General features: G+C 41.8%; 2 protein-coding genes and 1 long non-coding RNA gene across 5 annotated transcripts; 2 read left to right on the top strand and 1 right to left on the bottom strand.

The window, feature by feature from the left end:
• The first annotated feature begins 2,672 nt into the window (after positions 1 to 2,672).
• On the top strand, positions 2,673 to 9,828 carry rpl7l1 (ribosomal protein L7-like 1). 3 transcript variants are annotated; one of them, XM_034161698.1, is made up of 7 exons: positions 2,673 to 2,727; positions 3,035 to 3,143; positions 6,483 to 6,646; positions 7,370 to 7,507; positions 9,062 to 9,171; positions 9,281 to 9,529; positions 9,583 to 9,828. In XM_034161698.1, exons 1-6 carry the CDS (start codon positions 2,714 to 2,716, stop codon positions 9,487 to 9,489), a joined length of 744 nt encoding a protein of 247 aa, XP_034017589.1. In that variant the 5' UTR covers positions 2,673 to 2,713; the 3' UTR covers positions 9,490 to 9,529; positions 9,583 to 9,828. The 3 variants fall into 3 exon arrangements, with proteins under 3 accessions (XP_034017589.1, XP_034017590.1, XP_034017588.1); XM_034161699.1 differs by lacking the exon at positions 9,583 to 9,828 and adding an exon at positions 9,547 to 9,549 and having other exon boundaries at positions 9,281 to 9,495; XM_034161697.1 differs by having other exon boundaries at positions 9,281 to 9,828.
• Positions 9,829 to 29,426: 19,598 nt separating this feature from the next.
• Positions 29,427 to 46,884, bottom strand: LOC117502646. The gene is made up of 3 exons (XR_004558369.1): positions 46,725 to 46,884; positions 43,111 to 43,116; positions 29,427 to 29,437 (listed from the first exon to the last, which is right to left on the bottom strand). It is a non-coding gene; the product is annotated as an uncharacterized LOC117502646 (long non-coding RNA).
• On the top strand, positions 31,394 to 60,239 carry slc5a6a (solute carrier family 5 member 6a). The gene is made up of 16 exons (XM_034161677.1): positions 31,394 to 31,594; positions 42,985 to 43,206; positions 43,797 to 43,862; positions 48,560 to 48,611; positions 48,707 to 48,774; positions 49,452 to 49,606; positions 50,675 to 50,815; positions 50,893 to 51,022; positions 52,006 to 52,094; positions 53,466 to 53,578; positions 54,771 to 54,838; positions 55,447 to 55,533; positions 56,566 to 56,747; positions 58,673 to 58,776; positions 59,058 to 59,179; positions 59,257 to 60,239. The coding sequence occupies exons 1-16, from the start codon at positions 31,469 to 31,471 to the stop codon at positions 59,443 to 59,445; spliced, it is 1,914 nt and encodes a 637-aa protein (XP_034017568.1). The 5' UTR covers positions 31,394 to 31,468; the 3' UTR covers positions 59,446 to 60,239.
• Positions 60,240 to 71,767: the final 11,528 nt, after the last annotated feature.

Genomic DNA, 71,767 nt, shown 5'->3' with positions numbered 1-71,767 from the left:
AGTAAATGTAAATGTTATTAAGAAATGATCAGACAGAAGGGAGTTTTCAGGGAATACTGTTAAGTCTTCTATTTCCATACCATAAGTCAGAACAAGATCTAAGATATGATTAAAGTGGTGGGTGGACTCATTTACATATTGAGCAAAGCCAATAGAGTCTAATAATAGATTAAATGCAGTGTTGAGGCTGTCATTCTCAGCATCTGTGTGGATGTTAAAATCGCCCACTATAATTATCTTATCTGAGCTAAGCACTAAGTCAGACAAAAGGTCTGAAAATTCACAGAGAAACTCACAGTAACAACCAGGTGGACGATAGATAATAACAAAACTGTTTTTGGGACTTCCAATTTGGATGGACAAGACTAAGAGTCAAGCTTTCAAATGAATTAAAGCTCTGTCTGGGTTTTTGATTAATTAATAAGCTGGAATGGAAGATTGCTGCTAATCCTCCCCCTCGGCCCGTGCTACGAGCATTCTGACAGTTAGTGTGACTCGGGGGTGTTGACTCATTTAAACTAACATATTCATCCTGCTGTAACCAGGTTTCTGTAAGGCAGAATAAATCAATATGTTGATGAATTATTATATCATTTACTAACAGGGACTTAGAAGAGAGAGACCTAATGTTTAATAGACCACATTTAACTGTTTTAGTCTGTGGTGCAGTTGAAGGTGCTATATTATTTTTTCTTTTTGAATTTTTATGCTTAAATAGATTTTTGCTGGTTATTGGTGGTCTGGGAGCAGGCACCATCTCTACGGGGATGGGGTAATGAGGGGATGGCAGGGGGAGAGAAGCTGCAGAGAGGTGTGTAAGACTACAACTCTACTTCCTGGTCCCAACCCTGGATAGTCACGGTTTGGAGGATTTAAGAAAATTGGCCAGATTTCTAGAAATGAGAGCTGCTCCATCCAAAGTGGGATGGATGCCGTCTCTCCTAACAAGACTAGGTTTTCCCCAGAAGCTTTGCCAATTATCTATGAAGCCACCTCATCACCTCATGCCCTAAGAGTTCTGGGATAGGCTCCAGCCCACTGTGACCCTCAAACGGAGTGAGCGTGTATAGAAAATGGGTGGATGTCAGTCAGTCCCTGTGTTTGTAGGCATGGTCCTGTCACCTGGTGTTCCTCACAAAGGTTTGTCATCACAATCACCTCACCTGCTGCTTGTCATCTCGTTACATTAAGTTTGTCACTGTTCTGTCTTTGTTTTGCTGGATTATTCTGGTCCATCTGATCCTGTTTATGGTATTAGCTCTGGTTCTGATCATTTCCTCTTGCTACTGTGCTGCTGACAACTCTCTTCCCTTGTTCCTGATCATTTGAACTGTTCCCCAGTATTTGACCCACTATGTTAGCTTCTGCCAGGGTAAAAATAAACTCTACTTTTCACTTTTGTTTTGTCACTGTCTACATTTTTAGGTTCAACACCTCACAAATCATAAAACCTCTTGCCATATAGGTGGATCAAAATACGTTCTTTTGAATTGGTATTTCTGCATACGCACGAAAAACCATTGAATTTGGAAATCGGAGGTATCAACTCATCCAAGCCTCCAATGTTAATTTTCAAGAAACATTGTGAATGTGGACACATTACATATATTAAGTTTCTGGTCATATCTGGCCCTGGCTGGTGGCAGGAGTTCACCATAAATGCTGGTATGAAGTCATGATGCCACTGTTGCCCACTTGTTGTTTGTAGCTTACAATGGCAGCCCTCTCCTGGCGACCAAAGCAGTAACAACCAAAATTCAGGCGCATGGGGTGTGTAGGTCCCAAGTCTGGAAAAATGAAGAAGAAATGTGAACGTGAGAGTTGGGACTTTGAACACTGGCACCATGAGTGGTAACGAGAGCACTTTGGCTGAAATGATGGAGAGAAGAAAGTTAGATCTGCTGTGTGTTGAAGAGAACAAGTAGAAGTAAGGCCAGGAACATCAGGTAAGTTCAAGTCAAGTCTCAGAACGTGTGCTGGTGCCACACTGCTGCAACACAACAGAACCACCTGACAAATATCCTGAACTCAAAAACGGACAGACAGATTTCCTTCAGACCTGGTGGGAGTGTTATTCTGATAGATATCTAGAGGTGATTAGATTTCAGAGTAGTTTGGACATAGGTCAAGGAGAACATTGTCTGAAAACACTTCTTTTTTTTCCCCAGTATAATATTTTTGATTAATTGTAATGAATAACTTCATAATGGAGTCATATACAGAGTCAAATATCCACTACAGGGCAGTGCAGTCAGTTCATGGTTATTTCTGGTTATATATTTTGAATGGCATTTTTTCCAATATTGATCACTGACGTCATAGAGGGCCATAGATGTTTTTAAATCGTCATAATATGTGAACATGAAAGGTGTCAAAGGTACAAAATATTTTATTACATTATACTGTCCTCTCAATATTCATGGTATTTACCTAAAATGAAAAACTAAACCCAAAGCTTTATTTGCTTATTATTATCATTATTATTCTCATCATTTCAGTTACGACAAAACCATCCAAGCAAAAAGCAAACACTTACATAGAAATCCCACAGTCAAATAAAGAAAAGAAAAAATGTCCTTTTTTTATTATTTCTGGCGCTGTTGTTGGAGCTGATGAAGAATAAAACTTGAGTTTTTTCTAAAACTAAACCCAAACCCTGAGCTATGGGGGTGACGTCATCACCGTGCGACGGCTGAGCGCAGCGTTTCACGCCATGGCTGAAGCTGAGTATGTTTTTATTTTTCAGTGATTATCTGCGTCCATCTGTTTTTTTGTTAACTGATACTTTGCTTTTTCGAGTCGTTTCACGAGACATCATGTTTACGGATTATGTCGGGAAGTATATTTTGAAAAGCTGCGATAGAAAATACAGTTTATATTGATCAGTTTGGAGGTTGTTATTTAGTTTTTTTGAACAGCTGCTGAGGAATAAAGTTTGTATTTTCATCATTAATAACGGCACGGCGCCCAGTCTATATGAAACTTTATTATTTGGGTGTTAATGAACGTGCAGTGACTTTGTTTTTGCCCTCAGGTCTAAAAAAGTGATCAAGTTAGTCCCTGAGTATCTGTTGAAAAAGAGGAAATCTTACCAGGCCATCAAAGCCACGCAGGCAAAACTCGCTCTGCTGGAAAAAAGGAAGGTAAGTGTCCATTCTGGGGGTGTGCAGTGCAAACCAGAAATGGTCTTTTACCATTCATCAAAAAAAAAAAAAAAAAGGACAGGAATCCTAGTTTTCTCCTGTAGCACTGCCAGAGTTTGTTTATATATATATATGGAGTTCTTCTACATTCCAGTGACAGTCAGGAAATTCATCAAGGCATATTATGGTGCTTTCCACATGAGGTTCTCTACAGTTGAGTACACCACCAAGTGGCAGGCGTTAGAGGTAGGCATACCTATGGGATGCACCATTTCCCCACTTCTGTTTGTGCTGGCGATGGAGATGTTGATCAGAGGGGCGGAGCGGGTGGCACCTGGAGTCAGGCTGGCAGATGGCATCATAATGCCCCCAATGAGGGCATTTATGGATGATATCACTGGCTTGATTGAAGTGGAAGAGAGAGCAAGAGCATTACTGCAGCTTTTGGATGAGCTGATGGACTGGGCACGGATGAAGTTTAAGCCTAAGAAAAGCAGAAGTCTCTCCTTGGTAAAAGGCAAGCCTAAGAGTATCCACTTTGAGATTGCTGGTGGGAAAATTCCCACAGTCAATGACGAACCAGTCAAGAGTCTCGGAAGGTGGTACTCCCTCCCACTGACAGACAAGTACAGAGGTGGTGAGGTGCAGGAACAGCTAGAGGCAGGACTGAAGGTAATAGATGGTTGTGGCTTACCTGGTAAGTTTAAGGTATGGTGCTTCCAGTTTGGCTTTCTGCCCAGGATTCTCTGGCCGCTCCAGATGTATGCTGTCACAATGACCAAGGTGGAAGCTATGGAGAGATCAGTGAGTAGCCACATTAGGAGGTGGCTTGGAGCACCAAGATCATTGACCAATGTGGCCCTGTATAGCTCATCAGCAAAACTCCAGCTACCTACAACCTCTCTGGTTGAAGAATTTAAGGCAGCAAAGGCCCGGGTGTACCTCATGCTGAGGGACTCCAAGGATCCCTTCATCAGGGATGCTCAACCAGACATGGAGTGTGGTAGGAAATGGGTTGTGGCAGAGACAGTGGACCAGGCAGAGAATAACCTCAGACTGAAGGAGATTGTTGGTGCTGTACAAAGGGACAAGGTGGGTATTGGTTGGAGAGAGAACAACTGGTGGTCAAAGCAGAATGGGAGGGATAGAAGAGGTATGGTGATAGAAGAGATGAGGAGGATGGAGGAGGAGAGTCGGGCGGTGAGGGCAGTTGGCCAGGCGCAGCAGGGGTCCTGGACCACATGGGAGGATGCTTCAGACCGTAGAATCAGTTGGTCCAACCTGTGGTCCATGGATCCACTCGGCATTAGCTTTCTGCTGCGCTCAGTGTACGACCTTCTGCCAACCCCTGTCAACCTGCAGAAGTGGAAGTTGTTTGAGTCCAATGCATGCGTCATGTGGAAAGAGGGGTACATTGGAACATGTCCTTGCCGGTTGTGGTTCATCATTACAGATGTATACATGGCGACACAATCAAGTCCTCAAGATTCTTGTGGATGCCCTGAATACACAGTGTGAAGCAACCAGCTTTCAAAAGCCCTGTCGGGAGATTCCATTCGTGAAGGCTGGTGCTACGGTCAGGAAAAGGCTTAAACAGGACACTGCGACCTCTGTTGGTGCACTGAGACAGTGGAGCATCCAGGCGGACATTGGGAAGGCTTTAGTCTTTCCACACCACATAGCAGTCACCACTCTGCGGCCGGATATAGTACTGTGGTCGGATGATGCAAAGGCTGTCATGTTGGTTGAACTAACAGTATCATGGGAGACCAACATGGAATGGGCATATGAGAGAAAACTGGCCAGGTACAGTGAGCTTAAGGGACAGTGTGAAGATTGAGGTTGGAAGTGTTCTGTCTACCCAGTAGAAGTTGGTTGCAGAGGCTTTGTGAGGCCCTCTACCATCAGGTTTTTGACTGACATTGGTTTGCCCCCGAGGCTGAGGAGGGCCACTGTGACCAAGCTCCAGGAGGCAGCTGAGTCTTCATCTGCATGGATCTGGAATAAGGGCCGGGAGCCCTAGTACCTAGTTCTTGAGCTGAGTTGTTGCCGTCACCCACCAGGTGGCACCCTTTGGGTACTGCTGGGGCCGCCCATACATGTCGTCTCCTACTGGAATAAGCCCCGAAATGAGGTATGGGTTCCAGCTGAGGATGGTGGGTGATAAGCAGGGAATTTAATTCCCTGTATGAGCTGTATATATAGATATAGATATCTTAGATAGAGAGATATATCCTGTGACGACATGAATCTGGTCACGTGGTTTTGTTGATGGCTCTGGAAGCGTACAAAGACCTTTGTTGTAGGTTAGCATGGAGAAATACCTTGCTTTTGCGGTACTATCTAGGTTTTGAACGTATTCAGAGACTGCTGAATCGTTTCCTGAACTCAAAGATGCCATACTTTCTCTCTTCGTGGTATCAATTTACGCGCTTTCTTGCCAACCACATCAATACAAGTGCTTGTGACTTTAATGCTTTGTAAACAGGAAGTACCACTATATACCATGTACCATATAAGTACCTATATATACCACTATACATATATATATATATGTGTGTGTGTGTGTATATGAGTTGCTTTCTGTAGCCGTATATTGGTTGCCTGCTACAGAATGTAACGCTTTCCGTCTTGCCCTTGACAAAAACTGACTGACTGTTTAAAATATGGTGCTGCTTTTATTCTGTGCATTTTGTCTGCGTGAAGATGCACATTGTGGCTGTGCTGATGTGTATGAGCTACCAAATTTTCTGGGGTATAAGTCACACTTGTTAAAAGTTGTCTCTTGAAGAGGAAATGCCCAAATATATGTAACACATTTTCTGTATTAATCAGATCATTAATTTTGGATTTTTGTACATTGCTGTAGTGTACTTATTGTTACTGGCATTTATTCTTTTATTAGTTTGTTTAGTACTTTTATTCCTGAGAGAGTCCAATATAAATATTTATCATTGTTATTATAAGGGGTTAGTGTTTTGTTTTTGTTTTGTTTTTTTCCTCAGTCACATTATACATGGCGTATAAGTGGCAGCATCTCCCACACTTGTACAAAAAACAGCAACTTATACTCTGAAAAATCAGTACTTACATTTAGAAATCAGGTAGTTAAAGTATTTTTAAATTTTCACCTAAAAGTGAGCCACATGTTTAACCGGAACACAGACTTCTGACCAATAATATACAAGAAAGAATCAGCACTTAATTATGTGTCTTATAAGTAAAAAAAAATAAAATAAAAAGGCCAGACTGAGATTTTCTTCAACACTGGAACTGCAGTAAAGCAGACGTCATGTGACCACTTTCTTTGTACTTTTGTGTATTTGTATTCCACTCCAGGTATCAAAAGGAAAACCGTTGAAGTTTAAGCGTTTAGAAGATTTCTTGAAAGACAGCCACAGGAAACATCGTGATGACACGCGCATCCGAAGAGCTGAGCACAGACCGCCGCCCCCCCTCCCACCCGCTAAGAACAAGCTGGCGTTTGCCGTCCGGATCAGAGAGTGAGTCGTTTCACTCAAACTGAGGTTCTGTTGTTGTTGTGTGTCGTCGTGCTGACGTCTTTCTGCATGAAACGGTCGACACGTGTGAACAGATCAGGTTTGCGAGCGCCTGGTTCCACGTGCACCATGACAGAACTGCTTTGGGTTCTAACAGGAGCCAACAAAGTTTTCTGACGTAGTGCAAAACAAAAATACAGTCACATGACTTTAAAGTATATGACAAAGATTTTGTATTATGTTTTTTTCCGGTAGTGCAAAGAGAGACAATATTTTCATCAAGCCCACAGTGCTGCTTAATCGCTTGTGGAAGTCAATAAACTCCACACACAAGATACTTAAAAAAAAAAAAAAAAAAAAGCACAAAGTGTGAATCTGATGAATAATGAAAAAAGACTGCAAGTAAATACAAGAGCTGATGCACGTGTGTGATGATGTGTGTGTGGCTGGAGGGTGGTTGGATTGATCTGTGCACTTGCTGCAAAATGACACCGTTCTCTGGGGTGAAAAAAAAGTGAAATTTGGATTTTATCTTCCCAGGCGGGACGTCCAGGTCGAGCCTTTGTATGAGAAACACGGTGCTGTCACTATTCATAAATACCCCTAGACCCAATATCACGTTTCTTCTTTTGTAAATCAAATGGAACACTGGTCACGTACAGTCGGTATTCCAGTGTGATATCATCAGTTTTCCAGTGTGATGTCATTGGTATCTGTGTCCTTCAGGATTAAAGGTGTCAGTTCCAAAGTGATGAAGGTGATCCAGATGTTGAGGTTGAGGAAGATTTTCAGCGGATCGTTCTTCAAGATCAGCAAGACGTCTGTAGGCATGATGAAGATCGTGGAGCCCTACGTGGCCTGGGGGTGAGTACCTGTTTGTAGTACTACTTCAGAGTACTGCAGTACATCCACTGTGACATCACCAGTTAAACAGTCCCTCCAGGATTTTGCAGACCTTTTTTGTGATAGTTACTGGCTAAATTGCCTGATTTTGCAGCAGGTTTTCCCAAAAACTTGCAATAAAAGTTTTTTTTTTTTTTTTTCCGTGTTGTTAAGGTGTTTGCTGCATTGAAATTGAGGGAACAAGTGTAGAGATTTTCCCTCTTTGTATTTAGAATTGAGTAATTCATTGAAAAATAAGAATTGGGTATTTGATATCGTGAGAACAAAACCACTGAGGCGTGATTCTTTAAGTGACCTTACTAACACAGCAAACAAAAGTTCACCAGGATTACGAAAATGTAGCAAAGCAGGCTTTTAGTTATCCACAATAAAATGCACCTCTTGGCATTCCAAAGGGACCGTCAGTAAAACTTAAAAACAGCAAAAAGTTATGAATGTCTCAGCCGTGACAAAAAAAAAAAATCAATCAATTCACAGTTCAAAACTTAAAGCCATTTCATGCAACTTTAGTTTGATCTAAAATTACAAACAGGCCTTGTCCACACAGAAACTGATGCAATCTTCTTATTTGTTGTTTTCAGTGTTCTGTAAATGCTGTAGTGTGGGTGTATATATGCCAGACCAGTATGTGGCGCTGTAACACTCCACCAAAAACCATGGAAGAAGACGTGGAGACTGCCTAGCTGGTATAAGGAGCTAATCAGTGTAACATTCAAAGCTACAACTTTACAAAAACAGCACACTGAGTAAAATAAAGGCTTTTAAGAGGAGGAGGTCCGGGTGGCCACGCCTCCTGCACTGAAGGGGAGAATGGCCCCGCCTTCCTGCACAGATCATGAAAGTGGAGGGACACAGTCTGTGGACATGAGATGAAATGTCAGTGACTTACAGAAACATATACACGCCTGTCTGTAATCCGACTGTGCACTGTCATAGCGTGTACCCTGTGTCACACGTCTGCTGTATCTCCTGAACAAACGCAGGAGTAAGTTTATGACATCAGGCTCAGTGTCTGCAGGAGACGACGGTGATCGGCCAGATTTGTGGAAAAGTTGCGATGAATTCATGGGGTTTGGTTGAATTTTCATTAATAGTTATGACTAAACATCCAGGTCACATGTCACAGTTAAAATGAGTGCAATATTTATTAATGTGTAATATCCACAGTTTTGTACAAACTTTTCTCTTTTTATAAACAGTCTCTTTTTTGCTACTACATTCTTATAGTTTTTTTTGTTCTTTTTTAAATTTGTGCTCTGAACACCTTTTTCACTGTTAAATTTTATGTTTCTTTTCTTCTCCAGACCTTTTAAGTCTGTGTGTGGTTTACTCAGGTTTATATTTGCACTGAAAGGCTACACTGTATCCTTCGTTGTACATGTTAAAATGACCATAAAGAATCCCGGAGGGTCTGGTTAAAAAACAAAAACAGGTGGTGTTGGAAACATTTAAGTTCATCATTTGAGCTGAAGTTTGTCTGGTTGAAGTTGCGAACACGTTGGAATCCTCCATCAGGTTTCCTAATCTAAAGTCCGTTCGTGAGCTGATCCTGAAGCGAGGACAGACCCGGGTGGGCCGGCGGCGCGTTCCTCTCACAGACAACACCTTGATCGAGCAACGCATGGGTAAGTCCCTCCCACAGCCTGCGGGACTTTAAATCCTCTCTCAGGTCTACCTGCTGACCCTAACCTGGACCCGTCCTCCTTCTGTCTGTCCCTCTGTCTCGGCCTTCAGGTGAATTGGGTATTATTTGTTTGGAGGACTTGATCCACGAGATCTACTCTGTGGGGAAAGGCTTCCGCACCGCCAACAACTTCCTGTTGCCGTTCAAGCTGTCGGTGGCTCGTCACGCCGCCCGAGACAAAGCTGGGCTCATGAAGGACCTCGGGAATCCTGGATTCCGTGGTACCGACATCAACGTCATCATCAGAAAACTGAACTGAGAGGACGTGCCTGCAAGATGGACACAAGCTTTACTGAGGCTCCGCCCACACAAGGAGGAAGTGTCCTTTTCCCCCCACTTCCTTCCTGAGTTATCCAGACACTTTGTTTTGACTCTTCTCCTTATTGACGGAGACGTAACGGCGCCTCTTCACGGATTCGTGACTGTTGACTTGTGTGCTGTCGCTCGGCTGCTGTTTGGACCAGAAGATTGCGTGGCCGTGTAATGGGTCGTACAAGGTCATCAATGGACACGTTGAGTGGTTTTCCCGTGTTTGTCCTTGTCCTCACACAGACACAGTCATGCCAATAAAGTTGAGTGGTTCTGTTCCCTTTTTTAATCCGTCTGATCCAAGTCTTTAGTTCTGCTCACAGCTGATAACTTTATATTTTTATCTATTTATTTTCCCATGTGTAGGTTTATTGCACATAATCATCCAAAACAATCTGAAGAATGACGCCATTCCTGTGGTGCTTCTCCAACTACTAAACGCTAAAAGTGCTTTACAGCGATGCCTCACATTTAATGCTTTCTGATTGGTTGGGAAATAATGATCATAGAACCTTACAGCAGCCTCTGCTTTTTTTTTTTTTTTTAATTGGTTTCCTGAAGAAGAGGCGGGGCTTGCCACCTGTAGCAGCTTGATAAGCCGTAGTTACGATTTGCACCATTTTTTAAATGTATTATCAGCTGAGCTGATAGGAATAATAAATGGAGTAGATTTTATGGAGTTAAATGTTTGGTCTCCAAAGTAAAGGTCAACCAAGGTCAATGTTCATTGGATTCTATGACGTGACATATATGAACTCTGTAACATGATAACTGAACAGATGGTGCAAACTGTTCCTTTTCAAAACACTTAATTCAACCAATAATTTGCATCACTTGTATCAGAATTGGAGCATCTTTAACTTTTGACCCCTGTATAAACTGAACTTGACCTTTGTCACCATTAATGCTGTATTTACCCCATAACTTCAGAACATTCAGTTACAGTCCAAACTAGACTTTTTTGGAATCGGTAATCAGACAATTAATGTGTATTTATCAAGAGGATTGCAGCATTTTTCATTTTTGACCCCTCCGTGATCCTTCATTGACCCCAACCTGGCTACAGCTGACACCCTGGATGGCCACCATACATCATAGTACACTGGGGCTGGACTGTTAAGAGTCACTGAGTGGAACCATAAGTGGTTCCAAAAGGCTGCTTGGCCCATGGACTGTTCTGTCCTCTTGATGACTGATGACATTTTGCTGTAGCAGCATAATTAGAATAAAATAGTATAAATATATAATAAACTAGTCGTACGCAGTCTACATCTAGGGTTTTGATAAGGTCATTTGGTGCCAAAATCTCATTTAGGTCTACTGTGGCTGACAGGAGACTCACAAAGAAATGAGTTGTTATTCATTTTCAGTAAAATACTTTTCCAGCTCTATAACATTTAATATGATTTTAAAATCATATAACATAATCATATATATCAATCCCATCGTCACGTCTTCCTAAGAGGAGGCAGAGACTGGGGACTCGGAGGCGGACTCATCCATTACCCACGCAGAAGTCACCGAGGTGGTTGGAAAGCTCCTTGGTGGCAAGGCTCCTGGGGTGGATGAAATCCGTCCTGAGTACCTTAAGTCTCCGGATGTTGTGGGACTGTCTTGGCTGACACGCCTCTGCAGCATCGCATGGCGATCGGGGACAGTGCCTCTGGATTGGCAGACCGGGGTGGTGGTCCCTCTGTTTAAGAAGGGGGACCGGTGGGTGTGTTTCAACTATAGGGGGATCACACTCCTCGGCCTCCCCGGTAAGGTCTATTCCAGAGTACTGGAGAGGAGAATTCGACCAATGGTCGAACCTTGGATTCAGAAGGAGCAGTGTGGTTTTCGTTCTGGTCGCAGCACACTGGACCAGCTCTACATGCTTCATCGGGTGCTCAAGGGTTCATGGGAGTTCGCCCAACCAGTCCACGTGTTTTGTGGATCTGGAGAAGGCGTTCGACCGTGTCCCTCGGGGCACCCTGTGGGGAGTGCTCCGGGAGTACGAGGTCCGGGGTCCTTTGCTAAGGGCTATCCGGTCCCTGTACGACCGCAGCAGGAGCTTGGTTCGCGTTGCCGGTAGTAAGTTAAACCTGTTTCCAGTAGTAAGTCAAACCTGTTTCCAGTGCACGTTGGCCTCCGCCAGGGCTACCCTTTGTCACCGGTTCTGTTCATTATTTTTATGGACAGAATTTCTAGGCGCAGCCAGGGTGTAGAGGGGGTCTGGTTTGGGAACCACAGAATCTCATCTCTGTTGTTTGCAGATGATGTGGTTCTGTTGGCTTCGTCAAATCAGGACCTTCAGCGTGCACTGGGGCGGTTTGCAGCCGAGTGTAAGGCGTCCGGGATGAAAATCAGCACCTCCAAATCTGAGGGCATGGTTTTCGACCGGAAAAGGTGCTTTGCCCTCTTCAGATCAGTGGAGTGTCCTTGCCTCAAGTGGAGGAGTTTGGTGGAGTGTCCTTGCCTCAAGTGGAGGAGTTTAAGTATCTCGGGGTCTTGTTCACGAGTGAGGGACGGATGGAGCGTGAGATCAATAGACGGTCCGATACAACGTCTGCAGTGATGCGGTTGCTGTATCAGACCGTCGTGGTGAAGAGAGAGCTGAGTAGGGGGGCAAAGCTCTCGATTTACCCATCGATCTACATTCCGATCCTCACCTATGGTCATGAGATTTGGCTCATGACCGAAAGAACGAGATCGCGGGTACAAGCGGCCGAGATGAGTTTCCTCCGCAGGGTGGCTGGGTGCTCCCTTAGAGATAGGGTGAGGAGCTCGGAGTCGAGCCGCTGCTCCTCCACCTCGAAAGGAGTCAGTTGAGGTGGCTCGGGCATCTTTTCCAGTTGCCCCCTGGACACCTCGCTGGAGAGGTGTTCCGGGCACGTCCCATTGGGAGGAGGCCCCGGGGAAGACCCAGGACACGCTGGAGGGACTACATCTCTCTGCTGGCTTGGGAACGCCTTGGGGTCCCCGGAGGAGCTGGGGGAGGTGTGTGTGGATCGGGAGGTCTGGGCGACTTTGCTTGAGCTGCTGCCCCCGCGACCCGACTCTGGATAAAGCGGAAGAAAATGGATGGATGATTTTAAAATTTTGCTCAATAATGAATGCATCAATGATTATTATAACTGACTTCAGAGTTACTTTGAGTTAAAAAAAAAAAAAAAAGTCTTGATTTCTCTGTTTTCAGGTTCTTAAATGTGAACATTTTCTGGTTTCAAAACTAATTTCTTTTTTTAGACTATTAATAAACTGAATGTCTTTGACTTTTTGGGTAAAATGTTTAATATCCTTGTCTGAAAAAAAGACCAAACTTGAATGAATTATTAAAATTTAAGTCTTGAGTTACACAACACAAAATAACATTACTGATGAATCATTTAAAGACTCTGTCATATTGTTTATGGCCGCAGACAGAAAATATAAAGTGACAAAGCATGAATAAATCAAAATTGCTGTAGAAATTTGATTGGACACAGCAACAAAGAATGCTGATAGTTTGATTATTCCTCTTAACACTTTTGGTCAATTATTTTTAGTGATTTAAAATATAAATTCATTTAAAAAATAAAATTTGGAGGGGTTTTGTTAGATCTGCTTTTGTGAATACTATGAAATTTGCCATATATGGTTAATAAATTAGTTATGTTTGTCACTTTCTTATTTTCATGTTGAAAATAAACTTGCATTCAATTTGCATATTAATGTTTAACTTTGTGATATTTTACTTGACAAAATATTTGAGTAACTGCAATTTAAAAACGTTTTTGATATCATAAAACTGATTGCAAATTGAATTATATGAGAATTTGTAGACTCCAATATTTGTGGGTTTTATATTGTCAGAAATTTAAATGAGTTTCTGTTATTGTACATGTGTTTTGATGGTCTGTTTCTGTAAAATAGTTGTTCGAGTGCTTTCAGAGAGATTATTTTCTGTTTTCACATGTTTGTTTTTGTGAACAATCAAACCCACGATTTTTCATATATTGTGAAATTTGTATAGATGATTCATATCCTGATAGGCAAGAACTGATTCAATTTTCAAGGTTAAATTCAGGACAAATCTTGGAAAAATTGGAAAAATCCCTATGTTAAACATTGAATGAATTTTCAGAAATTTAGAACTGTCAAAAAAGACTGAATTTCTTCCATATTTGCGAGTGTTGTGTAGGATGGTATCCTTTATCACCTGACATTGATCCGGATTGTGGTTGTTGTGTACGTTGGAGTTTAATATTGAAAAGCCAATTTGATGTACGTGTTAAATTATATCTCAGAAGTGCCTCAGTCGCTCTGATTTGTGACACTGAGGTGCAAACTGACTCTGTCAACAGACTAAGTTTGATCTGCATCTGATCCAGATTGTGGATTTAGCAAATATTTGATTTTAACATTGAAAAGCCCCTTTGATCTGTATTTTTTTAATTATATTTTATCTTATTAAAAGTCACTTCTAACTTGACTTTGACCTTGAAAAATTTTCCAAGGTAAACATTTGTGTTGGGGGAGGTTTGTGCTCTAGTTTTTGCTTTAGATGTTTATGCGTGAGTGTAGGTCTCTGTGACGTCACTCGGTGACGTGGAAACGTGCACGGCCGCGCTGTGAGCGATGCGCACAGACACTGAAGGAGAGTGTCGTCACGAACTGCACGTTTGACGCAGCGTGACGTCGATCGGATCGATGCAGTGATCGATGGTCACGTCATCACGTGGCGCAGGTAAGAAACGTTTTGGGGATGAACGTTACCGAATCTGTCGGTGGTTCTGACCGTTCTGTGCTGTGACGTCACCGGCCTCTGGACAGATCGATGATCTGCCGTGATGCCTTCAGGGTGTCGGAAATGTAGCTTTTACAACGTGATGTTGACGTTTAAGTACTAAAAATCAAATCAGTGGCAGCTCTAAGCTGGAGCTTGTTGGGGCTGTAGCCTCCTTCCACCCTGAAACCATGATGTTTTACATTTAGACTTTTATTTTGCAGGCTCAGTTTATGAGCTGACCACCTTGTGTAGATCTTTCTGTTTCCAGACATTTAATTTGCTGCTCTCAGATCACATGACCATTTCAAATTCATTTATATAACACACAGTATTGATATTTTTATTGTCATTTTCAGAAAACATGATTAATGCCAAACAACCAGAATGTGAAAAACATGAGTATGAAAATGCCACATTCAGCAAGACTAAAAGAGAATAGCGCCACCTACAGGAGGGAAGTCTCGGTCCTGTTCTTTGCTCTTAGCTGTGTGGTTATTGTTGTTTATAGAGTTTTCATGTTTTCCCTTATGTCCTGTGAGAAAGTAATTGTGTTTTTATTATTTTGCTGTTTTTAGTTTTATCAATTGTATGTTGTACGTGTGAATTAAACTTTGCGCTGTGCGAGATTTGAAAGAAAATAATTTGTAGTGTACAAATGTGGAAAACTGATAGACCAAACAAATTAAAAGCTATATGTTTGCAAATTAAATTATTAATGTACTAAAAAATAAATACCACAGAGGGGGTGAATTTTTATGCCACTGATTATTTTCAGTTTATATTTTATTTCAAATGTCAGTTCTCCCCAGTTTGTCCATGATTGAAGTTATACGCAGGCATGCATGTACACGCACATGCACACACAGCTTTTTGTCTTTTCTGCATTCTGCAGCAAGCAGGTGTTTTTATTTTTCCACATCCACAAACAGAGACGTGGCTGAAGACATCAAACGCGCTATAGTAACGGCAACATGACACTTATCTAAACTGACTAAACCAGTTGAACTACAAAACAAATCAATAAGACTAACAACACTGTTTAACATGAACCACAATATCATTTAAAACAAACAATAAAAACCAAAAGAAAGCAAAAATAAATAAAACCAATACAATGTGCATACATTACACTGCATGTGCCTGTGCACGTGTCACAAGTGGGTATGTATCACCAGAAATTTATGCTGTAATTGGTAGCTGTACATTTGTCAGGGTTGAAAAACGTGGTTTTAATTAACTATGTATCTTTTCAGCAGTTTGTTGAAAACAGTGTTTCTCTTGTTTGACATCATTATCAAAAGAGACGTGAGCACAACAAGTGATTTGATGATTTAAACAGCCACAGACATCAGCTTCTTCATGTAAGGAAGCTGTAAAAATGCGAACTGATCCTTTAATGAAATGACGGCTCATGTTCCGAGCTGCACGTGAACGCAGCACTATTAGCTGTTCAAGGAGACTGGGCGGGGCTTGACAGTGAGTGACGGCTCGGCTCGCGTGGACCTCGCTGCTGTTCCCCTCAGAGGTGAGTGGATTTTGGACACATTTGGACTAAATTGTAGGTTTTATTTTATTTTATTGTTCCTTCCGTGGACAGGACTGACGTGATGTGTTTAGAAGACGTACCACAGCTTTAGTTTTAGACTCGTGCACGAGACGGCGCCTGCGTGAGACCACGTGGGTGTTATTTGGACCGAGGCTGGTTATGTTTGTGGTTTTTGTTGAAGTTCTGATGAGGTTTTCTGAGCCCACTGGGATTGGTTCGGCTAACTCACGCGCTCCTGTCCGCGGCTAATGAGTGACGTGACGGTGCGCGTGGAGGAAGAACACGCGTGACGTCATAACGCATCATGTAAATTATTTTTTTTTGTAAAACTTTGTCCATATTTTTCAGGGCCGTAGCCAGAACATTTGGATACCCGTACAGTTATTTTGTATGACATCACAATGAGGAATGATTTTGTTGATTGCTGCAATATGTCAGTATTCGGTCATGACGTCATAAACGTACAATGATTTGTTCTCTTGCGTCATCCTGAAGGCTTTACGTGGCTTGATCTGACTTCATGCCTAATTAATCTAGGTGATATTATGAACAGATGAATGAGTCCATCCACTCCATTTTAACATAACTTAAAAACAATAAATAGTATTTTGATTAACTTGTTAACATTTGTGGACACTGGTGCAGGAGATCAGTAAAAAAGTAAAGGTTTTCTTTTTCCCTTTTTGCTTTTGTATTATACTGTAGAGTTTGACTGCCACCTGCTGGGCATATCTGGACACGCTGGAGGGAAAAGTCTCATGCATTGTGGACATTAGGAGCAGGTGTGATTGAAGATGTATGTAACTTGACATAATCAGAAGAAGTTTATTGCCATTGCCAGTGAACAGGATTCACAGACTAGGAATTTGCTTCGGTACAATGGTGCAACATTAAGAAGAGATAAAATGTTAAGATAAAATATAACATATGTGTCAAAGTAAGATAAAATCTAAGATAAAAAAAGAAATATGAAAGGCTGTGTGCAACAGAAAAACAGAAACAGAAAAAACAGTGCAGTGGGAGTAGTGCAATTAAAAACCAAAGTACACTGTCTAAAGTGACCCATGATAAAATGATAAAGTGACAGAGTTAAGCTTAAGGTGACTGAGTTATGAGGAGTTCATGAGTCTAACGGCAGAGGGGAAGAAACTGTTCTTATGGTGGGAGGTTCTGGTCCGGATGGACCGTAGCCTCCTGCCCGAGGGGAGTGGTTTGAACAGACCGTGTGCAGGGTGAGAAGGGTCAGCTGTGATCCGACCTGCTCGGCCCAGAGTCCTGGAGACGTGCAGGTCGTGGAGAGATGGAAGGAAATAAGATATATATGATTACTCTGTGACACGGCAGTTAAAAAGTTACACTTGATGTGTTTTTTTTTTTTTTTTCCTGTCTGTGGCAAAACTTTACAGTAAAGTCCACATTTCTACAGACAAAAGTAGTGAATTAAGAGTTCAAAGTTGGAAAAAAGGCTTTTTGTTTCAAAGTGTGTGTGTGTGTGTGTGTGTGTGTGTGTGTGTAGGATGGGGGGGGTCACATTTAGATTTTTTTTTTCCCCCCAAGCGTTTGATCTGCATTAATTATTGTCTGGTGTTCTGGCGCGTTTTTGGGTTTCGTGTGCACACGTGACCTCTGTTGGGGTTTTATGTGGTCACATGTTCAGCAGCTGCACACAGAATGCAAGTTGCATCAAAGTAACTTTGATGTTGACATTATTACTGGATGAACAGACAGTAAAAGTCTCCAGTAACTCGTTGTGTCAGCGGAGCGGCGCGCCGTCTCTTAGCTTGCTAACAGAGATTCGTTGGGATCTGAGGATCAGCACCAGTGGACCTCAGAGCCTACAGGTCTGAGTTTTCTCTCATCTGGAACTGTGGGTAGTTCACTAGAACTCCTGCATGCAGCGTCACCACGTAGTGAGCAGCGAGCACAGTTCATGCGCTGATGTCACTGTGGTTGCCTAAATTACAAACCAGCTGCATGTTGTTCAGTTTAATTGGTTCGTGACTGTATTTCTACAGTGCTTTACAATGATGCTTCACATTCATGCACCGGTGGTAGTGTGTTGCCATCTAAGCCGCGTACTTCCGCTGAGGCCACATCTGAACATTATCCATCTGCTCACTAAATTTCTTCATCGTCCTCTTGTAACTTTTTCAGTTAAATGTTGCTGCGTGTCAAACAGTCTTCTGGCTCTCAGGTCCAGAATATATATTCCAGATCGCCTCAAAAACTGAGTCACATATTTGCTCACAAAATTTTGTTGAAATCCATTTGTTACTTTTGTTAGTTATCCTACTGAAATGCAGGTGAGAACGTGACCTCCGCGGCACAGGGAATAAATAACCTCTCACGGACTACTTGCCGTACCTTCCTGACCCAGCAGGGGGCCGCGGCACATACTTTGAGAACCACTGCTGTAAACATCAATGGATGTGAAATGTTATCATAAAACTGGTTTCATTAATCAGTAGATTAATTGTCTAGAAAGTAATGTTTAGTTGCAGCTCAGAAGTTGTTCTCCATCCTGATGATGTGAGGATTAAACAAACCCACAGGAGAATAATTTCACAGTCATTCTGACACGTCTGTGCACATGTGGATTCATTTATTCAGCAATAGTTCATACGACACATTTAATTTATATCACCGTAAAATCACATTGGTGACAAAGTTTAACAGACACATTATCTTCTTTTCAGTGCACTGAGTTTATTGAAAATTATCTTCATAATTCATGTTTTCATATGTCATTTTGAACACTCTGAAAGTTGCATATCTGACCAAATTGTTGATATGGCAAAAGGCTCCGCTGGCAAAATGAATTCAAATGTCAAAAACTATGAAAGATAAAACCTAATCTTTGGGATTTCTGCATCTGTTTGGTGAATGTGTTCAGGGGAGCGTGAGAGCGCCCCCTGTGGGAAAGAGGCCCACACGCATCAGTAAATTTTAATTTAGTTTTTTTTTTTTTTCAAATTCTTCATTAAAGGTGCAGAAACTTTTTTATTAATCACAGTTTAAAGTCATACGTTCACACGGATGCTCCAGTAGCTGCATAAAATCTGGTCCAAATCACCCAAATAAAAAAAAACTGAGCTGGTGGGTAAAATTTGTACTTCAATAAACGAGGACGTGAATTTGTACGGTGAGAGTCACCCCCCCAAGACCAAATTTTGGAGTTCTGTGCATGCTCACTTTTTTCATCAAATTTCCCTGAGCACGTGCAAAGTGAGGTGGGGGGGGGTTGGCACTGTTCAGAGACTTGGCACTCTGTTGTGCCCATTAGCTGAGGTAACTTTGACCTGTAGCAGTTGCAGCAGACCTGTTCAGTCATTAAATTGACATTTTGGTAGAAAACCGTGTTCAAACTTTGTTTCAGCACGCGGCCCTGTTAGAGAGGCGGGGCTGCCAGCAGGAGCTCCTCAGTTCGATTCCCACTCAGACAGGAACGTCCCCACGGTCCCTAACTGCTGCTGGGGTGCAGCTGGGCACCTTGCGTGGTGTTTGCTCTCGACTGGTGTTGGGCATTGATGTGGAAACCTGCAACTTGGTTGCGTTTGATGGTGAGAAAAGGTTTGCTGATCTTGTGTGTGTCCGTGTGTGTTTTATGTTGCTGTGATCTTTGTGGAGTCAGTGGGTGTGTCTGGTGGAGAGGAGGCGGAGTTCAGGCAACTAATGGGCTGGTTTGTGGGATGGTGGAGGAAGAACCACCTTTTCTTGACTGAGACTCTGAGGAGGGCGCGCTGGTGGATGTTTGGAGGTCCAGAGCATCCGTCCATCCTGGAGGGAGAGACGGTAAAGAACGAGCAGATACCGACCGGGGCCTTCATACTGACAATACTGGAAGTACAATACTGAGGTAGGACGGGCGATATGGACCAGAATTCATATCCTGGTATTTTTAGACTGAATACCTGTAATTTGTGTCGGGAGGGGGGGCGCAGTCAGGACGCTGCACAAACTGTTTTAAATAGACCAGTGTGTCGTCTTCAGTCTGCTGGTCAAACAGAGTGTTTACATTTGGAGGATTCACCAAGTTAACTGCAAAGGAGACAGACACAGGAAGACCCCCCCCCCCCCCCCCCACACACACACACACGTTATAATAACTCTGTGATGCAGTACGCTTTTAATATGACAGTGTGATCATAGTGTTTTTATTTTAATTAATTTATTTATGTGGCAGTGACGGTCTGAAGTCTTCACCCGGATGGCATCTCTGTACGTCCTCTGGTTGTTTGTACATTTTGTTCTTTTATATTGAATTTGCAGCTGGAACACTGTAACGTCTGTTCTTGGGAAAATAAAGTTATCTAATCTAATCTGATCTGGCTTTGGATCCAGACTAAGGTCCAGGCTTTCATTGACCTTCTGGACTCATCCATCAGGACTGTGTCTGTATGTGGTGAAAGTGTTGAACTTGTACAAATGTTCACTGATCTCCGCAGTGACATTCATGTCTCTGGTTCCTCGACCTTTGAGATCCAGAGACACCTGGGAAGAGTTTATGAAGTTATGAGGTGAAAGTACAGAAGTGTTTGTGATGTCTGTGGTCCCAGGTTCACTGATTCCGCTGATACCACGTCCCGCGTCAGGAAACATACAGTAGTGTTCAGAGTAATAGTAGTGCTATGTGACTAAAAAGATTAATCCAGGTTTTGAGTATATTTCTTATTGTTACATGGGAAACAAGGTACCAGTAGATTCAGTACATTCTCACAAATCCAACAAGACCAAGCATTCATGATATGCACACTCTTAAGGCTATGAAATTGGGCTATTAGTAAAAAAAAAAAAGTAGAAAAGGGGGTGTTCACAATAATAGTAGCATCTGCTGTTGACGCTACAAACTCAAAACTATTATGTTCAAACTGCTTTTTCAGCAATCCTGTGAATCACTAAACTAGTATTTAGTTGTATAACCACAGTTTTTCATGATTTCTTCACATCTGCGAGGCATTAATTTTGTTGGTTTGGAACCAAGATTTTGCTGGTTTACTAGTGTGCTTGGGGTCATTGTTTTGTTGAAACACCCATTTCAAGGGCATGTCCTCTTCAGCATAAGGCAACATGACCTCTTCAAGTATTTTGACATATCCAAACTGATCCATGATACCTGGTATGTGATATATAGGCCCAACACCATAGTAGGAGAAACATGCCCATATCATGATGCTTGCACCACCATGCTTCACTGTCTTCACTGTAAACTGTGGCTTGAATTCAGAGTTTGGGGGTCGTCTCACAAACTGTCTGTGGCCCTTGGACCCAAAAAGAACAATTTTACTCTCATCAGTCCACAAAATATTCCTCCATTTCTCTTTATGCCAGTTGATGTGTTCTTTGGCAAATTGTAACCTCTTCTGCACGTCTTTTATTTAACAGAGGGACTTTGCGGGGATTCTTGCAAATAAATTAGCTTCACACAGGCGTCTTCTAACTGTCACAGCACTTACAGGTAACTCCAGACTGTCTTTGATCATCCTGGAGCTGATCAATGGGTGAGCCTTTACCATTCTGGTTATTCTTCTGTCCATTTTGATGGTTGTTTTCTGTTTTCTTCCACGCGTCTCTGGTTTTTTGTCCATTTTAAAGCATTGGAGATCATTGTAGATGAACAGCCTATAATTTTTTGCACCTGCGTATAAGTTTTCCCCTCTCCAATCAACTTTTTAATCAAACTACACTGTTCTTCTGAACAATGTCTTGAACGTCCCATTTTCCTCAGGCTTTCAAAGAGAAAAGTTCAAAATGTTCAACAGGTGCTGGCTTCATCCTTAAATAGGGGACACCTGATTCACACCTGTTTGTTCCACAAAGTTGATGAACTCACTGACTGAATGCCACACTACTATTATTGTGAACACCCCCTTTTCTACTTTTTTTTTTTTTTACTAATAGCCTAATTTCATAGCCTTAAGAGTGTGCATATCATGAATGCTTGGTCTTGTTGGATTTGTGAGAATCTACTGAATCTACTGGTACCTTGTTTCCCATGTAACAATAAGAAATATACTCAAAACCTGGATTAATCTTTTTAGTCACATAGCACTACTATTATTCTGAACACTACTGTACAAAGTGACACACTGTTCTTACCTCTAACGTCTGATAAGAGTCAGTCTTGTAAATGCATTTTTTTGGTGATCCCTGGTGTCCTTTGACTCCAGGGATCAACACACAGCGCCATGTTTGAAGTGCAGGCACACACTGCTTCACTTTAATGCACAATAAGTCTATTTAAAGGACACGTGTTACGTTTTTTAACGTCTCAGTTAGTAAGACAACATTAAAGTACTCCTGCGTGTAAGTGTCTCTGTACACGTGCTAATAATTAGTGATTGCTGATGTATTTTATTCCCCTCACTCTGAGTGTTAGCAGGTGCATTTCTGGAAAACATCTCACTCTGCAGTTCTCTGCATTTTTCAGTGTGTGATGTCCTTATTAGCAAAACAGAAACATCCCAATAATCACAGACAGAGGGACACGAACCTGCTCCGTCCAAAAACGAACCTTCCGAGCTGCCGTTCAAAAGTGACTCTCAGATTTACAGAGAGGAGACGACACACTTCACCCCGAAACTCTTAAGTTTTTCAGAATGTCGGATTTTGGAGCCTAAAGTGTGGAGACGCGCTGTTTGTGTGGATGCTGGTTTACTGAAGCTGTGGACATGGACATGGGGACATCTGACACTGTTTTTAACAGACTGCCTGGACACGGAGGAGGATTTGTTACATTGGAAAAATTCAGAATACATTATTTCCAGGAGTTCATGGACTTTATTTAACCTGTCCCCAAACCCCTTCAAGGTCCACTTTTGTAGCCACTTTGAGGACATTTTTGGCACATAATAATAAACATCACCATCATCAAACAATCAGATTACAATACTGTGAAAAAATGAGGTTTGTCTCGTGAAACATGGCATATGATATTTGTTGCAAATGTGAACATCCATCCATTTTCTATAACCACTTACTACAATTAAGGGTCACCGGGGAGCTGAAGCGCCTCCCAGGAGTCACAGGGTGTGAGGACGGGGACACCCTGGACAGGACGCAAATGTGAACATGCAGAACTGAAGATTCACAACTGAACTGAAGGGGGGGAGGCGAGAAAAAGCGTCTGAACCTCAAGCAGTTGTACTTATTGTCTCCAATTTGTGCTGGAAAAATGTCCAAGAAAAAATAATCTGCAGGTGTGTAGCTCTTATTTAATTCAGATACTAATGCACAGAATTTTATGCATGATTTCACATTTTTTGATACAGATTATTTACTGCAGCAAGTGCAGAAAAAGTATGAGGGTGTGATTTTATTAATTTGATGTGCAGAGGGATTCAGTGCAGTCGCAGTTTAACTTTTAGTGTTGCAGACTGTCGTCAGTCAGTCAGATGTGGAGAAAACTGTTTTGCTGTTGTTTAAAAGTCGCATATGAACTCTTTCTTTCTTCTCTGTCTGGATAATGTGTGTCACAGGTGGTCTGAAGTGTCATGTGGGGCAATCTTATAGTCAGTTTTGTTGAATACACATTCAGCACCTCCACTGGGCTCTTGTCTTATTTCATTATGTTACTGTGGGTAACTTAAAAACAGATGTACCCATGTCTCCTCAAAGTCACAGTGCATAAACCTCAGGTTCTTTTTATTAAGATAGACAATACAGTGGGGTAAAAAAGCATTTAGTCACTCCCTGATTGTGCAAGTTCTACTACTTAGAAAGATGAGAGAGGTCTGTAATTTTCATCATAGGTACACTTCAACTATGAGAGACAAAATGAGGAAAAAAAAAAATCCAGGAAATCACACTGTAGGATTTTTAAAGAATTTGTAAATTATGGAAAATAAGTATTTGGTCAGTAACAAAAGTTCAACTCAATACTTTGTAACATAATCTTTGTTGGCAATGACAGAGGTCAAACATTTCCTGTAAGTCTTCACACACTGTAGCTGGTATTTTGGTCCATTCCTCCATGCAGATCTCCTCTATAGCAGTGATGTTTTGGGGCTGTCGCTGGGCAACATGGACTTTCAACTCCCTCCACAAATTTTCTATGGGGTTGAGGTCTGGAGACTGGCTCGGCCACTCCAGGACCTTGAAATGCTTTTTACAGAGCCACTTCTTCATTGTCTGAGCGGTGTGTTTGGGATCATTGTCATGCTGGAAGACCCAGCCACGTTGCATCTTCAATGCTCTCACTGAAGGAAGGAGGTTTTGGCTTTAAATCTCATGATACATGGCCCCGTTCATTCTTCCCTTAACATGGATCAGTCGTCCTGTCCCCTTTGCAGAAAAACAGCCCCAAAGCATGATGTTTCCACCCCCATGCTTCACAGTAGATATGTTGTTCTTGGAATGCAACTCGGCATTCTTCTTCCTCCAAACACGATGAGTTGAGTTTTTACCGAAAGTTCTATTTTGGTTTCATCTGACCACATGCTATTCTCCCAGTCCTCTTCTGGATCATCCATATGCTCTCAGGCAAACTTCAGATGGGCCTGGACACGTACTGTCTTAAGCAGGGGGACATGCCTGCCACTGCAGGATTTGAGTCCTTCTCTGCGTAGTGTGTAGTCTCTGTTATTTTGGTCCCAGCTCTTTGCAGGTCATTCATCAGGTCCCTCCGTGTAGTTCTGGGATTTTTGTTCACCGTTCTCATGATCATTTTGACCCCACGGGATGAGATCTTGAGTGGAGCCCCAGAACGAGGGAGATTATCAGTGGACTTGTATGTCTTCCATTTTCTTACAGTTGCTCCCACAGTTGATTTATTCACACCAACATGCTTGACTATTGTAGATTCACTCTTCCCAGCCTGGTGCAGGTCTAAAATGTTCTTCCTGGTGTCCTTCGACGGCTCTTTGGTGTTGGCTGTGGTTGAGTTTGGAGTCTGACTGTTTGAGGCTGTGGACAGGTGTCTTTTATACAGATAACGAGTTCCAACAGGTGCCATTAATACAGGTAACAGGTGGAGGCCAGAAGAGCTTCTTAAAGAAGTTACAGGTCTGTGAGAGCCAGAAATCGTGCTTGTTTGTGGGTGACCAAATACTTATTATCCACCATAACTTTCAAATAAAGTCTTTAAAAATCCTACAGTGTGATTTGCTGGATTTTTTTTTTCTCATATTGTCTCTCATAGTATAAGTGTACCTATGATGAAAATTACAGACCTCTCTCATCTTTCTAAGTAGGAGAACTTGCACAATTAGGGACTGACTAAATACTTTTTTTTACCCCACTGTATTTATTTGAAAGTCAACCGGAAAATGGATCAGGTGTTTCAGCACCATGGACAGTGATGATGATGATCAGTAGTTTCCAATCACAAGTTTTGAGTGATGAATCAAATGGAGTGTGATGATGATGATAAAGGATGCTTTGCTGTCATTGTGCCACTTTTTTTTTCCTTTTTTGATAGTTCACTGATGTCTCATGTAGTTTCATAATGGTGACATCGACTGAAAATAACTGAAATATTTTGATAACTATTTTGTAAAAAAAAAAAAAAAAAACTTACAGGTGAATTTGCTTTAAAGTGTGAACGTTTGCACAATCAGCCCTACAGATGCAACATTTTACTGCAAAAGTGGAAATGATCAAAAGGCTTCATAAATCACATCCAGACGAGGTTTGCTTTTCATCAGGGTCCAAGAACAAACCCAGACACGTTCCACAGTGGCAGCGGTCTGACTTAAAGGTTTGCTGGTCCTCAGTCCCTGTCAGAAACATTACCTTAGTTTTTAGGGAGTTATTGATGGAGGTGTGGCAGACCCTCTGTCTGAGTGCACGGTACCTGTGCATGTCCTGCCAACAGCTTCCTGAAACTGTTCCCTCCAGGACAGTTGTGCACGGCGGCGTGCACGAGCACAGAAATGGTTAAGATGCAACTTGAGGATAATTTGGCTCTAAAATGTTTGACCTGCCCTTAAACTCTGTCCCACTGTGAAGCTTTGTGACTGATTGTCTGAAGGCGGAGCCGGCCTTGAACTAATCATCTCTGAGGAGCTGGCAGAACTAAACAGTGTTATCTGTTATGGTGTTACATTCATGGCCATCACAAAATGTACTGATATTGATGAGTGCAGCAGCTGAAGATTCCTTGATTCACATCATGTTTCAATAAAAACTGATCATTGTTGAGTCCAGGATCAGGTTTATATGGTTTGAGTCGTGCTGATGGTCTGTGACGTGCAGATCAGTCCTCAGGTTAATGATAAACTCAAATCCTGGGTGTTTTGACTCGCTGAGATACAACAACACGTGATGAGTTAATCAGCTGCAGACGTGAGCTATTAGTCACACTGACGAGCAAAATGTTGGCGTCAACACTTGATACGTTCAAGGTTTTTGTTGATTTCCAAGTTGTCCTCTATTATGTCAACAGATATTTTTGAAGCATATTTTCTCTCACGTTACGTGACTAACAGGAAATTGTTGATTTTATTCTTTTAGTACAAGTAATTATTAAAATATTACAGTGAAAGAACGTTAAGATGTATGAAACTTATTTCTTTATTTGTTTTTATGAATGCCAGTCATCAAACTTCATCATTATTATGTACGCTTTTAATTTGGCGAGTTGCAAGATAATGACATTTGTTTTTGGGTGATGGACTAAATCGCCCTCGCTCGTCTACATCTTTTTCCTGTGAATCCCGCTCGCTGTGACGGCATGTTGAATGATGAGGAAGTTGATTCGCAGCAGCAGGTCATTCCACCAAAAACTGAACATAACAAGTGACACGAATAAGTAACTTTGAAAATCATTGACGTGTTGGTGCTCAGCCTTGCACCGGTGTTAGAAGATGCTCCGGACGTTTTGGCAGACGTGGCGCCTGTTTGAGTTAAATTGGCCTCGACTGATGGCTGCCGTTTCATAACCATATGTCCTTTCACAGCGGTTCTTTTTTTAATGTGGTTTCTCTCCTACGACACGCTTGTTGAAGATGAGTAAATCTCAGAGGCTCAATAACTGATGACCTTCCATTGCGTTTCAGGTTGTTTAATGTCACGTTTGTTTGTGCTGCCTTTGAGTGACGTGGGAATAAAGCAGCTGTTTTCATTCAGCAGCCTGTCATGTGACTGAAATGTTTCCGAATGTCGTCGCTCGCTCGCACCAGCAGCACGTTTTCTTTTCTCACCGTTCCTGCAGAGGAGCAAAAACCGCTGACGCACACGCCCACTTTAACCGCCATTTACATGGATAATGTGCAGCCATTGTCCCATGTTGCCAGGCAACATCTTCTGTGACCCCTTTGTTGTGTCATCGCCACTAAACACACGAACAGCAGCTGATACACACGTGTTTCTGAATGGTAAAAATGTGATTTTTTTTTTTTTTTAAGATTAAATTGGTGATGCTGTGTTTTGTTTGTTCTCTGCTCAGTGGTCCTGCGTTAAAGTAAATCAGAACCATACAGTTAAATGTAATCACAGTCATTAATGGAGTGCTGCTGCTGCTGAGAGCAAAGATCTGTTTTTAAATTGTCATCAGTGTCATTATGGAACAGTTCCGTTGACATCATGTCCTTGTACCATCACACACAGTTTGACACGGCGGTAATTCTCCGGCAACAGAATTACACTCTGAGCAGATTTCTTTAATGAGAATCTGAAATATGGTTGGAGTTTGTCTTCATCGTAATTCTGTTACCGTAGACTTGCTCATCATCACATTATTGCCACCAAAAAGCATTTAAAAGATGAAGGTGAGAACACAAAGATTAAAATACTTGAGTTAATTTTGCTGAATGTTTCCTCAGCTGTTTGTAAAATGTGTCGACTGATGCAGAGAATCAAGAAGTTAATTTATCATTTTTAATGGTACATTTCTTACGATACGAGCAAATGTTTATTAAAGATGACGGCTGTAAGAGCTTTTGGTATTTTGACTTTGTTGTTCTTCTGAGATGAAGCTGTGATCTTTCACAATAAATCAGATTGTGATTTGTGGTTTGGTTGTGGTTGACAGTGTGTCTTGCAGACGTATCACTCTGCGTGAACACGGGTCTAGAGGGCAGAGTCTGTGTCAGGAAGCAGAGTGATTGGTCAGATACCTAAATTCATAATTTCCCATGATTGTAAAAAATCTTGATGGGCTCATCAGTCCTGCAGAGTGGAAACTGGTTCAAGTTCTAGTCCCTGACTGCAAACTGGATTCTGTGGTGCTCAGGATCATGTCCCTGCTGGACATCCAGCAATCGGAACCACGTGAAATTTCAGCACTTCTTGAGTTACTCCGGTCTGGTCAGAGTTACAGTAACACTGTTAAGAATTGAACATTCTGCACTCTGCCAAAGTTCAGATTTTGAGGAGAACCTCAGGTTGGGTTTTTGAGGCACTGGCGCAGTTATTGGACCGTTACTGAAAACTCTGAGTGGGCGTCACGAGACCTCGGTGTGCTGTTGGGTGAGAGAGTTAAGGAGCTTAGTGAGGACCACAGGACCCGGTCTTGAACCTGATTGGGGAGACTTTAGCTGCATCTTTCCCCGTCACTCGGACTCTACGACAGTTTGAATTGTTGTTGGTCTTTAAGAAGTTTTCAGAGTAAAACTGGAGTTGGTTGAGCTGTGAAACATCTTGAAGTGCTGCAGAGTTAAACGTCTGTGTGTCCTAAGAATCTGCACATTAGCAGAGTTAATACGATACCTTCAGAGTTAATATGACAGATTTGAGTCAGCACTTTTGTGAATAACGTGTGAGGCTCAACACAGAGTGTTGAATAACATTTTGATTCCCACATGCAGACGTCCGTCAGACAGATTAGAGATAATGAGCCATAATGATAAAATCAGGATTTAATGGTTCTGTCTGGCTGTTGGGTTTTGATCAGACCAGCGGTGACGATCACACAGACGGGTTCCAGTGTTTCCCACAGGACTCTGTGACACTGAGGCGCCTGGGGTCATGTGTCGGTGGGGGGGTTGTACATTTTAAAGTTGAATGAGCAAAGGTAAGAAGCTGGAGATGAAACAGTACTTTGTTCTTGGATAGTAATTTAATCAGAAACATGCTGTAAGATATAAATGATTTCACACATGGCATGATAAATGAGACGGAATTGTGCGTGATTACATAATTGGGAAACATGGGAACCATCAAAGAAACAAAGTGATGAACTTGTATTTAAAATGACTTGGTTATACTTTTAAAAATTTTACTGATGGTTGAAGAGTCCATGTCAGCAGAGTTCTGTATAAAAGTCGTGGTTTTGTATGAGGAAGTCTGGAGTGGCAGAGAAATATGTGGGTGTAGTAGGACCGATGGTGGGCACAGTTCCGCTAACTGCTAATTAGTAAAGCTAAGTCTTTCATTAGCAGATTAGCTTTTCACCCAACTTTGAAAACTATCAGCAGACCAATTAGCTTCTGCTAAATTTAGTTCTGCTAATTTTCAGTCCGCTAACATTTTTTTCTTTCTTTTTTTTTTTTTGCAGGCATATTGAGTAAAGTTTAGCGGTCAAGACATTTGTAAACTCTAAAATCAAATATTAGTATCTGTCGTGTGCTTTGCAGCTGGCAGGTTGCTGTGAGCACCAAACTTGTATGTTGGGTTTTACAAATAAATGTGTATTTTTCATTTGTAGAAAAAAAGACATTTGCAAAACTGAAAATTCTGTTTTGTGAAGTGTGATTCAGCGTTTGTGAATCACCGATCACATGTTGGTCGCTCTTAATACTCCCATGCAGTAGATGGCACTGTTCAATGCATTTTGACGCACAGCACATGACTTTAAAAGATATGAATGATGCAGTTGCTGTTAATGTTGGTAAACTGGAATCAGTTTTGTTTATAAAAGAAAACGGGAGTGAAAAATACCTTTATGTTTATCTCCTCTCCCACCGTCTGCATTGTCGTGTGTGATAAATAAGAATTTTTTTTTTTTTTTTTTTTTGTAGCAGCAGCAGGCAGGGTGCATAAAGACAAAAACTCTGACTCATTTGTTTTGGGTTTTTGATCGCCTTTGAATTTACTCAGGAGCTCCTGTGGTGCTTAAACTCAAAACTGGCTTATCAGTGGCTGACAGTGTACCGAGTCAATACTAAAAGTTAGCGGTAACGTTCGCTAAACTTCTTAGCGGTTTAGCGTTATAAAAGTTAACTTTTCAGTTAGCGGATTTGCGGTTATTGAAGCCAACCTTTTGGTTAGCTGTGTCCACCACTGAGTAGGACTGACAGATCAATTCAAGGTGGAATTACACCAAGGATCAGCTCTGACCCCTTTCTTGTTTGCAGTAGTGATGGACAAGATCAGACAGTCTCTATAGACTATGATGTTTGCAGATGACATTGTGATCTGTAGTGAGAGCAGGTTGAGTCTAGCTTGTAGAGGTGGAGATACACTCTGAAGAGAAAGGGAATGAAAGTCAGTTACAGAAAGGACCAAGTCAGAAGAGAACCTGGAACCTTTTGGGTGTGAGGCAGCAGTATGAATCACTGAGCACACCACATCCAGTTTAGTTTATTTTATGTATTTTTTTCCTCACAACATGGAGGGTGTAGACCTCTGAGTTACCAAACAGATGGTTTTATGTGAAGTGGAACCAGGATGAAGTGGAACAGCTCACACGTTGAGAGTGAAAACACGCCCCCTAAAGTGAGCAGTGTAAAATGACACACCTCTGATCCTCTCGTGAAAACACAGTGAGCTTCATGTTCTGTTTGGATGTAAAGTGTCCTGTAGTTTTGGGGGGTTTTGTTTCCTTCTTGATGGTGTTCTGATGATGTCAGCGGCGCTGTTTCATGTTTTCTCTCCTCAGCGGCTGTGATTGGAGGATGTGATGGTGGCGTTCCCCTCAGCTGAGCATTAGAGGTGACATCGTCTGAGCGCCCGCAGCAGCTTCCTCTGTAAATCCTCATCTTCTCACCGTAACTCTGGGCTGTTTGTCAGGAACCTCAGAGGAACCGTGTGGTTCTGCTTCACACTTTGTCCGTCTGGTTTTTCAGACAAACAGAAATTTATTTCTAATTTTTCAAAATGGTTATTTCAGGAACACAGTAAGCAGCTTTTTAGATTAACTGTTGTTTCTGAAATACGATTTTCGAATTATTGATCAAACTAGAATAAAATAAACATGGTTTGTTGTTGTTTTGGCACAAATTGGACGTGGAGCCTCTTAGACACTGATTCCTGTCATAAAAAAAGAGAAGTGCATCCAAATGGTTTTGCGCACATAATGAATAAAAAAAAGCGTTTTCTGTTGTTGTGACCCCCCCCCCCCCCACACACACACACACACACACACGTACAGGACTGCGTGTCCTCCTGAGGGACATGTTGTCATCATATCAGAAAATGTGCCAAATTCTCAGAATTGCAACAGTAACTTTTTCTCAAAGTGTCACACAACTTCAACTTTGTAATATTTCGACCACTTGATCACAATTCTGACTTTGTTTATACACTGCCCCCCCCCCCCCCCCCCCCCCCCAAAAAAAAAAGTGTGTGTGTGTGTGAGATGATTTATTGTGCGATAATTCCAGCTGGTCTGTGAATGCATCATGTTTTTTTGTTTTTTTTGTTTTAATCTGACAGTTCCTCGTCGGGAGCCGTATGGGTGACTTTGGTTTTTTGTTGTGATTGACCCGCGGCTGCACTCTGCCGGCTGTCAGCCGTCGTTCCCGCTTTAGCGCCGTCATGGGGGAGGTGGTCCAGATGCACTTCACCACGGTGGACTACGTCATCTTCGCCTTACTGCTGGTGGCCTCGGCTGGGATAGGTCTGTTCTACGCATTCAGCGGCGGCCGCCAGCGCACAACACAGGTAGAGTTTTATCACTGGAGATTTATTTATTCATTTTTCTGTGTGACACAGTATGAAAAATCACACAAAAATAATGTCTCTGGACTAGGGGTCAACTGATCAGCCTGAAATATCTGTCTCAGCCTCATTGCAGTGTCTCATTGCGTCCTATGACTGCTGGGATAGGCTCCAGCCCCCCGTGACCCTTAACTGGAGTAAACGGGTGTAGAAAATGGATGGTCGATAATCAGTATCGGTATCAGCCCTTAAAAATCCATATCGGTCGACAGACTCTTTAGATGAGCACACGTACATAAGTTTTATTATCCAGCGAAATTTACAGAGCAACCAAATATTTAAAACGCGACTTCTAACAATGTGGTTTTCATATCTGGACTTTGTCGTGGAGGAGCTGACCAGCCTTGTCATGTTGTCAGGAAGGGGCGGGGCTGTAGGTTTGAGTGGCAGCATTGTGTCAGAGCTTGACATATTCTTCACAAAACTGCCAATCGAGAAGGTCACGACACTCTGACTTTGATGAATCACAGCCGCCGCAGTGACTGTGATTAAAATAAATAAATAAATAAAAATGAAAGGACCAAGAAAATCCACACTTTTTCCAAGTTCAGAAGGAAAACTTCTAAATTTTCAATGCTGGCAGACACACCTCCACATCTGCCAGTGTAAATTAGAAATGCTTTTACATGTCTGGGTGGCATAGGATCGAGGAGACAATTAGCACAATTTGCTGTCATGATGATCTTAAAGTGAATTCTGTAACTAAAGTAAACTATCAAAGCCAGATGGCAAAGGGTTTGTCTGACTGTGCTGGAAATTATTAATCTCTCATTAACTTCTGGATTTGTTCCTAAATGTTTCAAATCTGCAGTGATTAAACCATTACTTAAGAAACCTGATCTTGACCCTAGTGTATTGAAAACTTTGCTCTAAAATTCTGGAAAAAGTGGTGTCACAGCAGCTCGTAGACTATCTTACTGAGAATAATTTATTTGAGCCGCTGCAGTCTGCTTTTAGAAAATATCATTTCACAGAGACTAAAGTGGTGAATCATCTTCTGCTTACAATGGATTCAGACATCACTACGGTTCTGGTGCTGTTAGATCTCAGCAGTGATGGGCACAGATAACCAAAAAATTAAGTTTGATAACAGATAATCAGATAACTGAAAAGTTATCTTTGATAAAGATAAAACAATAAACCACCCAAAAATGTATCGGAAGTTACAGATAACCAATATCAGATAAATTCCAATATTATCTCTGGCACATTTACAACTACTAATAAAACAAATTCAATAGCTTCTAGTAATATTAAAAGTAACAACAGACCCAAACAATGAGACCACACTTTTTTCTTTCAACATTCTGCCCCTGCTGGAAGCTCTTGCTTACTACAGCACTCCCAGCACAGAGGCACCCCGAGAGCAGCCATAAAGCCAGCTCTCTATCAATTACAATGCTCCGGTCAGGCGGAGGTCTTTTTCAAAAATAGTCATGCTGAGTTATGGTTTTGATTTATAAATAACATTAATACCGATAGAATAACTCCATTAATGTCAATTCTGTCATTTGTACGAAGTTAAAATATAACATATATCTTTTAATGTTGATTAATGCACTAATTCTGATGTTTTGTAACAAAGAGACAGATCGCAAAGGATTCTGGGTAAAAGTGCCTCTGCTAAACACTAATTGGTTCAGTCATTCATTATGTAAACCAACACGTTAATATCAATCAATCAATTTTTTTTTTTATATAGCGCCAAATCACAACAAACAGTTGCCCCAAGGCGCTTTATATTGTAAGGCAAGGCCATACAATAATGATGTAAAACCCCAACGGTCAAACGACCCCCTGTGAGCAAGCACTTGGCTACAGTGGGAAGGAAAAACTCCCTTTTAACAAGAAGAAACCTCCAGCAGAACCAGGCTCAGGGAGGGGCAGTCTTCTGCTGGGACTGGTTGGGGCTGAGGGAGAGAACCAGGAAAAAGACATGCTGTGGAGGGGAGCAGAGATCGATCACTAATGATTAAATGCAGAGTGGTGCATACAGAGCAAAAAGAGAAAGAAACAGTGCATCATGGGAACCCCCCAGCAGTCTACGTCTATAGCAGCATAACTAAGGGATGGTTCAGGGTCACCTGATCCAGCCCTAACTATAAGCTTTAGCAAAAAGGAAAGTTTGAAGCCTAATCTTAAAAGTAGAGAGGGTGTCTGTCTCCCTGATCTGAATTGGGAGCTGGTTCCACAGGAGAGGAGCCTGAAAGCTGAAGGCTCTGCCTCCCATTCTACTCTTACAAACCCTAGGAACTACAAGTAAGCCTGCAGTCTGAGAGCGAAGCGCTCTATTGGGGTGATATGGTACTACGAGGTCCCTAAGATAAGATGGGACCTGATTATTAAAAACCTTATAAGTAAGAAGAAGAATTTTAAATTCTATTCTAGAATTAACAGGAAGCCAATGAAGAGAGGCCAATATGGGTGAGATATGCTCTCTCCTTCTAGTCCCCGTCAGCACTCTAGCTGCAGCATTTTGAATTAACTGAAGGCTTTTTAGGGAACTTTTAGGACAACCTGATAATAATGAATTACAATAGTCCAGCCTAGAGGAAATAAATGCATGAATTAGTTTTTCAGCATCACTCTGAGACAAGACCTTTCTGATTTTAGAGATATTGCGTAAATGCAAAAAAGCAGTCCTACATATTTGTTTAATATGCGCTTTGAATGACATATCCTGATCAAAAATGACTCCAAGATTTCTCACAGTATTACTAGAGGTCAGGGTAATGCCATCCAGAGTAAGGATCTGGTTAGACACCATGTTTCTAAGATTTGTGGGGCCAAGAACAATAACTTCAGTTTTATCTGAGTTTAAAAGCAGGAAATTAGAGGTCATCCATGTCTTTATGTCTGTAAGACAATCCTGCAGTTTAGCTAATTGGTGTGTGTCCTCTGGCTTCATGGATAGATAAAGCTGGGTATCATCTGCGTAACAATGAAAATTTAAGCAATACCGTCTAATAATACTGCCTAAGGGAAGCATATATAAAGTGAATAAAATTGGTCCTAGCACAGAACCTTGTGGAACTCCATAATTAACTTTAGTCTGTGAAGAAGATTCCCCATTTACATGAACAAATTGTAATCTATTAGACAAATATGATTCAAACCACCGCAGCGCAGTGCCTTTAATACCTATGGCATGCTCTAATCTCTGTAATAAAATTTTATGGTCAACAGTATCAAAAGCAGCACTGAGGTCTAACAGAACAAGCACAGAGATGAGTCCACTGTCCGAGGCCATAAGAAGATCATTTGTAACCTTCACTAATGCTGTTTCTGTACTATGATGAATTCTAAAACCTGACTGAAACTCTTCAAATAGACCATTCCTCTGCAGATGATCAGTTAGCTGTTTTACAACTACCCTTTCAAGAATTTTTGAGAGAAAAGGAAGGTTGGAGATTGGCCTATAATTAGCTAAGATAGCTGGGTCAAGTGATGGCTTTTTAAGTAATGGTTTAATTACTGCCACCTTAAAAGCCTGTGGTACATAGCCAACTAACAAAGATAGATTGATCATATTTAAGATCGAAGCATTAAATAATGGTAGGGCTTCCTTGAGCAGCCTGGTAGGAATGGGGTCTAATAAACATGTTGATGGTTTGGATGAAGTAACTAATGAAAATAACTCAGACAGAACAATCGGAGAGAAAGAGTCTAACCAAATACCGGCATCACTGAAAGCAGCCAAAGATAACGATACGTCTTTGGGATGGTTATGAGTAATTTTTTCTCTAATAGTTAAAATTTTGTTAGCAAAGAAAGTCATGAACTCATTACTAGTTAAAGATAATGGAATACTCAGCTCAATAGAGCTCTGACTCTTTGTCAGCCTGGCTACAGTGCTGAAAAGAAACCTGGGGTTGTTCTTATTTTCTTCAATTAGTGATGAGTAGAAAGATGTCCTAGCTTTACGGAGGGCTTTTTTATAGAGCAACAGACTCTTTTTCCAGGCTAAGTGAAGATCTTCTAAATTAGTGAGACGCCATTTCCTCTCCAACTTACGGGTTATCTGCTTTAAGCTACGAGTTTGAGAGTTATACCATGGAGTCAGACACTTCTGATTTAAAGCTCTCTTTTTCAGAGGAGCTACAGCATCCAAAGTTGTCTTCAATGAGGATGTAAAACTATTGACGAGATACTCTATCTCCCTTACAGAGTTTAGGTAGCTACTCTGCACTGTGTTGTTATATGGCATTAGAGAACATAAAGAAGGAATCATATCCTTAAACCTAGTTACAGCGCTTTCTGAAAGACTTCTAGTGTAATGAAACTTATTCCCTACTGCTGGGTAGTCCATCAGAGTAAATGTAAATGTTATTAAAAATGATCAGACAGAAGGGAGTTTTCAGGGAATACTGTTAAGTCTTCTATTTCCATACCATAAGTCAGAACAAGATCTAAGATATGATTAAAGTGGTGGGTGGACTCATTTACTTTTTGAGCAAAGCCAATAGAGTCTAATATAGATTAAATGCAGTGTTGAGGCTGTCATTCTCAGCATCTGTGTGGATGTTAAAATCGCCCACTATAATTATCTTATCTGAGCTAAGCACTAAGTCAGACAAAAGGTCTGAAAATTCACAGAGAAACTCACAGTAACGACCAGGTGGACGATAGATAATAACAAATAAAACTGGTTTTTGGGACTTCCAATTTGGATGGACAAGACTAAGAGACAAGGTTTCAAATGAATTAAAGCTCTGTCTGGGTTTTTGATTAATTAATAAGCTGGAATGGAAGATTGCTGCTAATCCACCGCCCCGGCCCGTGCTACGAGCGTTCTGACAGTTAGTGTGACTCGGGGGTGTTGACTCATTTAAACTAACATATTCATCCTGCTGTAACCAGGTTTCTGTTAGGCAGAATAAATCAATATGTTGATCAATTATTATATCATTTACCAACAGGGACTTAGAAGAGAGAGACCTAATGTTTAATAGACCACATTTAACTGTTTTAGTCTGTGGTGCAGTAGAAGGTGCTATATTATTTTTTCTTTTTGATTTTTATGCTTAAATAGATTTTTGCTGGTTATGGTAGTCTGGGAGCAGGCACCGTCTCTATGGGGATGGGGTAATGAGGGGATGGCAGGGGAGAGAAGCTGCAGAGAGGTGTGTAAGACTACAACTCTGCTTCCTGGTCCCAACCCTGGATAGTCACGGTTTGGAGGATTTAAGAAAATTAGCCAGATTTCTAGAAATGAGAGCTGCTCCATCCAAAGTGGGATGGATGCCGTCTCTCCTAACAAGACCAGGTTTTCCCCAGAAGCTTTGCCAATTATCTATGAAGCCCACCTCATTTTTTGGACACCACTCAGACAGCCAGCAATTCAAGGAGAACATGCGGCTAAACATGTCACTCCCGGTCCGATTGGGGAGGGGCCCAGAGAAAATTACAGAGTCCGACATTGTTTTTGCAAAGTTACACACCGATTTAATGTTAATTTTAGTGACCTCCGATTGGCGTAACCGGGTGTCATTACTGCCGACGTGAATTACAATCTTACCAAATTTACGCTTAGCCTTAACCAGCAGTTTCAAATTTCCTTCAATGTCGCCTGCTCTGGCCCCCGGAAGACAATTGACTATGGTTGCTGGTGTCGCTAACTTCACATTTCTCAAAACAGAGTCGCCAATAACCAGAGTTTGATCCTCGGCGGGTGTGTCGTCGAGTGGGGAAAAACGGTTAGAAATGTGAACGGGTTGGCGGTGTACACGGGGCTTCTGTTTAGGGCTACGCTTCCTCCTCACAGTCACCCAGTCAGCCTGCTTTCCCGGCTGCTCGGGATCTGCCAGAGGGGAACTAACGGCGGCTAAGCTACCTTGGTCCGCACCGACTACAGGGGCCTGGCTAGCTGTAGAATTTTCCACGGTGCGGAGCCGAGTCTCCAATTCGCCCAGCCTGGCCTCCAAAGCTACGAATAAGCTACACTTATTACAAGTACCATTACTGCTAAAGGAGGCCGAGGAATAACTAACATTTCACACCCAGAGCAGAAAAGTGCGGGAGAGACAGGAGAAGCCGCCATGCTAAATCGGCTAAGAGCTAGTAGCTACGCTAAGCTAGCGGATTCCTAAAAACACGCAAAGTGAATAATGTGTAAATAATTTAGAGGTGATTCAGCAGAATGAGTGCTTTAGTTAAGGCACGTAAAGATTACACTGGGAAACAAATCGTAATCTAGATAACTAGATCAATCTAACTGCGCAGATTAAACAGCTAACAGATACAGAAAAACACCGCTGTGCTCCGGAACAGGAAGTGATACAATACCGCAGTGAGAGCCAACCACCAGTAGAGGCAAGCAAGAGATGATGTTTGAGTCATAAAATATGACATCTGTCGTGTGTTGGTGCTTAAAGATAAATGTGCTTTTGTAAAATATTCCATTTTTTTATTTGTAAAAACAGGCATTTTTACGGAGCCCTGCAAGTGTCATCTCAAAATGTTTTGCATGTGGAGAGAACGTGTGCACATTTTATGATGTTGTAAAACGTGCTTTACACTGTGCGAGATGATTTTTCATGCAGGAATTTTTTGGACTGAGTTTCAGGTTAATCGTGCGTCCTGCATCGTGTAGTGTACGTGGAGTATCAAGCTGCGGTCAACATCTGATGACCACCTCCTGATCACCGATCGTATGGTCTAATGAGAATCAAACCTGTTTGATATTATTGTGGTCAGCGGTCGTTAGGGTTTCCTGCTGCTGAAAGCTACAAGCAGCATTATTATTATTATTATTTTGCTGTTGTTTTGTTTTTAAACTTCATTTGTAAAAAAAAAAAAAAAAGCCATTTGCAAAGCCAAAAAGTTGATTTGACAATCATCTGATATAACCAGGGTCAAAATAAATAGAACACTGCCATCTACTGGTTCCCAGATGCTTAGTACTTAGGGCGAATACTGCCATGAACACTACTGGCCACAGTAGAGGCCTTGAAAACAAAATTCCAGATAATCCCTGTCTGCTACATTTAAAATGCGTGGAATTTAACAAATGCAAATATAAAACCAACGTCTATAAACGCAGAGAATATATTCAAGAGTTTTAGGCGCTAGAGTTTAATGCTGTTGTCCGTGGAGCCTGAACAGAGTGTCTGAAATGCATTTGTCCTTTCGTGACGTACTGAGATTACATCATCGTACCCATAATGCACTGCGGGGCAGAGCATGTGCTCACAAAACCTTAAAAATTAGCACATTACTTTAAAACTAAAACATATATCTGATATTTTCACTTTCTAAAACTTCAGACATGACAGTAATTTTAAATAACTTGTCCAAAATTAGTTTGGTTAAAATTTGAACCATAAGTTAAAAATGTATGCCTCTAGATGACTTAGGTGATATTGCCAGCATATCAATATGGTGTTAAAGGAAATGTTTTTTGTTTTTTGGGGCTGTTTCTCCTTTGTCTGCAGAGGATTGAGATGCTTTTCATACAAGCAGTTCTCTTCTGTTTGCAGAGGTTATAATTGTGTATCTGTTACAAAACGTTTAACAGGTGGATGCTGAACTGATTTTAAATTAAAAAATGCTTGTCGCTGTTCAGCTTTGTTTATCGGTTTAAAAAGTTATTGGACAAAAATTAATCGAAGATAATTGATCTGATAATGGTTTTTAAAGTTATCTAAAAAGATAATCCGATAATGAAAACATTATCTGCGATAATTATCTATTATCGGAAGTGAGCCCACTACTGGATCTCAGTGCTGCATTTGATACAGTGGATCATCATATTCTACTCGATAGGCTGAAGAATCATTTTGGGATTACTGGGAGTGCCCTTGCGTGGCTGATGTCATACATGACCAGTCATTCTCACTGTCTTTTCTACAGTAACACTACCTCTAACCTTTGTGACATGAAATTTGGTGTTTTGGGATTACCTTTCAAGTCAACAGACACACAACAGAGGTCTGGACGGCTTTGCTTGAGCTGCTGCCCTGGTGACCCGACTCCGGATAAAGCGGAAGAAAATGGATGGATGGATGGATTACCTTTGCGTCAGTGAGAAGCTGGATGTCTAGAAACTTCCTACTTTTAAACTCTGATAAGACTGAAATGATGGTTCTTGGTCCAGTGAGACATCGGCATCAATTTGACCAGTTAACGCTCAGCCTAGGCTCATGTGTCATACATCACACTGACAAAGTGAGGAACCATGGGGTGATGTTTGATCCTACATTGTCCTTTGACCTCCACATTACAGATATTACTAGGACTGCTTTCTTCCACCTGTGAAATATAGTGAAGATTCGTCCCATCCTGTCTACGGCTGATGCTGAGACCCTGATTCATGCGTTTGTCTCTTCTAGATTGGACTACTGCAATGTTCTATTTTCTGGTTTACCACAGTCCAGCATTAGGGCTCTCCAATTGGTTCCAAATGCTGCAACCAGACTTTTGACATGAAGCAGAAAGTTTGACCACATTACACCCATTTTGGCATCTCTTCACTGTCTTCCTGTCCCAGTGAGATCAGATTTTAAGGAAAATTGTTCATGGACTGGCACCTCCCTTCCTAGCTAACCTAATTAAACCCTACGTACCGGCCCGGGCTTTGTGTTCTCAGGGTGCAGGACTACTTGTGTCCTAGGGTGAATAAAAAGTCTGCGGGTCACAGAGCTTTCTCTTATCGTGCCCCTGTTCTGTGGAATGATCTCCCTGCATCAATAAAACAGTCAGATTCTGTGGAGACTTTCAAGTCCAGACTTAAGATGCACTTATTCTCCTTTTTGTATGGCTAGCATATTGACATAGTACTACTTGTTACTATGCTTTTTACTCTTTTAAATTCATTTTAGTAGTCAACAGAGCGTGCTGCGACCTCAACTTTATCTAAAGTCTGGGTCTGTTAGTGAAGTTTAAGGCTAGTGGCCGGCGATCACCTTAGTATTTCTTCTGTTTTTCTTGTTGTTTAATGCTGACAAATTATACTGTATTTGTTGTCTTTCTGATGCCTGATTCTGTTTTTTCTCTCTCTGCTCCATCCAGAGATGGGTGTGGCATCTGTTTCTGTAACCCTCCTGTCCTGTGCACCGACAACATTTCCTGTATAATTGTTTTGTCAGTTGTGTCTGTATCATGGCCCAAGCAGAGGGTCGCCCCTTTGAGTCTGGTCTGCTTGAGGTTACTTCCTCAGATCATCAGAGGGAGTTTTTTCTTACCACTGTCATCTGTGTTCTTGCTCTGGGGGTTAGTAAAGTTAGACCGTGCTTGTGTGAAGCACCTTGAGGCAACTTTGTTGTGATTTGGCACCATATAAATGAAAATAAATTTAAATTTGTTGCAGAGACACCTTAAACTCCTAACATAGGTGCAGTCATGACTACAGACACCTGAATGATTTTATACCTAACAAATTCTAATTCATGATGTCATCAGCCAAAAAAACATGACTCATCTACCATCTGGTGACTCCTGGTTAAATTTGCTACAGTATTAAACAAGGAATCCAGGATTATTCTTATTTATCAATTTTAAATAATAAAAAAAAGAGTCTGATAGATGAGGTCAGTTTTTGTGCTCAAACTGTGAAAGAAGTTTAGGATCAAGAAGATGTGAAATTCAGGTTTTCACTTACGTAAAAATGGTAATTTAATTTTGTGTCTAAGCTTTTTAATTTCAATATGAAGAAACTGTGCAGAAACAGTTTCACGGTAACAGACGTCCAAAGTCTTTATGATGTCAAACATGACATCATAAAGGCCTTAGCCAGTGTGAAAAGAAGCTTCATAAGTTTATTGTGTAACATCAGCACAATAATTAGATGTTTACTTTATATGTCAGGTGCATGAGATGAAGGTCAGGGAGCATCGGGACCTCCACCACCGTCCAGAACTGGTAACCACTCAGGCAGACAGCTGGCAGACATCAGAGCCAACGTTCTCAGCTCCTTAAAGAGCCCAGAACTGTTACAGAGACGTGCACATTGTGCACGTCGGCTTCTCAGGATGACATCAGTGACGTCGGTGCAGACAAAGAACTCCCACATTCCAACAGAGTCACTTATTGTGTCCGTGTGTTTGCAGACTCCTATGAGACGGTCTGATGTTGAAGTCCAGTTAGGTTACAACTGAGATGCCGAGCGGAGGACCCGAGTCCCGAACAGCCGGCAGCAAGTCTGTGATCGGAGTCACAAACTACACTGAACAAAAGGATTAACACTTTAAATTTTAAAATATATTTTATGAAGGGTGCAGTCAAAGATTCCGTTTTGTGTTCTGTCACTACAACAGGTTGACTTGTGTTATTTTTAATGCAAAGATTTGTTTGGACACGTGAACGTTGGCCACGCCCTTTTTGAGACCTCGCGCCCTCCGGACAGGTGTGGCATGTTTGTAGAGCTTTTGAAAGAACATGAGCAATAAATACTCAGACAGTCCTCGACGATAAGAGGCCACTCCAAAAAGTCCCAACGTGTCAGATGACACAAGTCACGAGGGAGCTGCTTGAGACACAGGTGATGTGTGACCACCCCGGCTCAGGGTTGGGTTCTCTGGATCCTCCAGAAGAGTGGGACAAAGTTCCACAGACCAAAAGTTGAACTTTGTCAGATCCCCGTGCAGGAGATGGATCACACTGTGACCCGAGACCTCACAAGATGATGTGCATTTTGATACCCCCCCGCCTTGTAATAAACCTCGTTTGAGATCCTCGTTGAGACATCCGGAAGCAGAAACACCTCTAATCATCTGTGTGAAATTGAACAATAAGGCATTTTTATATATTATATATTTTTATGTTGACTGAACTCAGAATCAAACAGATCGACTTCAGTCACTGACAGAAAAAAAAAATATATCACTCACTGCTGTAAGTGTGTCTGTTGACTTTAAAACTGCTGCCGTAAAACCACTTCTGAAGAAACCCAGTCTGGGTCTGGGTTTGATGTGGTGTCCTGTCCAGGGTGCAAAGACCCCCCCAGTGTGACCCCTGACTGGAGTAAGCAGGTAGAAGATTGATGGATGGAGAAATAAGAAATATTGATGATTTTATCACAGCAGCAGAGACTCACCTTCATATCGCCCAAATTCCAAAGTGAGGCTTGTTTTTAAGTGACAGTTAAAACTGTTTAATATCAGATTCATCCAGCTTTTAAATCAGACACCAGTTTGACATTAAAACTGTGCTGTTGGTGTTAAATAACTTATCAATTAAAACAGAAAAGGAGCATCATCATGTTTGAGAAACTGGAACAGATCAATCTGTTGAATTGATTTTTGTCTAAAAAAAAAAAACCCAGACTGCTTAAATGTGGAATCTTTTTTTTTTTTTTTTTTTTTTTTTTTTTTTTTTTTTAACCCTGATGTTGTCAGGAGTTCCTGATGGCAGATCGGTCCATGAGCTGCCTGCCCGTGTCTCTGTCTCTGCTCGCCACCTTCCAGTCGGCTGTGGCCATCCTGGGAGCTCCGTCTGAGATCTACACTTTGGGACCCCAGTACTGGTTCCTGGGCTGCTCCTACTTCTTGGGCCTGCTGATCCCAGCTCACATCTTCATCCCCGTCTTCTATCGGCTGCGGCTGTCCAGCGCCTACGAGGTACTTACTGTCTGTGAGATGTTTCCTCTTGTTAACTGACTTTGAGTCTGTGCACGCCGTGAGATCACCGTGTTACAGAGGCGCTCGCTCTGGATTTGTCCATGTTTTAGTTAGTTTTAACTGTATGGGGGGAAAAAAGCAAACCTCCTAAATATTTATGTATTTGACAGTCAGAAACAACCAAACTTGTGCGGTGGATTTGGTAGTCGGAGCGTCTGATTTCATGAAATTACTGAAGATAAGGTCTTCATTTTCAGACCTGATCTTCATATCGGTTATCAGAAAACCTGCACGTGACATCATACAGTCTGTGGTGAAGACAGACTCTGTAATTAATCCTGTCAGAGTGTCTGTCTGTCTGTCAGGTCGCACTGAGGTCATTTGGATCCAGATTAATTGTCATCTTGGCAGGTGTGAAGAAATCGAAGCGCGTTTGTCTGCCAATGAATTCCAGGTTTCTTATTTTTCTGTCCTTGTAGCATGGCCTGTGGGGGCGCTGTTTCACCAAGATACAAAATCTTGGAGGTCGCTGAGATGTTGAGGTTGAATATTTAATCCGACTTTTCTGTCCTTTCTTTTCTCTTCAACAGTATTTGGAGCTGCGCTTTAATAAGACGGTTCGGATCTGTGGGACTGTGACCTTCATCTTTCAGATGGTAAATCTGTTTTTGGAGCTTTAAGCAGCTTTGTCTCATTTCTACATTAGTTTGTAGAATTAAAATTAAATAAATGACTCATCAGTTTGGATCAGAAATAAACTAATTTGGCAGTGACCACAATAACAGTGTACAAATACTGAATACATGTGTTTAAAGTCTTAAACAGGCATCTTTTACACAACCAACATAATAAACACAAAAATAAAAAGTTTAAAGGAAACAATGATGGAATCAATTGTTCCTTCTGCCCATTTTAATCTTGAAGCCATTAATTCATTTTCTGTGCCCACTTATTCTAGTTAAGGGTCAAGGGGGCGGGGCTTATTCCAGCAGTTACAGGGTGAGAGGCATGTTCACCCTGGATAGAACACCAGCCTATCACAGGGCTACATATAGACTGACAATACATATTCACACTCAAGACTGTGGTCAGTTTAGAGTCAATCAATCAATTTTATTTATATAGCGCCAAATCACAACAACACAGTGCCCCAAGGCGCTTTATATTGTAAGGCAAGGCCATACAATAATTATGTAAAACCCCAACGGTCAAAACGACCCCCTGTGAGCAAGCACTTGGCGACAGTGGGAAGGAAAAACTCCCTTTAACAGGAAGAAACCTCCAGCAGAACCAGGCTCAGGGAGGGGCAGTCTTCTGCTGGGACTGGTTGGGGCTGAGGGAGAGAACCAGGAAAAAGACATGTTGTGGAGGGGGAGCAGAGATCGATCACTAATGATTAAATGCAGAGTGGTGCATACAGAGCAAAAAGAGAAAGAAAACACTCAGTGCATCATGGGAACCCCCCAGCAGTCTAAGTCTATAGCAGCATAACTAAGGGATGGTTCAGGGTCACCTGATCCAGCCCTAACTATAAGCTTTAGCAAAAAGGAAAGTTTTAAGCCTAATCTTAAATGTAGAGAGGGTATCTGTCTCCCTGATCTGAATTGGGAGCTGGTTCCACAGGAGAGGAGCCTGAAAGCTGAAGGCTCTGCCTCCCATTCTACTCTTACAAACCCTAGGAACTACAAGTAAGCCTGCAGTCTGAGAGCGAAGCGCTCTATTGGGGTGATATGGTACTATGAGGTCCCTAAGATAAGATGGGACCTGATTATTCAAAACCTTATAAGTAAGAAGAAGAATTTTAAATTCTATTCTAGAATTAACAGGAAGCCAATGAAGAGAGGCCAATATGGGTGAGATATGCTCTCTCCTTCTAGTCCCCGTTAGTACTCTAGCTGCAGCATTTTGAATTAACTGAAGGCTTTTCAGGGAACTTTTAGGACAACCTGATAATAATGAATTACAATAGTCAAGCCTAGAGGAAATAAATGCATGAATTAGTTTTTCAGCATCACTCTGAGACAAGACCTTTCTAATTTTAGAGATATTGCGTAAATGCAAAAAAGCAGTCCTACATATTTGTTTAATATGCGCTTTGAATGACATATCCTGATCAAAAATGACTCCAAGATTTCTCACAGTATACTAGAGGTCAGGGTAATGCCATCCAGAGTAAGGATCTGGTTAGACACCATGTTTCTAAGATTTGTGGGGCCAAGTACAATAACTTCAGTTTTATCTGAGTTTAAAAGCAGGAAATTAGAGGTCATCCATGTCTTTATATCTGTAAGACAATCCTGCAGTTTAGCTAATTGGTGTGTGTCCTCTGGCTTCATGGATAGATAAAGCTGGGTATCATCTGCGTAACAATGAAAATTTAAGCAATGCTGTCTAATAATACTGCCTAAGGGAAGCATGTATAAAGTGAATAAAATTGGTCCTAGCACAGAACCTTGTGGAACTCCATAATTAACTTTAGTCTGTGAAGAAGATTCCCCATTTACATGAACAAATTTTAATCTATTAGATAAATATGATTCAAACCACCGCAGCGCAGTGCCTTTAATACCTATGGCATGCTCTAATCTCTGTAATAAAATTTTATGGTCAACAGTATCAAAAGCAGCACTGAGGTCTAACAGAACAAGCACAGAGATGAGTCCACTGTCTGAGGCCATAAGAAGATCATTTGAGTGACCAGGTCACCTGTGCAGCAGGTTGGGATGATAAAGGATGCAGATGGTAATGTACTGACAAGTTGTGGAGGGTGAGAGAGAAGGCTGGATGATGTTTACAGAATGAATCGGGATGTGCAAGGGATTAGTGAGGATGAAGAATGGACAGGCAGTTGGCCCTGATGACATTCCAGTGCAGGCATGGAAATTTTTTTTACAGATGGCAGGTGATGTTTGCGCACACACACACACACACACACACACCAGATTGTTTAAAAAAAATCTTTTAAAGTGAGGGGATGGATGTCTGAGGAGTGGAGATGAAGTGTGCTAGTTCTGATTTTTAAAGACAAGGGTCATGTGCAGAGCTGCAGTAACTACAGAGGCATAAAGCTGATCAGCCACAGCATGAAGTTATGGGAAAGAGTAGCAGAAGCTAGGCTTAGAAAACAGGTGAAGATCTGTGAGCAGCAATATGGTTTCATGCCGAGAAAGAGCACTACAGATGCAATGTTTGCGCTGAGAATACTGTTGGAGAAGTACAGAGAAGACCAACAAAAGTTAAGGCAGTGTGTTTGTGGATTTAGAGGAGGCTTATTTGTGGTATTGTATGAGGATGCCTGGAGTGGCAGAGAAGTATGTGAGGGTAGTGCAGGACATGTATAAGGATAGTGTGACAGCGGTAAGATGCACAGTAGGAATGACAGACTCACTCAAGGTGGAGGTGGGATTAGACCAAAGATCAGCTCTGAGTCAGTTACAGAAAGGACCAGGTCAGAAAGGAACCTGGAACCTTCTCGCTGTGAGGCAGCAGTATGAACCACTGTGCTCTGTTCTCTAAACATGAAGCTGTCTCCCTCCCTCTGTCTCGCTGTCTCTTTAGAATGCTGAAACAATAAACAAGGGATGTTTAAGTATGGTTGTGAGTACTGGCAATTTTTGGGGGGAGGGGGCATATGACAGACTCTGAACTTTCAGATCTGATGTTACGAGCCCTGACGAGGCAGCAGTGTGTCCCGCTGTATGTCTGAGTGCCGTTTGCTTTTCATGTACCATTTTTGACAACGGAGTGCATTTCTGAAAATAAATAAAAGTACTTAATTTAGTCATATTTGGAGTCAGTTTGGGTAAATTGTTGCACCCAGAACTTTGCAAACAATTTATTTCTGCTCTTTATACGAGGTCTGTCCATAAAGTATCGGTCCTTTTTATTTTTTTCAAAAACTATATGGATTTCATTCATATGTTTTTACGTCAGACATGCTTGAACCCTCGTGCGCATGCGTGAGTTTTTCCACGCCTGTCGGTGACGTCATTCGCCTGTGAGCACTCCTTGTGGGAGGAGTCGTCCAGCCCCTCGTCGGAATTCCTTTGTCTGAGAAGTTGCTGAGAGACTGGCGCTTTGTTTGATCAAAATTTTTTCTAAACCTGTGAGACACATCGAAGTGGACATGGTTCGAAAAATTAAGCTGGTTTTCAGTGAAAATTTTAACGGCTGATGAGAGATTTTGAGGTGACACTGTCGCTTTAAGGACTTCCCACAGTGCGAGATGTCGCACAGCGCTCTCAGGCGGCGTCGTCAGCCTGTTTCAAGCTGAAAACCTCCACATTTCAGGCTCTATTGATCCAGGACGTCGTGAGAGAACAGAGAAGTTTCAGAAGAAGTCGGTTTCAGCATTTTATCCGGATATTCCACTGTTAAAGGAGATTTTTTTAATGAAAGACGTGCGGATGGGTCAGCCGCCGCGACGCTCCGCCACAGGAAAAACACCTCTGTTGGAAGCCTTAAGGACAAGTTGGAACATGCCCAGCTGTTAAACAATTTCTCATATACTCACTCCACTGAAAGCCATCAAAAGCCGCCTGGATTTTACAAATGGTTATCAACACGGAGGTGTTTTTCCTGTGCCGCCGCTCCGCGCCGGCTGCGTCCCGACGCACGGACCCGTCCGCACGTCTTTCATTAAAAAAATCTCCTTTAACAGTGGAATATCCGGATAAAATGCTGAAACCGACTTCTTCTGAAACTTCTCTGTTCTCTCACGACGTCCTGGATCAATAGAGCCTGAAATGTGGAGGTTTTCAGCTTGAAACAGGCTGATGACGGCGCCTGAGAGCCCAGTGCGGCGTCTCGCACTGTGGGAAGTCCTTAAAGCGACAGAATCACCTCAAAATCTCTCATCAGCCGTTAAAATTTTCACTGGAAACCAGCTTAATTTTTCGAACCGTGTCCACTTCGATGTGTCTCACAGGTTTAGAAAAAATTTTGATCAAACAAAGCGCCAGTCTCTCAGCAACTTCTCAGACAAAGGAATTCTGACGAGGGGCTGGACGACTCCTCCCACAAGGAGTGCTCACAGGCGAATGACGTCACCGACAGGCGTGGAAAAACTCACGCATGCGCACGAGGGTTCATGCATGTCTGACGTAAAAACATATGAATGAAATCCATATAGTTTTTGAAAAAAATAAAAAGGACCTATACTTTATTGACAGACCTTGTAATTAAAGTTAAGTCCTTTCTTGCCTAAATGATGTTTCTGAATTCATGATATGTTAAATATGAATTAAACTCAAATCAAAACTGCATTTTTTAATTTGTCTTATACAGGTTTTTTAATTGCAGTTTTAAAACTATTCTGAGATGATAAATAAGCTGCTGATCTGTGTCCTTCCAGGTTATTTATATGGGCGTGGTTCTGTATGCGCCGGCCTTGGCCCTGAATGCAGGTAAAGACTTTAGTCTTCACTTCATTAGTCTGCTCTGAAATGAACTTAAATTATTGCATCTATGAATCTGTTTACTGCTGTTTGTTGACTTGCAGTGACTGGCTTTGACCTGTGGGGGGCAGTGTTGGCGATGGGATTGGTGTGCACTCTGTACACGGCTCTGGTGAGTCCCGACTCTGCCTTCAATAAATTGACTTTTTCAGAAAAATATCAATAGTTTCTTGTTAAAAAAGATGAAGTGTAACAGAATGTTTTCAAACTTTTATGCTGGAGGAAATAGGAAAACGGAGAAAAGAAAGTCTACGTTGGAATCAAACCAATAAACAAACCACACCGGCTTCGGAACCAATGACCTGGTCAAACTCTCTTCTGTCAGTCGTCCTGTAAATGGGGGGGGGGGAGGTTGGTGTGAGGAAGGTCATAGAAAGTTGTTTTTGTCTGTTGCACCGTGAGTCATAGTTTCACGGTGGATCGGTGCAGAGAAAGATTTAAAGTCCAGGAAACGGGTCAGATCTAGGTTCAAGTCTCCGATTGGCTTCTGGTAATTTCTTTTTAAGAAAATCCTTCTGTTCCTCGAAGTTGTACAACTGATGAAGCAGCAGTCGAAGTTTGACTGAAAACGGCTACAGAAGCCTATAACTGTCAGTGTGTCTTGGTGGCTTCCCTTCGTTGAGAACTGCCTCCTCCAGACAGACTTACAGTACAGTACCAAACTGTTTTCATTCATTAATGATTGAAGGAAATGAAGTCTGAGATTGAGCCCCCCCCCCCCGGTCCACTAGTTAGTAGCGTTGATCATGTTGAGATGTAAAACCGGTCTGTGTGTGTTTGTGTTTCCAGGGAGGCCTGAAGGCGGTGATTTGGACAGACGTGTTTCAGACGGTGGTCATGTTTGCAGGTCAGCTGGCGGTCATTGTGGTCGGAGCCCATCAGGCGGGCGGCATTGCTGAGGTCTGGAAGAAAGCCATTAACGGCAGCCGCATCGCCGGCCTGGAGTGAGTCCAGTCAGAAATAACTATTTAGGAAGTCGGTTCAAGGTCATATTGAGAAGTGAAGTTAATGAATTATTCAAATGAAGAATCTGTTTTAGATCCAACAGAAAACTTATTTCATATAAAATCTCATGACTGCAGCTTGTTTATCTGTTTGTTTGTTTGTTTGTTTGTTAGCAGAAAAACTGATCATAGTGTAGAATCCGGCTGAGACATGAACACACATCATTTAGGGGAGGATAACTCACCTGGTCTACACGAATATGACCCCAATGAACAACTTGGGACATGTGCCAAAATCTATCTGGGACCAACAGTCTGAAAGTGACCACGCCCCTTTTAAAAAGTGACCACGCCCCCTTTTCCATTCCAAGTGTTACTTCAAATACAGCTGTATTTTCTAAACTGCAGCAGCTACAGATTTTCCAAGGTACTCGAAATGTTCAGAACGACCAGAACATGTTTGGGAGGGTCAGAGAAGAGTGTAATATTTCTATTTTGATATTTAAAGAGAAAATGGCTAAAATAAGTGGGTCAACTTAATTAAATCGAAAGAAAAGAAACATGTGCCAAATATAATGAAATGTTCTTTTCAGTCATACTGATCAATGGACTATTGATTTAAAGTCCAAAACAAAACTTGTTTCTTTAGCAGACAGTAGTATGTAGAGATCTTAAATGTTTTAAAGATCATCAGGGAAACTTGCCAACAGCCCAGAAAGTTTAAGTTACTAAATATGTGATGATTCCAGACAGTCTGTAGCTTGTTTGATTGACCTCATGTTTTCTGCACAAATACACTTTTGAATTCTGCCTCTTAGCTGTTTCTGTAGAGGTGCAGGACTCGGAGGTGCAGTGAAAAATTATTCTACAGTGAGAGGAAAAAACAACCAAACTGATGGCACCAAAGGTTCAATATATAACCCCCCCCCCCCAATTTGTTTTTGTTGTTTAATTTCGTGTTGGCAGTTTCCTGGGCGTGACCACAGTTGGTCATTTGGACCAATGAGGACTCTCGGCTGCACAGTCATGGAATTTAAATGTGCTTTGAACTTTTGCTAAATCCTGTAGCTTGAACCCTGACCCGCTGGAGCGCCACACATTCTGGACCTTGGGTGTGGGCGGAGTCTTCCTCATGCTGGCCCTGTACGGGGTTAATCAGGCTCAGGTCCAGAGGTACCTCAGCTCCCGCAGCGAGAAAGAAGCCATCATGTAAGGCTGATGACAACACTGCACCCTGAAGAGTTACTGGTGGTGTTTTGTCACTTATTTGGAATCCGTCCTTTCAGGTCGTGCTACGTTGTTTTCCCGTGCCAGCAGATCGTGCTGTGTTTGGGTTGTCTGATGGGTCTAGTCATGTTTGCCCGTTACGGCGAGGAGAGTCCCCTGGACAAAGGCTACGTCAGATCCAACGACCAGGTGAGGCATGCAGACGGCGCGTTTCCCCGACCTCACCCACTTTACTGCAGAGCAACAATATTCTTCATTTAATTCCTGACTGTTCAGCTTCGGGGAGTTTCTCAGCAAATACAGTCGGCTTCTGACAGAAGAGGTGTGATGTCACAAAGCATGTCTGTGATGTCATTTGAAAGGCAGTAAAACTTCAGGAAATGTGCTCATTTAGTTTGTGACAAAACCTCAAAACAGACACAGTTGATCATATTAAGAAAAATAATTTTGGGCTTTTTGTGTCGTCTACGCTCAAAGTTACAACATTAGAGATAAAATACAGACATGATGGTAAACCTTTATGTGTCAGACGGACACACCGGGACGAGATGACGGGTTCATATTTATCACCTTAAACAAGTTTTAAAGATACAAATTGTTCCACTTAATCTAATAATAATAATTCATCTGAAATACAGCGACTCTATCACTGACAAAATTATACTGTGAATTTCAGTGTAATAAATTTTAATCAACTTTAACGCGCTTTTTAATTAAAAACTTTAAATTAGCATGATGTTGTTGACTCCAACCTGGCAAAGAATTTTTTTTTTTTTTTTTTTTTTTGGAAAGGAAATTACTTTTTTCTCTGAACGTCCAGACTGATCGTCTTCACGGGTCAATATGTGTTAAAGGTCACACAGATGGCCACGCCCACCAGTATCAACTGCATTATGAAACTTTGACTTCAAGTGAAAGTTGTGATGTCATTGATACCACACACACAAAGCTGTGATGTCACAGTTATTATGGCGTGATGGAAAAATAAAATTAATTTAGAAATCACACTTTCTGATTGCCAGCCTCATGGAGCCTCTTTAGCAATAAAACACAATAAATATCACTGCGTTAAACACTAAAGACTGAACTTGGTTTTGAGGAATGTTGGTTATTGTTAATCCAGTAGCCTTTATTTATTTAATTCTCCGTCTTATCCGGCTTTTGTTCTGCAGATGGTTTTGTACTTCGTGATGGATGTCTTCAGGGACCTGCCTGGACTTTCGGGTCTGTTTGTCGCGTGTCTGTTCAGCGGCGCTCTCAGGTAAACGAGCCAAATCCACATCTAGAAGTAAAACTTGATAACCTGATTTGCTGCTGCAGGAAACTGTTTGCTTTTTGTTGCTTTAATTGTCTTAATTCCAGAGAACCTGTAATGCTGTTTGTTTTCAGTGCAGTCAAGTCTCAGCTACTCATATATTGGAAGTTGTCTTTGTACTAAAGGGCCCTATCTTGACAGTCTGAAGCACAAAATAATTTTGAGGTGTGTCCAGCTCCACTTTACACTGGTTAATGTGCACACAAAGTAAGGTACGAGTTGAAAACGCTAATTAAGGGTAATTAGTCTCCTAAAGAAATGGTAAATGTGAGTGCATTTAGAGCTTTCAAAGTCAAAGCTTTACATCAGTGCCTCACATTCTCCCATTCACACTCACATACCGATGTCTGGGTGCTACCATGTGAGGTGCTCAACTGCACACCAGGAGCAACTCTGAGATTAAGAACCTTGAATTAAGCACCAGATGACAGCATGACTTTACCCACAAACAAAATAAATCTTAGACTCTAATCTACTCTATTTCTGCATTCGCTATAGACAGAAAAGGTCAAATTATCATTAAACAGGTGAATGAAAGCATTCTTTATCATTTCTATAATGTGTGGGATCAAAGGGTACAAAGATTTTTATTTTTATATTTTTTTCTTTTTTCATATCACTGGGATGAGTGACACGTGTCCAGTGCTAAAATTAGCTGGTCAAACTGATGTCTCGCACAGTCTTGTCTGAACTTGAGTAAGAAATTACAGATTATCCAGTTTTTCCACTGACGCCAGACAATCCTGCAGAAGCTTAATTTAAGAGAGCTTATTTGCATTAATTGGAATGTAAAGCTGAGTGTCATCAGCATAAGTGAAAGTAAATCCATAGTGTTGCAACATCTGTCCAGGAGGCCTAATACAGAACCATGTGGTACCCCATATTATACCAGACCTATGTTGGGTTTCATAAGAATAACTGCTGCAGATTTAAAACATCCAGCAGGTGCAGTGGTTTTGTTCACATTGTTTAATTCTGAAGTGTGTCTTTAATGCGCCACACGTAGCTTCCCTGTCTGCTCAGAAACCACCTTCATCTTTTATGTATTTCTGATCAAATAACATGAAAAATGTATCTGCTGACAGGAAGGTTGTGTTTCCTGCGATGAATCCAGGTGATTTTATGAATATTTAAGTGTTAAGTAGCACAAAATCGAGTAATTATTGATGTTTGTCTTTTTTTGCTACAATCACCTGATGAATTGATGAAGCTGAAAGTTTGACTTTTTGGTGACTCGTGCTTTACTGTTTTTTTTTTTTGTTTTTGTTTTTTTTATAAATCTTCTCTCTCAGTAAATCGTCTGTTTTCTTCCTCCAGCACCATCTCATCAGCTTTTAACTCCCTAGCAACAGTAACTATGGAGGACCTGATAAAACCTAATTTTCCAGCCATGACTGAAGCCAAAGCCACGCTGCTGTCCAAGAGTCTCGGTACGAGAACCTTTGATCCTCAGCCTGTGTTCCTCGGGTGGCTGTGTTCTTGTGTTTGACGGGTACGAGGAACAGAAACCTCCTGTAGCCGTTAAGAACACGTGCACACAAAAGGAGCCTCTGCACATTTGTCTGACACATTTTAGTCCTCTGGACCTCGGACGATTGGATCAGAGCCGCTCGTCATCTGGACATTCTGTATTTCATGTCCTGTGAGAACGTGCACACATACCAAATGTGGAGTTTAAGTGCTTTCAGACAGAGCGGCGTGTCATCGACCATAATCTGGCAACGGTAACTTTGACCCGGCCCTCATTAAAAATGCTTGTGTGGGCTGCGTTCCAGCAGAGTGCAGGTAGTCAGATCTGCTGTCAGATCAGTTTAGTGCTGATCAGCTTTAGAATAACAAAAGGCTGCAAATTACAAGTGTCTTTGTTTCTCAGAACAGCTTCTTGCTGACTCATCTCTCCAAACCTGGCAACACTTCATTTCTCCGTTTGTCTGGCGGAGAAACGACATGTTGTCCTGCAGCACGCGACCTGAAAACCTTCTGTTTTATATGTTTCTTTATTTGAATAATTTTCTTTTATTCAGACATTTAACATAAAGACAACACAAGTAAACACAAAATATTGTATTTTGTTGAGTGTTAATTTTAATTTTTTTAAAACTAGTTTAGTTGGTCCAGTAAATTAAATCAGCTGTTTATGATTATTGTTAATAACTATTGATAGAGGCCTTTCCCATGAATCAGTACAATACACAAAATAAACTCCAATAATAAAAGTACAAATAAACCACAAAAACCCAAAATAAAGACCTGATTTTAAAAAATAATAATAAAATGGACTCGCATGTTGTTGTTTCCAGTTCTGCGGGTCAGGAGTCTGTTCGCCTGCATCAAATAGCAGCTGATATGTTGTCCATCACTCATTTAAATTAACTAGTTTTTAGAATTTAAAAGTCCTTGTGTTAAGTAACGGCACATGCTGTGGTGTGCACATGTGCTACAGAGTTCCTGTCTGTTGTTAAACTCACTTCCAGGGAAACACTGTTAGTTTACGTGAATGTTTGTGGATGATTTGTTTTACATAAAGACGATCATTTAGAAAATGCATTTTATGTTTTATGTTGCTTTGTTTTATGAACCTGTTTAAGATCTTTGCAACTGGTGTTCGTTTGTGTTTCCCAGCATTGGTGTACGGGTTGGTGTGTCTTGCTATGGCCTACCTCGCCTCTGTAATGGGATCTGTGCTGCAGGTAACACACACACACACACGTTATGCTGGTTGTCTGTCTTCCTGGTTACATTCTTCCTGTGTGTGTGTGTGTGTGTTACGGAGTCATTTTAGGCTTCATAGAATGTTACAGGATTTTGTGAAATTTTAAGTCAAACTGAAAAAAAATTGAAAGCTTTGGTTTTGTTTTTTGTTTTGTTTGTTTTGTTTTTCTGGCTGTGATTAATTCAGGGGCCGTCAGAAATTTGAAAACTCTGAAATAATGGTTTCTAGCTGTGATAAATGGTTTAATATTGTAGATTTTATTTCTTCATAGACTTGTCCTTTTTCCCGTCCCAGTGATTGGTGTGGTTTAAAGGGTTAACCTGGTTATCTGGTTGGATGTTTCAGTTGTAGGTGGTTTAAAGGGTTAACCTGGTTATCTGGTTGGGTGTTTCAGTTGTAGGTGGTTTAAAGGGTTAACCTGGTTATCTGGTTGGGTGTTTCAGTTGTAGGTGGTTTAAAGGGTTAACCTGGTTATCTGGTTGGATGTTTCAGTTGTAGGTGGTTTAAAGGGTTAACCTGGTTATCTGGTTGGATGTTTCAGTTTGCGGTGTGATCAGTTGTCTTGTTGTGTGTTTTGGTCCTCAGGCGGCCTTCAGCATCTTCGGGATGGTGGGCGGTCCCCTTCTGGGTCTCTTCTGTCTGGGAATGTTCTTCCCCTGGGCAAACTCCATCGTGAGTCATCGTCCTCTAACGTACAAACTCTGTGATGTCATCAGAGAGACATTTTAAAAGTAAATGTCCAAAGTTGCACATCAGTAAAGCAGCAGAATAAATCAGCCAAAAACCAGTTTGGCTGATTTATTCTGCTGATTTATTGATGGACAGGGACATGGTCCTGTGGACAACAGGGTCACTTTTCAATTTGGGGTCACAGCAGCCGATGAGTTCTCCTTTGGATCATGTGATCCATAATTAAAAACAGTCACTCCAAGGAAATGATTCATTCAGGGTTTGTTTTTCTTTCCGTTCTTCACCTCTTTTCTGCTGCTGTCCTTTGTCTTATGTGTCTCCCCATTGCTCCTCCTCTGTCTCCCTGTTGCTCCTCCTCTCGTCCGCGTTGCTCCTCCTCTGTCTGTTGTTCCCTGTTGCTCCTCCTCTCGTCCCCGTTGCTCCTCCTCTGTCTGTTGTCCCTGTTCCTACTCCTGTCTATTGTCTTTGTTCCTCTTCCTCTTGTTCCCTGTTGCTCCTCCTCTCGTCCGCGTTGCTCCTCCTCTGTCTGTTGTCCCTGTTCCTACTCCTGTCTATTGTCTTTGTTCCTCTTCCTCTTGTCCCCTGTTGTTCCCTGTTGCTCCTCCTCTCGTCCGCGTTGCTCCTCCTCTGTCTGTTGTCCCTGTTCCTACTCCTGTCTATTGTCTTTGTTCCTCTTCCTCTTGTCCCCTGTTGTTCCCTGTTGCTCCTCCTCTCGTCCGCATTGCTCCTCCTCTGTCTGTTGTTCCCTGTTGCTCCTCCTCTCGTCCCCGTTGCTCCTCCTCTGTCTGTTGTTCCCTGTTGCTCCTCCTCTCGTCCCCGTTGCTCCTCCTCTGTCTGTTGTCCCTGTTCCTACTCCTGTCTATTGTCTTTGTTCCTCTTCCTCTTGTCCCCTGTTGTTCCCTGTTGCTCCTCCTCTCGTCCCCGTTGCTCCTCCTCTGTCTGTTGTCCCTGTTGCTCCTCCTCTGTCTGTTGTCCCTGTTGCTCCTCCCGTCTGCTCCTCTTGGATGCTCTCAGGGCGCGGTGGTTGGACTTGTCGCGGGCCTCGTCATGGCCTTCTGGGTTGGCATTGGAAATTTTGTGATGCGTATGTCAAGCTCCACCCCAATTCCTCCACTCAACACTACTGCCCCACCCCTTTTTGACAACATGACGACCGCGGTGACCACACTGGTCGACTCACCTGTGACCAGTTCCAGGTACAAACCCCACACACCTTTAAGAGTCACCTTTTGAACATCTGGCTACTTTAAGAGTCACCTTTTGATGGAGCTGTTTTCAACATAATAACCTTCAAAATGCAAAATTCACAACATAAAGTTTGTTGTGAATGACATGTTTTTAATGCTGCAGGTTTGAGTTTTAGGGTTTACAGAGCATCCGGAAAGTCTTCAGTGCTTCACTTTTTCCACCTTTTGTTACAGCCTTATTCCAAAATGGGTGAAATTAAGTTTCCCATCAAAATTCTACACACAATACCCCATAATGACAATGTGAAAAATGCTTTTTTTTGTTTTTGCAAATGTATTAAAAATAAACTAAGAAATCACATGTACATAAGTATTGACAGTCTTTGTCATGAAGCTCAGAATTGAGCTCAGGTGCCTCCTGTTTCTACTGATCATCCTTGTGATGTTTCTACAGTTTAATTGGAGTCCACCTGGGGTAAATTCAGTTAATTGGACATGATTTGGAAAGACACACACCTGTCTACATATAAGGTCCCACAGTTGACGCTCAGAGCACAAACCAAGCATAAAGTCAAAGGAATTGTCTGTAGACCTCAGAGACAGGATTGTCTGGAGGCACAGATCTGGAGAAGGGAACAGACACATTTCTGCTTGAAGGTCCCAATGAGCACAGTGGCCTCCATCATCTGTAAATGGAAGAAGTTCAGATCCACCAGGACTCTTCCTAGAGGTTTCCACCCGTCTAAACTGAGCGATCAGGGAGAAGGACCTTAGTCAGGGAGGTGACCAAGAACCCGATGGTCACTCTGTCAGAGCTTGAGCATTCCTCTGTGGAGAGAGGAGAACCTTCCAGAAGGTCAACCTTCTCTACAGCAATCCACCAATCAGGCCTGTATGGTAGGGTGTCCAGACTGAAGCCACTCCCTAGTAAAAGACACATGGCAGCCCACCTGGAGTTTGACAAAAGGTACCTGAAGGACTCTTAGACCAGGAGAAACAAAATTCTCTGGTATAATGAGACAAAGATTGAACTCTTTGACGTCATGTTGGAGAAAACCAGGCACCATCCCTACAGTGAAGCGTGGTGGTGGCAGCATCATGCTGTGGGGATGTTTTTTAGTGGCAGGAACTGGGAAACTAGTCAGGATTGAGGGAAAGATGAATGCAGCAATGTACAGAGACATCCTGGATGAAAACCTGCTCCAGAGCGCTCTGGACCTCAGACTGGGGCGACGGTTCATCTTTCAGCAGGAAAATGACCCTAAACACACAGCCAAGATATCAAAGGAGTGGCTTCAGGACAACTCTGTGAATGTCCTTGAGTGGCCCAGCCAGAGCCCAGACCTGAATCTGACTGAACATCTCTGGAGAGATCTGAAAATGTCTGTACACCGACGCTCCACATCCAACCTGATGGAGCTTGAGAGGTGCTGCAAAGAGGAATGGACCAAACTGCCCAAAGATAGGTGCACCAAGCTTGTGGCATCATATTCAAGAAGACTGGAGGCTGGAATTGCTGCCAAAGGTGCATCAACAAAATATTGAACAAAGGCTGTGAATACTTATGGACATGAGATTTCTTAGTATTTTTATTGTTAATAAATTTGATGAAATTTCAAAAAACCCTTTTTTTTCATGTGGTCATTATGGGGTGTTGTAAGTAGACTTTTGAGGGGAAAATGTTATTTTCTTCATTTTGAAGTAACTTTTTTCCACATGACAATGTGGAAAAAGTGAAGTGCTGTGAAAACTTTCTGGATGCACAGATTCTTTTATTTCCTGTTGTATTTACAGGATTATCAAAAGCAAGTACAGATAATGATGACCTCATTGTGACCCGAGATGTTTGTGCTGTGGTTACAGATTGACGTATAAATGATTATTGATGACTGAGAGGCTGAACTTTGCTCTTTTTTTTTTCTTACCGTATTCAGGCCGACTGGTGTCCAGGCACTTTACTCGCTGTCCTACATGTGGTACAGTGCTCACAACTCCACCACCGTGGTGCTGGTGGGTCTGCTTGTTAGCCTTGTCACAGGTACGTGATCCTCGCAGTCTGCTCGCTGGCCCGGTCACAGGTACGGGGTCCCTGCGGTCTGCCAGGTTTGGTTCAGTCACAGGCCCACGTCCTGTGAATCAGACCTATGTTTTATGTGGTTGGAGTGACAATAAAGAATCCTTGAATTGATCTGGATTAGAGGATCTCAGAATCTTGGTCTTGAACGTCACGTTGATCAGCTGTAGTTTCTGCGGGAGCAGAGTTATTTTTGGAAGCCATGTTTAAACTTGTTCATGTTGTCTCTGTGTTTGTGGTCTTAGGACCAATGAAGGAGAAGGAGTTGACCCCCGGTACGGTCTACCCCGTCCTGGGCAAACTGTTTTTCTTCTTGCCTGAGCACTACAAGGAGAAGTTGTGCTGCATCACGCCGTTAGCTCATAAGGTATCCCGCCGGTCCCGCTCGCTGTTGTCCGCAGCGTCTGCACCTCTTTAAGTCGAGTTGTTGTGTTTGGTGTCCAGGCCACAGCTGTCGGCACACCGCCGTATCAGATGGCTGAGAAAGAGAGCAACGGCGCCACCTACTGCAAAGAGGGGAAATTCATCGAAGGCAAAGAGCGAGTGCAAACGGAGGAGAAAGAGGCGGAGTCAGAGAGATCCCCGCCCTCCTGTCAGCTGATGGCTCACACAGTTCAGGAAACGGCTCTATAACTTAGATATGAAACACACACACACACACACACACACACGGTCCAGCCTGAGTTTCTTCTTCTGTTTTCTGATTGTTGGTGTGACATTGATGCTAAGCAACATGCTGGGAAAAGTTCAGAATGTTCACCTTAATGTCTGCAGGCAGTGCTGCCATCTAGTGGCTGCACACAGTAACGTCTTTGATGCCGTGACAGAGACACCGCTCGAACACATCAGACTCGTGTCGATGTATTTGACCTTTAACCCTGAACTGCGCCATATTGCTTTAATCATCCCGACAGTTTAACGTGAAATTATGGAAACGATGAGAATAAATTCACAACAAATATAAATGCATCTAAACCTGAAATGGTGCAGGACGTCGCAGTAAAACTGTAAAATAAGAGAATATTTTTGTAGAATTATTGTATTTTTGTGCAGCAGAATGAATTTAAGGAGTCATATGGGATTGGACACTTTGTACCATCATCACTCACTAAATAAAGACGAATCTCTGACGTTTTCGAGCCAGAGTTTAAAAAAACTGGGAAAGCTGCTGAACACACACGTCTGTTTGTCCAGCGACGTCTGTGTGTGTTTTCCAAAATCAGACCAGATAAATCTTGTTTCCTAAAGATCCTGGAGGTGATGTCAGGCTGACAGGCCCCGCCCCCTGAGCGTGTGGTAGTTAGATGTTGTCATAGTAACAGCGATGTGAGTGAACCGTTATCACTGTCTGAGCAGACGAATAGCGACCATCAGCGTGTAATGCAACAGCCTGTCATCCTTCTGTCTTGTCTTGGTGGCTTCCCTCACTTGTCTCCCCTGTGCATGTTCTCTGTTAGAGATGGGTACCGTTGAGATTGTAATAGTATTATGTCTCTTAGCGGTACTGCTTATCGGCCCAGTACTTTAAGCAGAACCAGCTAGTCGCTAGGGCACTAATAAAATGCAGTTGCGCGGACAGTCATGGACACACACACACACACACACACACACACACAGGTTGACAGCAACAGAGACGAAATGTGGCGTGTGAGAAGACAGTTAAGAGTAAAACCTGCTTCCTGGTCGAGTCGTCGGTCAGATGAAAGTCTGTGGAAGATCATAAACATTTCAGTCCTGTGAGCTGAGGCCAAGTTTTAATTTGGGCATCAAACTTTCCCTCCGCAGCTCTGTGTGTCCCGAAACTAATTCAATTTATATAGAGCCAAATCACAACAAAGCTGCCTCAAGGCTCTTCACACAAGTAAAGTCTAACTATGCCAACCCCCCTGAACAAGAACACAGGAGACAGTTTGAAGGAAAAACTCCCTCTGATTGATGTTCAGGAAGAAACCTCAAGCAGACCAGACTCAGGGGGGTGACCCACTGCTTAAGCCATTCTAACAGTTACAAGGTTTTTACAGATTCTACAAATGTTTCTTTACAAAGAGAAGAACAGCAAAAACAAAGTCCTTAATTGAAAATACATTAGAGTCCATCTTGGGATTTGTGGGACTCAGCGCAAATCTGGCGGGAGCAGGTGGTCAGAACGTCACTGCAGGCAGCTAAAAAAATAAATGAATGAATGAATGAATGGATTTATTCGGCACACACACACAAATCCGAAAGAACAGAAATATACAAATAACATGAATGTTACATAAACAAAGCCTGTGAGTCCGAAAGGGTGTGGGCAGAAGCAAAGCTTATCAACGCCCACCCCTGCTAGTACAAGTCCAACAGTTATAACAGTCATAATAACATAAACACAAATTAACAACACACTACATATCAACACACAGACATACACTTCAATATTCAATTACATTTCAATTCATGTATAAGTATATTATGTATATATATCAAATCAATTTTTTTATATAGCGCCAAATCACAACAACAGTTGTCCCAAGGCGCTTTATATTGTAAGGCAAAGCCATACAATAATTACAGAAAAACCCCAACGGTCAAAACGACCCCCTGTGAGCAAGCACTTGACGACAGTGGGAAGGAAAAAACTCCCTTTTAACAGGAAGAAACCTCCAGCAGAACCAGGCTCAGGGAGGGGCAGTCTTCTGCTGGGACTGGTTGGGGCTGAGGGAGAGAACCAGGAAAAAGACATGCTGTGGAGGGGAGCAGAGATCAATCACTAATGATTAAATGCAGAGTGGTGCATACAGAGCAAAAAGAGAAAGAAACAGTGCATCATGGGAACCCCCCAGCAGTCTAAGTCTATAGCAGCATAACTAGGGATGGTTCAGGGTCACCTGATCCATCCCTAACTATAAGCTTTAGCAAAAAGGAAAGTTTTAAGCCTAATCTTAAAAGTAAAGAGGGTGTCTGTCTCCCTGATCTGAATTGGGAGCTGGTTCCACAGGAGAGGAGCCTGAAAGCTGAAGGCTCTGCCTCCCATTCTACTCTTACAAACCCTAGGAACTACAAGTAAGACTGCAGTCTGAGAGCAAAGCGCCCTATTGGGGTGATATGGTACTACGAGGTCCCTAAGATAAGATGGGACCTGATTATTCAAAACCTTATAAGTAAGAAGAAGAATTTTAAATTCTATTCTAGAATTAACAGGAAGCCAGTGAAGAGAGGCCAATATGGGTGAGATATGCTCTCTCCTTCTAGTCCAGGGGTGGGCAATTAATTTTTACAAGGGGCCACATAGGGAACTTGAATTACGTCCGAGGGCCACACCATCGATAACTTGGCTGTCTCCCATTACAAATTTTACAAAAAAATTACCTATTTAATAGCTTTTATAAGTAATTTTTATTATTGTAATAATATGTAAATATTTAAATATACCTAAATAAACCTCTCTAATGATTTGCAACACACAAGCTTGACATTTTTAAAGTAGACCTGCATTGAAATAAATGCAGTCAGATCTTTGGACCAAAAAATGACTTATATTTACACATAAGATCCTTCTGAATGTAGTAAAGTAAATCTGCAAGCCCAGATCTGTCATTCAACAGAGAAATCTTCATTTAAAAACGAGAAATTTACAGCTAAAATTTAGCCCTCCGCAAAACTGTCATCACATCCGGACGCTGCCGAGACGTCAGGGAGAAGACCCAGCATGCATTGCGCGTGCCAACTGTAATTTATGGATTTACGTCAGTTTGCATCTGCACCTTTTTATTGTCTTATACGGAAGGATCTACTTTTTAAAAACTTTATATTGTCTTGCGGTACACTTGGTGAGTACACATTTCTTTTATTTGTGCTTGAAAATTATTTTTGGGGACTTTTTCATAAACCCGTTTGATTGAGGGGTGTCGCATTGAAAATCTACTGTCTTTCGCCTGCGGTGTTACCGTTGCGGGGTATGGAGGCGGAACCCGCAAAGAATCCAAGTCATTAAAAAGATATAAACCTCTCTCAGCGGCCACGGAACTCTGTGGCTCCGATTACCGAGACGTGCGGCGCTGCAGATTTTGCCGCAAGAAGTTTGTCCTTGCGAGCAACAGGTGTCTCCGGGCGCTCCGCATCAAAACGGCGAGCGTAGTCTCTGGACTTGTGCCAAGTTGGCTGCACCTCCATTCAGTAGACAGAGCCGTGTCTGCTGTGAGTGGCCCGCGGCGGCATTTAACGAGTCGGTAAGCCCATCGGAGGCAGTGAGAGCGAGCTTGTCGGGGAAGAACGGCGCCCGCTGTCGATGTCGCCGCTTATCTGAGCATGCAGAGCTGTATCTCGCATTCATTGCAGCTTACTTTTGGATGTTGAAACCAGGATGTGTATAACAGTAACATTACTAACAGATAAAATCAATTTCAATGCAGGATCAGACTGAAGGTGCGAGCGCGTCGTCTTGTCCCCGACATCATGGAAATGATCCGGATGTACAAACTGTTTTCGCGGAGGGCTAAATTTTAGCTGCAAATTTGTCATTTTTAAACGAAGATTTCTCTGCTGAATTACAAATATGGGCTTACAGATTTACTTTACTGCATTCATAAGGGTCTTATAAATACATATCAGCTATTTCTTTCTGAAATCTGACCACATTTATTTCAATGCAGGTCTACTTTAATATATGTAATAATAATCACAGACCTCATGAGGGCCGGACAGAGACAAACAAAGGGCCGCATGTGGCCCCCGGGCCGCAGTTTGCCCAGGTCTGTTCTAGTCCCTGTCAGTACTCTAGCTGCAGCATTTTGAATTAACTGAAGGCTTTTCAGGGAACTTTTAGGACAACCTGATAATAATAAATTACAATAGTCCAGCCTAGAGGAAATAAATGCATGAATTAGTTTTTCAGCATCACTCTGAGACAAGACCTTTCTGATTTTAGAGATATTGCGTAAATGCAAAAAGCAGTCCTACATATCAATCAATTCAATCAATTTTTTTTATATATAGCGCCAAATCACAACAAACAGTTGCCCCAAGGCGCTTTATATTGTAAGGCAAAAGCCATACAATAATTATGTAAAACCCCAACGGTCAAAACGACCCCCTGTGAGCAAGCACTTGGCTACAGTGGGAAGGAAAAACTCCCTTTTAACAGGAAGAAACCTCCAGCAGAACCAGGCTCAGGGAGGGACAGTCTTCTGCTGGGACTGGTTGGGGCTGAGGGAGAGAACCAGGAAAAAGACATGCTGTGGAGGGGAGCAGAGATCAATCACTAATGATTAAATGCAGAGTGGTGCATACAGAGCAAAAAGAGAAAGAAACAATGCATCATGGGAACCCCCCAGCAGTCTACGTCTATAGCAGCATAACTAAGGGATGGTTCAGGGTCACCTGATCCAGCCCTAACTATAAGCTTTAGCAAAAAGGAAAGTTTTAAGCCTAATCTTAAAAGTAGAGAGGGTGTCTGTCTCCCTGATCTGAATTGGGAGCTGGTTCCACAGGAGAGGAGCTTGAAAGCTGAAGGCTCTGCCTCCCATTCTACTCTTACAAACCCTAGGAACTACAAGTAAGCCTGCAGTCTGAGAGCGAAGCGCTCTATTGGGGTGATATGGTACTATGAGGTCCCTAAGATAAGATGGGACCTCATTATTCAAAACCTTATAAGTAAGAAGAAGAATTTTAAATTCTATTCTAGAATTAACAGGAAGCCAATGAAGAGAGGCCAATATGGGTGAGATATGCTCTCTCCTTCTAGTCCCCGTCAGTACTCTAGCTGCAGCATTTTGAATTAACTGAAGGCTTTTCAGGGAACTTTTAGGACAACCTGATAATGAATTACAATAGTCCAGCCTAGAGGAAATAAATGCATGAATTAGTTTTTCAGCATCACTCTGAGACAAGACCTTTCTGATTTTAGAGATATTGCGTAAATGCAAAAAAGCAGTCCTACATATTTGTTTAATATGCGCTTTGAATGACATATCCTGATCAAAAATGACTCCAAGATTTCTCACAGTATTACTAGAGGTCAGGGTAATGCCATCCAGAGTAAGGATCTGGTTAGACACCATGTTTCTAAGATTTGTGGGGCCAAGTACAATAACTTCAGTTTTATCTGAGTTTAAAAGCAGGAAATTAGAGGTCATCCATGTCTTTATATCTGTAAGACAATCCTGCAGTTTAGCTAATTGGTGTGTGTCCTCTGGCTTCATGGATAGATAAAGCTGGGTATCATCTGCGTAACAATGAAAATTTAAGCAATACCGTCTAATAATACTACCTAAGGGAAGCATGTATAAAGTGAATAAAATTGGTCCTAGCACAGAACCTTGTGGAACTCCATAATTAACTTTAGTCTGTGAAGAAGATTCCCCATTTACATGAACAAATTGTAATCTATTAGACAAATATGATTCAAACCACCGCAGCGCAGTGCCTTTAATACCTATGGCATGCTCTAATCTCTGTAATAAAATTTTATGGTCAACAGTATCAAAAGCAGCACTGAGGTCTAACAGAACAAGCACAGAGATGAGTCCACTGTCTGAGGCCATAAGAAGATCATTTGTAACCTTCACTAATGCTGTTTCTGTACTATAATGAATTCTAAAACCTGACTGAAACTCTTCAAATAGACCATTCCTCTGCAGATGATCAGTTAGCTGTTTTACAACTACCCTTTCAAGAATTTTTGAGAGAAAGAAAGGTTGGAGATTGGCCTATAATTAGCTAAGATAGCTGGGTCAAGTGATGGCTTTTTAAGTAATGGTTTAATTACTGCCACCTTAAAAGCCTGTGGTACATAGCCAACTAACAAAGATAGATTGATCATATTTAAGATCGAAGCATTAAATAATGGTAGGGCTTCCTTGAGCAGCCTGGTAGGAATGGGGTCTAATAGACATGTTGATGGTTTGGATGAAGTAACTAATGAAAATAACTCAGACAGAACAATCGGAGAGAAAGAGTCTAACCAAATACCGGCATCACTGAAAGCAGCCAAAGAGAACGATATGTCTTTGGGATGGTTATGAGTAATTTTTTCTCTAATAGTTAAAATTTTATTAGCAAAGAAAGTCATGAAGTCATTACTAGTTAAAGTTAAAGGAATACTCGGCTCAGTAGAGCTCTGACTCTTTGTCAGCCTGGCTACAGTGCTGAAAAGAAACCTGGGGTTCTTATTTTCTTCAATTAGTGATGAGTAGTAAGATGTCCTAGCTTTACAGAGGGCTTTTTTATAGAGCAACAGACTCTTTTTCCAGGCTAAGTGAAGATCATCTAAATTAGTGAGACACCATTTCCTCTCCAACTTACGCGTTATCTGCTTTAAGCTGCGAGTTTGTGAGTTATACCACGGAGTCAGGCACTTCTGATTTAAGGCTCTCTTTTTCAGAGGAGCTACAGCATCCAAAGTTGTCCTCAATGAGGATATAAAACTATTGACAAGATAATCTATCTCACTCACAGAGTTTAGGTAGCTACTCTGCCCTGTGTTGGTATATGGCATTGGAGAACATAAAGAAGGAATCATATCCTTAAACCTAGTTACAGTGCTTTCTGAAAGACTTCTAGTGTAATGAATCTTATTCCCCACTGCTGGGTAGTCCATCAGAGTAAATGTAAATGTTATTAAGAAATGATCAGACAGAAGGGGGTTTTCAGGGAATACTGTTAAGTCTTCAATTTCCATACCATAAGTCAGAACAAGATCTAGGATATGATTAAAGTGGTGGGTGGACTCATTTAGACCCCATTCCTACCAGACTGCTCAAGGAAGCCCTACCATTATTTAATGCTTCGATCTTAAATATGATCAATCTATCTTTGTTAGTTGGCTATGTACCACAGGCTTTTAAGGTGGCAGTAATTAAACCATTACTTAAAAAGCCATCACTTGACCCAGCTATCTTAGCTAATTATAGGCCAATCTCCAACCTTCCTTTTCTCTCAAAAATTCTTGAAAGGGTAGTTGTAAAACAGCTAACTGATCATCTGCAGAGGAATGGTCTATTTGAAGAGTTTGTCAGGTTTTAGAATTCATCATAGTACAGAAACAGCATTAGTGAAGGTTACAAATGATCTTCTTATGGCCTCGGACAGTGGACTCATCTCTGTGCTTGTTCTGTTAGACCTCAGTGCTGCTTTTGATACTGTTGACCATAAAATTTTATTACAGAGATTAGAGCATGCCATAGGTATTAAAGGCACTGCGCTGCGGTGGTTTGAATCATATTTGTCTAATAGATTACAATTTGTTCATGTAAATGGGGAATCTTCTTCACAGACTAAAGTTAATTATGGAGTTCCACAAGGTTCTGTGCTAGGACCAATTTTATTCACTTTATACATGCTTCCCTTAGGCAGTATTATTAGACGGTATTGCTTAAATTTTCATTGTTACGCCGATGATACCCAGCTTTATCTATCCATGAAGCCAGAGGACACACACCAATTAGCTAAACTGCAGGATTGTCTTACAGACATAAAGACATGGATGACCTCTAATTTCCTGCTTTTAAACTCAGATAAAACTGAAGTTATTGTACTTGGCCCCACAAATCTTAGAAACATGGTGTCTAACCAGATCCTTACTCTGGATGGCATTACCCTGACCTCTAGTAATACTGTGAGAAATCTTGGAGTCATTTTTGATCAGGATATGGCATTCAAAGCGCATATTAAACAAATATGTAGGACTGCTTTTTTGCATTTACGCAATATCTCTAAAATCAGAAAGGTCTTGTCTCAGAGTGATGCTGAAAAACTAATTAATGCATTTATTTCCTCTAGGCTGGACTATTGTAATTCATTATTATCAGGTTGTCCTAAAAGTTCCCTAAAAAACCTTCAGTTAATTCAAAATGCTGCAGCTAGAGTACTGACGGGGACTAGAAGGAGAGAGCATATCTCACCCATATTGGCCTCTCTTCATTGGCTTCCTGTTAATTCTAGAATAGAATTTAAAATTCTTCTTCTTACTTATAAGGTTTTGAATAATCAGGTCCCATCTTATCTTAGGGACCTCGTAGTACCATATCACCCCAATAGAGCGCTTCGCTCTCAGACTGCAGGCTTACTTGTAGTTCCTAGGGTTTGTAAGAGTAGAATGGGAGGCAGAGCCTTCAGCTTTCAGGCTCCTCTCCTGTGGAACCAGCTCCCAATTCAGATCAGTGAGACAGACACTCTCTCTACTTTTAAGATTAGGCTTAAAACTTTCCTTTTTGCTAAAGCTTATAGTTAGGGCTGGATCAGGTGACCCTGAACCATCCCTTAGTTATGCTGCTATAGACGTAGACTGCTGGGGGGTTCCCATGATGCACTGTTTGTTTCTCTTTTTGCTCTGTATGCACCACTCTGCATTTAATCATTAGTGATCGATCTCTGCTCCCCTCCACAGCATGTCTTTTTCCTGGTTCTCTCCCTCAGCCCCAACCAGTCCCAGCAGAAGACTGCCCCTCCCTGAGCCTGGTTCTGCTGGAGGTTTCTTCCTGTTAAAAGGGAGTTTTTCCTTCCCACTGTAGCCAAGTGCTTGCTCACAGGGGGTCGTTTTGACCGTTGGGGTTTTACATAATTATTGTATGGCCTTGCCTTACAATATAAAGCGCCTTGGGGCAACTGTTTGTTGTGATTTGGCGCTATATAAAAAAAAAATTGATTGAATTGATTGATTTACATTTTGAGCAAAGCCAATAGAGTCTAATAATAGATTAAATGCAGTGTTGAGGCTGTCATTCTCAGCATCTGTGTGGATGTTAAAATCGCCCACTATAATTATCTTATCTGAGCTAAGCACTAAGTCAGACAAAAGGTCTGAAAATTCACAGAGAAACAGAGTAACGACCAGGTGGACGATAGATAATAAATAAAACTGGTTTTTGGGACTTCCAATTTGGATGGACAAGACTAAGAGTCAAGCTTTCAAATGAATTAAAGCTCTGTCTGGGTTTTTGATTAATTAATAAGCTGGAATGGAAGATTGCTGCTAATCCTCCGCCTCGGCCCGTGCTACGAGCATTCTGACAGTTAGTGTGACTCGGGGGTGTTGACTCATTTAAACTAACATATTCATCCTGCTGTAACCAGGTTTCTGTAAGGCAGAATAAATCAATATGTTGATCAATTATTATATCATTTACTAACAGGGACTTAGAAGAGAGAGACCTAATGTTTAATAGAACACATTTAACTGTTTTAGTCTGATATATAAAGCGGCAAATCACAACAAACTTGGCCCAAGTCACTCCACTCAAATAAGGACCAACCTTGCCGACCCCCAGAGCAAGCATTAGGCAACTGTGGTGAGGAAAAACTCCCTCTTAGGAAGAAACCTCAAGCAGACCAGGCTCTAGGGGGTGACACTCTGCTTGGCCCGTGCCATATATACCTATATACGTACCCACTAACACATAAATATATATATATATATATATATATATATATATATATATATATACTCAAAAATATAAACACAACACTTTTGGTTTTGCTCCCATTTTGTATGAGATGAACTCAAAGATCTAAAACTTTTTCCACATACACAATATCACCATTTCCCTCAATATTGTTCACAAACCAGTCTAAATCTGTCATAGTGAGCACTTCTCCTTTGCTGAGATAATCCATCCCACCTCACAGGTGTGCCATATCAAGATGCTGATTAGACACCATGATTAGTGCACAGGTGTGCCTTAGACTTCCCACAATAAAAGGCCACTCTGAAAGGTGCAGTTTTATCACACAGCACAATGCCACAGATGTCGCAAGATTTGAGGGAGCGTGCAATTGGCATGCTGACAGCAGGAATGTCAACCAGAGCTGTTGCTCGTGTATTGAATGTTCATTTCTCTACCATAAGCCGTCTCCAAAGGCGTTTCAGAGAATTTGGCAGTACATCCAACCAGCCTCACAACCACAGACCACGTGTTTGTTTTATTGGGAGGGGATACCAGTCAGTATCTGGTGTGACCACCATTTGCCTCATGCAGTGCAACACATCTCCTTCGCATCATCCGTGAAGAGAACACCTCTCCAACGTGCCAAATGCCAGCGAATGTGAGCATTTGCCCACTCAAGTCGGTTACGACGACGAACTGGAGCCAGGTCGAGACCCCAATGAGGACGACGAGCATGCAGATGAGCTTCCCTGAGACGGTTTCTGACAGTTTGTGCAGAAATTCTTTGGTTATGCAAACCGATTGTTTCAGCAGCTGTCCGAGTGGCTGGTCTCAGACGATCTTGGAGGTGAACATGCTGGATGTGGAGGTCCTGGGCTGGTGTGGTTACATGTGGTCTCTTTTTGCTCCGTATGCATCACTCTGCATTTAATCATTAGTGATCGATCTCTGCCCCCCTTCACGGCATGTCTTTTTCCTGGTTTTTTCCCTCAGCCCCAACCAGTCTCAGCAGAAGACTGCCCCTCCCTGAGCCTGGTTCTGCTGGAGGTTTCTTCCTGTTAAAAGGGAGTTTTTCCTTCCCACTGTTGCCAAGTGCTTGCTCATAGGGGGTCGTTTTGACCGTTGGGGTTTTTCATAATTATTGTATGGCCTTGCCTTACAATATGGAGCGCCTTGGGGCAACTGTTTGTTGTGATTTGGCGCTATAGAAGAAAAAAGTTGATTGATTGATTGATAGACTGGTTTGTGAACAATATTTGAGGGAAAAGGTGATATTGTGTATGTGGAAAAAGTTTTAGATCTTTGAGTTCATCTCATACAAATGGGAGCAAAACCAAAAGTTGCATTTATATTTTTGTTGAGTGTATATATATTATAGACAAACATATATGCATACATATTGGTTGATTGCTTATTTATTTCTAGCTTTACAAAATAAGCATTTCTTTCACATTTACCCACTTTGGGTTGAAAATAAAATAAATAAATACTGCAAGAACGGAAGTGACAGGCTAACAGTCAACAAGGAGAACGGAGTAAAGTATGCAGTAGGACTGCCACAAATGACTATTTTGATAGTCGACTAGTTAAGGATTATTTTTGCGATTAGTTGACTAATCGGATCATACGGAATTTGCGAACACATAATGTGTTCGCAAATATGAATAAGCAGACGTCTATAGCTGCTACAAGACCCAAAAAACTATTACCAAAATCTGAGTGGAAAGAACCATTTACATGCATAAGTGCCTTGTACTGGTCATCACTGTTGGTTCTTTTCACAGGAACTGAAGGCAGATTTTTAAAATGGATTTTAGTTTTTGGGACTTGTAGCAGCTGGTCACGTTTGTTTTTATTTGCGAACACATTATGCAGCCCGTTGACTTTTCTCTGGGTTTAAGGACGGTTTTCCTCAGTTAACCCGCATGTCAGCTGTTTTTTAAAGGGATTGTTCGGGATTAATTCTCTTTTAAAAAGTTCCTCATAGAGATCGACAGTTTTATGATATTTGAGAGTCTACAAGCTTAATACTGATTATATATTGTTCAAATTCAGGCCGCCTGGACAGTTTATAGCAGTTGTTGAACGTTAGATACATTAATTATTACCATCGTGTGTGTGTTAGCAAGGTGACTGTATTTGACTACAAACATACACTTCATGAAACGTAATGCAGCCTGGCGGGAAGTCCCCCTTCATAACGGTGTCCTTATCAACACTTTTTGAAGACAACAGAGTCACATTAAGAACAGAATAAACAGCTGTATTTTCTATAAACCTTTTAGCAAAGTAGAGTGAAGCCACACTTTTTAATTCTGTCCACTGTTGTCAGTTCTCTTTTCTTTCTCACTCTCTCAAATGCTTAATTAAATGCAGTTTTGCAGTCGGACACACGTTCCGAGCGAGACAGAGAACCAGGTGAGGTTTTTCAGAGGCAGTTGCTCAAACACACACACACACACACACACTGACCAACGAGATGTGACGTGTTGAAAGACCTGCTTTCAGCTCTGCTCACAGGCTACAACCAGAGAGCGAGCTCTAAATTTATTATTTTATCCAGTACAGAAAGCAGTACCGTTGAGAGGTGGACCTTA

This window comes from Thalassophryne amazonica, chromosome 21 (genome assembly GCF_902500255.1).
Source record: "Thalassophryne amazonica chromosome 21, fThaAma1.1, whole genome shotgun sequence".
In the NCBI taxonomy this organism is placed as follows: Eukaryota; Metazoa; Chordata; class Actinopteri; order Batrachoidiformes; family Batrachoididae; genus Thalassophryne; species Thalassophryne amazonica.
Note: the sequence above shows the minus strand (reverse complement) of the source record. Positions and strands in the feature narration are given on the sequence as shown.

What these genes read in the sequence shown, in the direction of transcription:
- rpl7l1 (XM_034161698.1), top strand. An exon ending in CTCTGCTGGAAAAAAGGAAG is followed by an intron (nt 3,144 to 6,482) that starts GTAAGTGTCCAT and finishes ATTCCACTCCAG; the next exon opens with GTATCAAAAGGAAAACCGTT. An exon ending in GAGCCCTACGTGGCCTGGGG is followed by an intron (nt 7,508 to 9,061) that starts GTGAGTACCTGT and finishes ATCCTCCATCAG; the next exon opens with GTTTCCTAATCTAAAGTCCG.
- slc5a6a (XM_034161677.1), top strand. Translation starts at nt 31,469, where the DNA reads ATGGGGGAGGTGGTCCAGATGCACTTCACCACGGTGGACTACGTCATC. An exon ending in GGCTGTCCAGCGCCTACGAG is followed by an intron (nt 43,207 to 43,796) that starts GTACTTACTGTC and finishes TCTCTTCAACAG; the next exon opens with TATTTGGAGCTGCGCTTTAA. An exon ending in TCACCTGTGACCAGTTCCAG is followed by an intron (nt 56,748 to 58,672) that starts GTACAAACCCCA and finishes TACCGTATTCAG; the next exon opens with GCCGACTGGTGTCCAGGCAC.